The sequence below is a fragment of the Eschrichtius robustus genome, chromosome 16 (assembly GCF_028021215.1).
Source record: "Eschrichtius robustus isolate mEscRob2 chromosome 16, mEscRob2.pri, whole genome shotgun sequence".
Classification (NCBI taxonomy): Eukaryota; Metazoa; Chordata; class Mammalia; order Artiodactyla; family Eschrichtiidae; genus Eschrichtius; species Eschrichtius robustus.
Window position 1 is genome coordinate 28,355,073 of NC_090839.1, and position 71,017 is coordinate 28,426,089.

Here is a 71,017-nt window from a genome sequence, read left to right on the forward strand (position 1 = left end):
CAGAAATGGAAGACATTTTTTTCTGAGTCTCAAAGCCCAAGCTTTTGGTTTGGAAAAATGATGGAATTTAGTCAAAGCCATGAGGAATTTGAGGGTATGCAATTTATACCCTCAAGAGAAGAATAGATGAGTCAGAATTGGTTTTCCTCTTTAGGAAATGAGATAAAGATTATCTGGGAGGTGGAGAGAAAGGCAGTGTAGCAGAGATACTTAGTCGTCATGCAATTATCGGATTTCCCCTTCTTCTGTAGCTGCAGATGGCCACATAGCTGAAGACGACATTTCCCAGTGTGCTTCGTGATTAGATGTGGCTGCATGACCAGGTTCTGACAAGGGATATGTGAACCCAGTGGTGTGTGCAACTTCTGGGTCATGTATTTAAAGATAAAAGGGACATTCTCTCACCACTCCTCTTCTACTCCTGGCAGCTGGAGTTTGACATGGTGGTAGAATCTGGAGAGGCCATCTTGGGCCACAAGATGGAAGCCACATGTGAAGGACATCAGGGCAACAAAGTGGAAGGAGCCAGGGTCTCTGACACCATGGGACTCCATATCAGCTGCACTTCTTACCCTCTACTGGTTAGTGAGAGAGAAATCAACTTCTATCTTTTTTAGGACATAGTTTGGCCTGTGTTACACTAGCTGAACTAGCATCCCAAGTAATACAGAGGGTCGGATATAGGAAGCTAGGGAGTGAGTAGATACTGGTGTGTGATGCTGAAGAAAGAATACAGAAACCCCAGGTAATCTTAAGGGATCAGAGAGCAGGACTTACGGTCCCACTCCTGGGTTAAACCTAAGGAAGCCATGAACCTAGATGTCTGAGTAGGTGTGCAGGCCCCCTGGACCAGGAGCCTTTCTGCACGCACAGGGAGGTGGGGGAGTAGGTGACCTGAGAGGAGAAAGTGAAAGAAGACACCCAGAATTGACCAAGATTAAGTTTCTACCACTCAGTGGAATGGAGGCTATTTATTTTGGATGTGGCCTGAGAGTTACACCTGCTGTACTTCTCCTCCCTCCTCCTTTCCCTTCTTCTTCCTCTTCTCCTCCTCCTCCTCCTTATTCCTCTTTTTCTTCTGCTCCTCCTCCTTTTTTAAAAAAATAAATTTATTTATTTAATTTATTTATTTTTGGCTGTGTTGGGTCTTCATTGCTGCTCGCGGGCTTTCTCTAGTTGCGGCGAGCGGGGGCTACTCTTCGTTGCGGTGTGTGGGCTTCTCATTGCGGTGGCTTCTCTTGTTGCAAAGCACGGGCTCTAGGTGCGTGGGTTTCAGTAGTTGTGGCGCAAGGGCTCAGTAGTTGTGGCTCGTGGGCTCTAGAGCACAGGCTCAGTAGTTGTGGCTCACGGGCTTAGTTGCTCTGCGGCATGTGGGATCTTCCCGGACCAGGGCTCGAACCCGTGTCCCCTGCATTGGCAGGCAGATTCTTAACCACTGTTCCACCAGGGAAGTCCCCTCTGCCTCCTTCTTCTTCTTTTTCTTTCCCTTCTCCTTCTCTCCCTCCTCTTTCTTCTTCTTCTTCTTCTTCCCCTTCTCCTTCTCCTTCTTCCTCTTCCTCTTCCTCTTCTTCTTCTTCTTCTTCTCCTCCTTCTCCTCCTTCTCCTCCTCCCAATACATTTTTGGCTGAGCACCAAGGCTCAGATTCAGGTCCTAGCTCAGCCATCAGCCTGCTGTGTGGCCTTGAGCATGTTGCATCATTTCTCTGACCTGGGGTGTTCTCACTGGGAACATAAAGGGGTTGAACTCCAGGATGTCCAAGGTGGCTCTTTCTTCATTAATGTTCTGTGGATCTTCTCTGTATCTGATACTGAAGTGGGTTCAGGAAAAGTGTGAGAAAGTGTCTCTCTTCCAATTCATGGAAGAATTGGACACAAACACATGGGCATACAGGTATATACACACTTAAACAAATAAATGTGGATAACCAAACATCCCAGTAGCCAAGAGGAAATATAGTATCAAGGTTTAAGATGCAGGCTTTGGAAATGAACAGACCAGAGTTTCACCCACATCTTCATCACTAACTAGCTGGTGACCTTGGGCGTGTCACTGTACTTCTCTGAGTCTTGACTTCCTCACATTTAAAGTCAGGGTAATAATAGCTACCTTTAGGGCTCTCATGGACAGAAAATGAGGTAATATATGTAGAGCACCAAGCTCAATGCCGAGCATATGGTAGGCACTCAATAAATGGTTGTATTGATGAAAACTGTGAATCATGGTAGGAACCAGTGAAATGTAGAAAAGGGCAGGGCGAGGAGGTCTCAAGTGTAGAATAGAAGGCTCCCCGGGGGCAGGGTTGAGGAGCTCTTGGAGGAGGCAAAACATGAATGGTGCAGGGATGTGTAAAACTGTTAGCTGAGGGGATGAGGTACTACTAGAGGGAGAAGGAGAAAAGAGACACAGAAGCAAGGTGAAGCCAGGCTTGAGAAAAATCTCTTCCTCCCACTGGACCTTATTTTCCTCCTTGTAAAGTGAGCATAACAATATCTGCCTTGCAGTGTTGTTGCAATGATTACTAGAGATGACGCAAGTCAAGCGCCCATGAAGAGGCCTGGCTCATGGAAGCTTATCAAACATCAGTTTCATTCCTCTCCCAGGAAAGAGGGAGTCACAAAATATCAGGGTTAGGAAGACCCTCAGAAATTATCCATGGTAACACACATGCCTATACATGAACTGTTCACACATCATCAGTCTATCCAGCTATCATTTATCCATTTTTCATACATCCATTCAAACACCACTGATTCATTTATCACCCATCCACCATCCATCTAGCCAAACGTCTATTCATCCTTCACCCACCATCTATTCCTTATCCATCACCATGCATTCACCACCAACACACTATCCATTTACCTATCATCCATTCTATATCCACCCTTCATCAATCTGTTTATCACCCATACATCCATTCAGCCAGCCACCCAGCCAGCCATCATAATTCCATCTAACCATTTATCTATCATCCATCCATCATTCAACTGTCGACCATTCACCAGCCATTAATAGCCATCCACCATCTTTCATGCATTCATTAGTTCCTCATTCACCCATTCTTTATGCATCTACTTATCCCTCATCCATCCATCCGTTATTCCATTTGTCATTTATCTTTCCACTGTTTCTCATACATCAAGTATCCACCCAACATATATTCCTCATTCACTTCTTTGTATCTATCATTCACAAGCCAATCATCAACTCACCAATCTATTCTTCACCTATTTCTCTTCCATCTACCATCCATCCTTCATTCACTCTTTTACTAAATAGCTATCATTTATTAGACACATGTATCATTATCTATGCAACTGACATCTATAAAAACACATACAATTAATCTAAACATTTCATCATCCATTTGTATCCATCTATCCAGTTGTCCATCCACTTATGTTTCATTTTCCATGTTACCTGCTAGGTAATCTGCACTAGGGATACAGACTAAATAAACTACAATCTGTCCTCAAGTAGTTCAGAGTCTAGTAGAGAAAGACAGACAAGCCAGGAAGTAGTTAAACATAATGTGATGATGTGATGGCTACTCTTACAGCGGAATGATTGTACCAAGCACCGTTGGAGAGAACACAGAGGAAAGAGCCATAAACTCTGTCTGAGGGAATGAAGGAATGATTCACAAAAGGGGTGGCTATTGAACTGGGTCTTGAAGGATAAGTAGAAGTTCAACTGGTGTTTTTGTGGGGGGGAAAACTGAGTCCTAAAGCAGGGAAATGAGTGCACAACCATACTGAGAGCAACAGGGTAGAGACTTGTAACTAGGCCTGCAGCCTCCTAGATGAGTGTTTCCACTTCCCAAATCTGGGAAGACATGTAAGTGAAGAAAGCCCACCTCAAAGCAGGGGAGAGGCTGCTGTTTCAGAATGGGGTGGTGAAGGGGATTTCCTTAGACATCGGCTCTCCATTCAGGGGCAGGCGACAGCAGAAGCACCAGGAACTGGCACGGATTTGACAAAGGGAAGAAAAGAATGGCCTTGGGAGGGAGTGAGGTGAGGTGAAGTTGGATCAGAAAGGAGACCCCTAGCATCTCCTTGCTGCCTTTACTCAGGTAATTATTAATAATATTGTTACACGGCAATATTGTTACACTGTCGCAGCCATGTTTTATTCAGCACAGACTATGTGTTAAGCTTTCCATGCATAATCTCATTTTGTTCCCCACCTGCAGAAACCCTAAGAAGTAGTTATTACTTTTATTTACATTTTACAGATGAGGAGACCGAGTCTCTGAGAAGGTAAACTAGGAGTTAAATCTAGTTCATGTGGCTACAAATTCCATGTCTTTCCCACTCTGCTTCCTCTCTCTCATGGTCCTTTGGGCATGGTATATTGTTACGCTAGTCACTGAGCATGGGGGATGAGTAGGGAAGGAGGAGGGGCAGTAGGAAGAGGAGAATCATACATGACTTAGACAAAATTACTTATGTACTAAAATGTATGCTCCGTCACAGTGGAGATTCTCTCTGTATCCCCCAGACTTTTAAACAGTGCCTGGCACATAGTGGACAATAAGTATTGGTTCTTGTTTGAATTCTATTGCAAAGAAAATGGATGACCAACTAGAATATAGAGCACATAGGCTCATTTGTTCTAAATAATCCTAAGTAACACAAATCCTAAGTAATGATAGCATAAAGAAGATAGAATTTTATTTCTCTCAGGTCTGGATGTAAATAATCCAGGACTAGCTCGATGGAGTTGGGGTCCCAGGCTCCTCCTATCTTGTAGCTCTCCCATCCCTAGGGTGTTGCCTGGTCCCTATGGTCTCAGATGGCTCCCCCATGTCTACACCACAGCCAGCGGGCAGGGCGTGGAGGGGTGAGGAAAGGCACTGTTTGCGTACCATTGGTCAGAATTTAGTCACATGGCTAGAGCTAGCTGCAAGGGGGAAGCTGGGAAATAGAGTCTGTTTCGTGTGGCTAAGTGTCCGGCTAAAAGTCAGAGGTTTTACTTCTATACGAGAAGGGGAGAATGGGTATGAGGGGCAACCGGTGGTCTCTGTCACAAATAAGGAGCCTATGTGTGGGCACCAGTGTTCTTCATGGTGTGAAGACTCCATAGGGACATATATGGTCTCTCCCACTAGACTGCGAGCTCCCTGATGGCAGGGGGCTACATTTAATCACCCTGATATCCCTGGCAGCTTCTAGCTCAGACTTAGGAAAAAGGACCTCTCAGACCTTGGCTAGAGTTTTGATGATATGATAGAATCAGAACAAGTGGGTTAGAGGGCTTTTGCCTGGTGATGATCAAAATGGAAAGGACTAAAGGTCAGGCTGGGCGTCTGGGAGGCGGCCAGCCATAGTGGAGGGACTCAGGAAGGTGACTTACAAGAGGGCTGCATTGGGTGAAGGGGCAGAGAAGAGCCTGGGAAGGAGGAGGCAGTGTGGGGGGTGGAAGAGACAGCACAGTAATTGCAGCTCTTCCTCAATAAAATGCTCAGCGGCCCACAGAGCATCTTGGCCTCTGCTACCTCATCAGTGAGGAGAGGTGGTGCCTGAAGTTGAACAGGGAACGTGCGGTGTGTCTTGAATGCCACCAGCTCATCCCGTTCCTATCAGAGAACCAGCACTGGTTTCCTCCCTCCCTCCCTCCCCTCCTTCTTTCTTTCTTCCTCCCTCTCTACCCTCCTTCTTTCTTCCTTCTTTCCTCCCTCCCTCCTTCCTTCCTTCCTTCTTTCCTTTCTTTCTCCTTCTGTTTATTTAGTTTATCCCAGAAATTTGAAAGCATTCCATCTTGTACTGGGAGCTTTACAGAGGTGTCCAGCTCTATTCTAAACTGGGCAGCACATAACACAGTCTCTCTCTCTCTCTCCATAAAATTGTATAATTGTATAATGTATAGATACATATGACATATACATGTGTATATATATGTATACATGCGCCCAAGCATACGTATGTATGTGTATATAATCACCTACTGTGTGTCAGTGCTAGCCACCCTGCTAGTCTCTGGGGAACACAGTGGGAAGCAAGTCAGACAAAGTCCTTGCCCTCATGGAGCTTATGGTCAGGAGAAACAGATAATATACAAATGAATGCACAAATAACTATAAATATTAAATTATTAAATCAGTGCTATGAGAAGTACAGAATGCTATGAGAACATATTCACTATTCACTCCAGCATTCATTATATGAATATTTAACAAGAGAGATTATATGTGTTAAAAGATAATTTTTGCAATAGAATAAAATCATGTTTCTTGTTCAAATATAAAATGAACATGTATCAAAGTTTTTATTTAAATTATTAATTCATAAGGGAAACAATAGGTGTTAAAAACTAATTCAAAGGAGAATCCAAAGCATATATATGCTGAAATTAATTTGCTGAAGATGCAAAACTATTTTCTTCCAAGAGGGATGGGAAAGGGATTGGGGGGTGGGGGGACAGTTGTACCTCCAGCAGATAAAACTTACTTGCTTCTCTATGACCAAGAATTATTTGTATCACTATCAGTCTTGTTACAACTTACAGAGATGTACAATAGCTCAAAGATAAGGAAAGGCATCTACCACCATAGAATCAGTTAACCTGAAATGAGGTGAAGGCAAGGCATAGCATTCAGTAGGACAGCCTGTTGTGGTTTTTGTTTTGTTTTGTTTTGCTTTTTGCCATTTCAAAGTCTTTTACAATTTTCCTTGATATGAGTCAGACCTGTACTAGGTACTGGTAATACAGAGGTAAACCATACAGACATAGTATCTCCCTCAGGGAGAATGTTATAATGTTCCCTTATGTTCTAATAGTGGGGCAGAGGGCTGGGGAACAGATAATTTTTGGAAGCCAAACTGAGTCTTCACCATTTTTGTCTAATAGATCAGATTATAAAAGCACTTTATACCCTGAGAAAAACCAGGGCTCCTCTGTCTAGTTCTAAATCCCCAAATAATCAAAGCCTTGAGGATTTCCTGTGAATTACTGACTCCCTAACAAAAACAGCTTTATTTCTTACTTCTGCAAAACTATGTCCAAAAATATGCGATTACCTTTGCAGGAATAATAATCAGGTGAGAAAATTGTTTTTTCTACCTTGGACAAACTAATCCTTGGTAATTTTTTTCCCTTGAAATATCTGTTATATCTTTTATTTGGTGATTTATCATTCTAAAACCTGGACCTTCTTGTATAACTTCTTTTCAGGGAAATTTTTGTTTGCTTTCTAGCTGCTTTTGTCTCTTAAGTTTTCTTTGAGACAACAAACAGTTATACACACACACACACAAAACAACCAGGATAATTATAAACTGTTGTAAGCGCCATGAAATAAATAAATGTAGTGATCAATCAAGATGAACTGGGGGGGCTTCCCTGGTGGCGCAGCAGTTAAGAATCTGCCTGCCAATGCAGGAGACACAAGTTCGAGCCCTGGTCCGGGAAGATCCCACATGCCGCGGAGCAACTAAGCCTGTGAGCCACAACTACTGAGCCTGAGCTCTAGAGCCCGTGAGCCTCAACTACTGAAGCCGGTGTGCCTACAGCCCGTGCTCCGCAACAAGAGAAGCCACCGCAATGAGGAGCCCACGCACCGCAACGAAGAGTAGCCCCCGCTCGCCGCAACTAGAGAAATCCTACGCGCAGCAACGAAGACCCAACTCAGCCAAAAATAAATAAATTAATAAATTACAAAAAAAAAAAAGATGAACTGGGGACAACAAGGTCCTACTGTATAGCACAGGGAACTATATTCAATATCCTGTGATAAACCGTAATGGAAAAGAATATGAAAAAGAATGTATATATATAATGTATAATTGAATTCTTTGCTGTACAGCAGAAACTAACACAACATTGGACATCAACTATACTTCAATCAAAAAAAAAGAAAAAGAAAAAAAAAAAAACTTGGGAAGAGGGAAAGATTGCTTTAGATCAGGGGTCAGCAAACTTTTTCTGTTAAGGGACCAAATAGTAAATATTTTAGGCTTTGAGGGACATCCAGTCTCTGTCACAGTTCTTAAGTGTGAATTATAATGGGAAAGCAACCATAGACAATATGTAAATGAATGTGCATGGCTGTGTTCCAATAAAACTTTATTTATAAAAACAAGTGGTGGGCCAGATTTGGAATATGGGCCATTGTTTGCTAATCTCGGCTTTAAATAATGCAGTTTTGTAAGGACTTCCTGAGAAGATGATGTTTAAGATGCAGCCTGAAGAATGAGAAGAGGCTAGCATCCCAAGCAGAGCGGACAGGATGTGCAAAGGCCCTGGGGTAGAAAAGAGTTTGGTGTATCTGAGGAACAGTAAAGGAGCCAGTGGAAGCACAGTGATAAAAGAGTGAATGAGTGAATGTATGAATGAACTCAGTGACTAACCCTAAGTCTGCTTACATAACAGGTGCTAATAAATGTTTGTTTTTATTATTTAAAATTTGAGTCAGTAATATATTCATATAGTTCAAAAAGTATAAAAAAGGGATCCTGTGAAGAGTCTTATTCCCGCTCTGTTTCCCATCTGCCTGGTTCCCACTTTTATTAGTTTCTGATCTTCCCAGAGTTTCTTCATGCGAATTTATGCAAATGAAAACTACATCATTAACCCCAGGCCATGCTTGGTGAGAGGAGCTGGGACTGAGCAGGCAGAGACTCCTCTGTCCATGAAACATGAACCAGAGCTCCAAACTTGAGTTCTATCCAGGCTGGGCTCTGACCCCTCCCAACCTGGCCTGTGTGCAGGGGAGGCACGGCCCCTCCATGGGAGGGACAGCTTCCTAAGACTGGGACAGGTCCCACCTGAGCTGCTTCCAGGTGGAGCCACTCTCAGCTTAAGAACAACTGGGCCCCAGAGTGGAATTTTCCTCCCTTTCCCGTTTTCCTTCAACTTGTTATTGAGGAGAAAGTCTCTGTTGAATGCTGGTGTGTTTTTAACACCTCTCTTAACACTTACTTCCCTTTTTAACAGAGAGCAGGCCTCCACCTCTGAGCCTTCGGCAGGCAGCCGGATCTGGCAAAAATTTAATGACATTGTTTTGTTTTCATTGTACTTATTTTTATGGTTACCTTCTATTTATGGCACAAGATACTGGTTTTCCATTTATGGAGGGATCTAAAGTTCCCTTTCGAAATGAATATATCTATGTTTTTAAAAGACAGTTCATTTAAAGAAAAAAAAATATTATATAACTGTCAGCACAGGTGGTACCCTGACATGGAAAAAATTGTAAAGAGGGACTTGATGGGCTGAAAAGGAGGAAATGCCTCTCAGGTCAAATGCCTCTCCCACACCCTATTGAACAGAAAGGACCACTGAGGCTTAGTGAGGGGAAGGGACTCTTTCAAGGTCACATAGATGACATGGACTGAGAACTGGACCTCTCGATCCCCTTGTGGTGGGGACATTCTGTGCCAGAGGGATAGGGCAGAAGTCAGGGATCACGTGCACTTCCACGGGCCTGGCCACTGCACTGGCTAGGGTCAGGGTCTTCCCAAAGCTGGCCAAAACACAGACTGAGTGCAAAGAGGGCCCGGGTCATGAAGGAGAGGAGGGAAGCACGCTGGTGTCCATCATGCTGAGTCCATGTGCTAGACCCTGGGCTGGGACCTTGCCCCAAGGGAGCTCACAGATTCGGAGGAAGACACATCCTACAAAAATAACTCAAGTTCCTGGTGGCAGTGTAGCCAGTGCTCCAACAGAGGCATAGCTGTTACATCTATAACTAGTGACATCTGGGGCTTTTGCCTGCTGAGTGGCCATTTCTTTTGGAAAACCACCCCTCCCCCACTCTCGGTTCTTGTAGCTCAGGCCAGGCAAACCCCACACCCACTTCAGAGATGAGCACAGAACTAGGCCTGGCTTTGTCCCTCTAGCCATAGGGGTTGGCACAAGGTTGGGCATGTGACCCAAGGTAGGCCAGTGGGGGTCTTCTCTTGGACTTTTGCTGGAACTACTAGGGGAAGGGCCTGCTCCAAAGGGGTTTCTAAAAGGATAAGTCATGATCTAGAGTTGCTGACAGCCATCTTTGCCACCAAAAGAGGAGAGACTCTCTGAGAATGAAGCTGACATCCAGGAAAACAGGGATGAGAGATGGAGAAAGTTCTAATTATATCATAACATCACTTGGATTCAGCCATGAAATCGGTGCCCTGAACTCAGTTCTGGAAACCAATAACTCACTTTTTTTTTTTTCCCATTAGCTACTTTGAGCTGGATTTCTGTCACTTACAACTGAAAGAGACCTGGCCAATTCCAGGCAGAAACACAGTGTCATGGGAAAGTTGGAAGGGGACAGTGGTTGGAGTGATGAAGTCTTGTCCGGGAATCCTTTCTTGTGGAGGTGGGTTTGAGCAGCGTTTTGAAAAATGAAGAGGATTTTGATGCGTAAAGAAGAAGCGATCTTTCCAGTGAGGGGAGCATCTCAGGCAGTGGGACAGTGCCCGGAATGGCACAGTGCGGCTGGAGAGAGGAGGGGGCTAGAGAAGTGGTGGGCAAGGGGCTGGCAAGGAGGGATATGCCCGAATTGTACAGAAATTCAGTCTATTCCTCTGCCTGTGTCCTCCTTCTGTGGAAGGGTGCCCTTTATCAGTGAATTTACCCACAACCATTTAGTGAGCACCTACTACGTGCCAGATGAGGTAGCAGTGGGAAACACAGGCAAAGTCTATGCCCTCCTGTAGCTTCCGTTCTAGTCAAAAACTCTCTGCAGAGTCTTTCCTGACCATCCCTACCCCAAGGTGCCTTAGCTGCTTCCTCTTCTGTGTTCCCTCAGCCCCCTGCCTCTTCTACCATCAGAGCCCGGAGCATGCTGTCACACATGGCTGCTTGGTTTGGTTTGATTTTTTACAAGTCTCTCCCTCTCCTCACCTCCCTGAACCCCCCCAGTTCTCTGCTCATAATATGTTCTCAATAAATATTTGTTGAATAGATGAATAAGTTTGGAATGCGTCTTGCAGAAACAAGAGCTAACCTGGGTTAAGGACTTGCTATGCGCCAAGCTAAATACTTCAGAGCCTGGAGCTAATTTATTTTTCACAATCCTAGGGGGAAGCCACTATAATTAACCCCATTTTAGAGATGAGAAAACCAAGGCTTGGTGAGATTAAGCAATTTTCCCACAGCCCTGTAACTTAGAAGCAGCAAAGCTGGCAGTGCAGAGTGCCCAGTTCAAAGCCATGGGCACATCACACAGCCAGCGGGAGGTGTCTTGGCATTACTGTGACCATGTTGGGGTTTCCAGGAGTCTCTGAACTTCATATGAAGCTCAGTTGTCCATGAGCTGTTTTTAGAGAGCAGGTTTATTGCTTTCATCCGCGTCTCAGAGGGGTTCTTGATAACCCCTACATTCTAGAAGCCCTTCTGCATACAAGAGAAAGGTGGAGAATTTTTGAATATTGGACTGATGAGGTCCAAGTCATGCTTTGGAAAGATCACTTTGGCAATTCATTGCAGCATTATTCGCAAGAGAAAACATAGGAAACATCCTTAATGTCCACCCAAGAGTGGACGCGTTAATTATATTATGGTAATCCTTCCGTAGAAGGGAATACCACGCAGCTGTAAAGATGAATGAGGAACCTCTTTATGCACCAATATGGAATGATTCCAATACACATTTTTAAGTAAGTGAAGCAAAGTGCAGACCAGGGTGTATAACAAGCTTCTATTTTTAAAAAGGGAGTTAGCAGGTAAGATTATAGATCTAGATATGCTTCTCTGTGCATAGAATATCTTTGGCAATATTCACAAGAATATAGCCAATGGAAACCCTACCTCACATCGTTTTTATGAAGATTAAACGAATTAATATTAGATAATTGCTTAGAAGAGTGGCACTAGTAAGCATTAGAGGAGATTTTGTTGAATAAAATAAAACAGGGATTGCCTCAGCGGACAGACAGGAGGTGATGGAGGCTGGGGGAGAGGCTTACTTTCACCCGATGCTCTTAGGTAACTTCTGAATTTGGTACCATGGGCAAATATTATTGGTATATTTTTTAAAAGTTAAAATTAAATGTATCTAGATAGATGAAAGATAATCTGAGGGAATCAGAGACTGGAAGGAGGACCCACCCAGAATCCCCGGGAATGAGCTGGAATTGGTCAAAGGCTGCATTGTGTGGTGTGAAAATCAGGACGTGAGGAAAAAGGGGAGTGGGGGGGACACCAAAACACCCACGCCCCAGGGCCCACTATAAAAAGCACATTTAAAAACACCAGACTGGAAACGGTTTTTTTTATTATTATTATTATTTTTTTAAATAGCAAAAGCTCGTCCCCCCAGGAGGCGTGTTGCAGCTGTGGCCGTGGCAGTTCCCAGGTGATGTCAGTCCTGGCCCCGTGCCAGCCCCGGCCCCTTGGAGACGGTCTTGGTGGGTTCAGCTTGACTGTTTTTCCTTCCTGAGACTTGAGGACACCTTCCTGTCTCAAAGAAAGCAGCCTTTCCAGGGCTTTCTGAGAGCCAGGGGCGGGGGAGGTGGTGGGCCTGGGCCGAGAGGAGAGGGGGAGGCGGGGGAAGATGGGTGAGGGGTGGGGAGGAGGGGGAGACAGCGTCGAGGAGAAGAGTGAGGGTCGGGCGAGCTGCACACAGGCCCAGATCCGGGTGACTTCTTAACCACCCCACAGGGGACAGGAGGGGGTGTGCTCCTTGGGAATCCGAGGCCCGCCTCCCTGACCCCTTCCTCACCCTGCCCTGGCTGCTGCCTGGGGGGACGCGCTGGGGTGGGGTGGGGTTGGGGGCAAGAGACGTTCCCACGGAGTTCCCAGCTGGTCAGCGCCTTCTCTCTTCCCTAAGCTCTAAGCCCGTCCCTCTCTCCTTTATGGCCAAAGGCCCGTTGCCAGTATCTTCTGAGCTTCCAGGCACGGGTTTCTACAGATGGGATGAATCGCAGAGCTGGGTTCGAGGTCTAACTGCACTCCTAGCTGTGTGACCTCAGGCCAGCCACTGCTCCTTTTTGAGCCCCATCTGTGAAATGGGTAAAACCCACCTTGCAGGGTGGATACGAGACCGCACGATGTGATGCAGGTTCACGGACCCAAACCCAGACCCTGAATCCCCCTGTGTGGGCTGGGGTGAAGACCCAGGCTGGTGGGATGACCTTTTCTGTCTTGTTCTGGAAGACGAGCCTCTTGGTCCTGCAGCAGGTACCTGCTGAGCACCCACTATTTGCTGGCACTGCGGGAGGCCCTGGGATGCTGCCGCGTGGTGGCAGCCAGAGGTGTCGTGAGCAGGGGTTCTGGCCCAGCTCAGTGGCCTGGGGAGAGTTGCCTCCTGCCTCGGAACCTCGACACTGAGCACGTGGGCAACAGAGGAGGGAGGTTAAGGGGGTGGCTCTCGACTCTGCATGCCTGGGTCCAAATCCTGACCTGTCATTCAGTGGCTGTGTGCCCTTGGGGAGCCATGAGGACGCTAACAGCCCCTGCCTCACGGGGTTGGGAGGAGTAGGTGAGTTATGGGGCTCACACCATGCCTGGCACAGATGCGGTGCTCTGTGAGCCTTCACCATTATTTTCTTCTCTGTCCGCAGAGGCTCGCCGTGCTTTGACTTCTTCTCAGAGCCGCTCTGGGCGCTCAGAGGAGACGTGTCAGGGATTATCAGGTTACGTTCAGGGGAGATCCAGGGACCCACAGGTGCCCCATCACTCATCTCATGCAGGGGTGGCCTGGACAGCTTTGCAGAACCTTTCACACTCGGCGAAACCTCTTCTTGCCTCAGAGGCATCGTCCTTACGTTTCCTCTACTCTCTCCCACTCACACATCCCCACGCACCTTGGAAGCACCCGTCATACTTTTACTATTTGCTCAGAGCCTGTTGTTCTGATAGACCTCAGCCCCCGTGAGAGCAGGCACCACATCTGTCTTATTCTCTGGCCATCCCTAGAGCCTTGCGTGGTCCACAGAGCAGTTCAATACACGTTTGTTGACTGATTGCCTGACAGGCTGAGCCAGCCACCTTAAGTAGGTCTATGATGTTAAACTCTATCCTGTGCCTCCTGCTGAGGTTTACCTCCTTGCTGTGGCTCAGGCCTTGGGATCCGGAGCCAGACCCTCTGGGTTTGAATCACGTCTGTGCCAGTGCTGAGCTGGGTGACGTTGGGCCTTGTTTTCTAGTCTATGAAATGGCGATGACAACAGTACCAACTTACATGGGTTGTTGCAAGATTAAGTGAGGCCATACTTGTGAGTCACCCAGAGCGGTGCCTCTGACTCTCATGCTTATTGCTGCTCGGCGTGGGGACGAGGGGGTGTGGTGTCACCAAGCAGTGAAAACAGTGACTGGTTCTGGCCCATCTCTGACTTGCTATGTGATATTGGGGATGCACCTTGCCTGCTCTGGGCCTCAGTGTCCCCCTTGGTGACCTGAGGGGTTCTAAGGAGATGAACTCCAGGCCCTTCCATTTAAACCCTCCAAAACCCTGTGTTTGAGTCTCTCCAGTTCTGGGAGTGTCGGCAAAGCTGCGAGCCGGTGGGAGATGCAGGTTCCTGGACCCAAACCCAGACTCTGATTCCCCCAGTGCAGGCTGGGCCCTGAGCAGAGGTGAAGACCCAGGCTGGGGGAATGACTTATCTGTCTTGTTCTGGAAGCCCAGGTTCAGTCAGGCCCTTACAGGATTGGGTACATACCTGGTGAGGGGGTGTTGGCCAGTGGTTGAAAACCCAGTGGGGCTCTGCAGCCAGAACACCTGGTTCAAATCCACTTGCTTACCAGGGGCCAGGTGAACATGGGCATGTTCTCTGTGCCTCAGTTTCCTTATCTATAAAATGGAGCAATAACTTGTTGAGTAGGCTACACTAATTAACTTATGTAAAGTGTGCAGACCAAGGCCTGAAACCTTGTAGGCCCTCAAAAAAGTCAGGCACTTTTCCAAGCCTAGAGGATCTGGGCATTCAGAAAACATCAACTCCTAAATTTTACCAGTCTTCCCTCCCATAAGGCCAGTCTGTCCCAGTTTACAAAGCCCTTCTGGTTTACTGTGTGCAGGCTGTGCTAAAATGAGGAAAACCAAGGCCCAGAGAGAGGCAGACACCCCCCCTTGGTCACACAGGAGCAGTGACCAAGCTAGACCAGGCCAGGTCTCCTGCCTTCCAGCCAGTTCACCCTCAGCACCTCCCCAGTTTCCAGGCCCTGCTGGCCTACCCTCTGACCCTGGCCCCCTGGGAGCCTGATCCCAGGCCCATGGGGTCTACAAGTCTGGTCTGGATTAGACACGCTGAGAGGCAAACGCTGGGCCCCCCAGCAGGCCGCCTGGCGGGACCCGTGCTCACAGCTGCTGAGGTTCACAGGGACATAAATCATGGTGGCAGGAGGCTCTGGGGCTGGGCCCACCTTAGCCTTCTGAAGGGCACAGGGGCCTGAGAGTCATGGGAAGGGATGCCTGGGTCCACTGGGGATGTTTTCCATCCTCTGTTGGGGCAGCTGAAGCAGGGCAGGTCAGAGGGGGCCAGGAGACCGTTTGGCAGGCCTCACATCCTAGGGCCAAGATCTTGACTTTGTTCTAACTACTCACTCTGCAATCATCTACAAACATGCAGATAAGTGACAAAAAGTAGTACAGAGAACTCATATATACCCTTTACTTGGATTCACCAAGTTTTAACAGTTTGGGACATTTGCTTTATCCTTCTCTCGCTCGCACAGATTATTTTTTCCTGAACCATTTGAGAGTACGTCATCTACATCATGTTCCTCTACCCCTTAATACTTCAGGGTGTGTTTCTGAAGCACAAGGATATACTCTTACATAACCATACTGTTAGTAAATTCAGTGAATGTAACATTGATATAATACTTTCATCTATTGTTCTTAATCCAGTTTTGTCAACTGTCCAGTAACGTCCTCTATAGCATCACCCCACTGCAGGACAGGATCCAGCCCAGGGGCATGTTGCATTTTGCTGTCCAGGTCTAGACTTCTGATATCAAGTCCAGATGAGGTAAAATACACAATAGCAGGAGATGCAGGCAGGGTTGAACAAAGATGTTCAGCCGTACACGTGTGTCCCGTGGACTGATGTTTTTGTAAAGCCTCTAACGTTCTCATGATAATGCATCATACTTGTGACTGTATATGGTTGCTTAAGAGTTAACTTACCAAATATGTTCAGAGTTTTTAGAATTCTATTCTGTGGGGTTTTTGTTGTTTTAATCTAATAGGAGCCTCATAAAATGGAAGTGGCCTGGGCCAATGAGGGGAGCTTAATGTGGTGGAGGAGCCCTGGGCTGGAGGGAGGTACCTTGCGTTCTCAGCCCAGCTCAGCTCCAAATGTTGTGCAACTCTGGCTCATCGCTGTCCCTCTCTGGGCTTCAGTTGCTCCATCGCCATGGGCGACTTCTGAGTCCTTCCCACTTGCAGCTGTGGAATTAGAGAAGCGAGTCCTGAGTGGTAGGCAGGAAGACCTGGGTTCCCGGTGGCCCAGCACAGTCAGGGCCTCACTGGGGGACCTCGGGCAGGTTGCTTCGTCCGTACGGCTCAGCTTCTCGTTGTGAAATGATGGACTCTGACATCCTTCTTGTGATGATGCTCCTTGTGTCTAATAAGGGTTGGGTGGAGGGTGCACCCTGATATTTAGGCCTCCTGTTCAGGGTCCAAGGTGGCCTGGTTGAAGTTGCTCATTCCACCCACCTCAGCCCTGGGTTTCTTCTCCCTGAGCTCCTTTAAATCCCCTGGTCCCGAGTCGGCCCTCGCTCAGGCAGCCTGGAGGAGCCTGGCTGGGTTGGCCCATCCTGAAGGTGGAAAGCTTGTGTGTTGGGGACAGTGATGTTAGGCAAATGGCCCCCAGAGGTACTGGTCCACAGCTGTGCCTCTCCCAGGTCATGTGTGTTGGGCTGGCCTTGTAGCTCACATGGGCCCCGAGACATTAACTGTCCATTACCCAGGAACGAGGCCCCAGGAAGACAGCAAGCAGCAAAATGTGCAGAACGGAGCACTACGCAGCTGCGAAAAAGCATGAAGCAGCTCTTTAAACACTGAAGGTGTACTGTTAAGGAAAAGAAAAGAATCCAAGTGCAGAACAGTGTGTAAAATACTACCTCTCATGTGGAAAAACAAGATGTATGTGACTTGCCTGTATCTGCAAACACTGTCTCTGAAGGAATCTCTGAGACTCTGGTTACCAGAATTGCCTCTGAGAACTGGAACTGAGTGGCTGGAAGGAAACTCATTGCCAGTTTATTCTTTTGTGTCTTCTGAACTGTGAACACCGTGTGATGTCTATTTCAAGGGGAATACAACTGAAGGAACCTAGTATGGGTAGGTGTGCAAGAAGGGCTCCTGGGTTGCTGCTAATTGCATTTCTTGATCTGCATGCTGGGTGCGCAGGTGTGCTCAGTCTGTGAAAGTAACTTAATGGCATGTGCACTGTCCTGCAGGTATATTATACTTTGATAAAAAGTGTTAACTTAGTATGCTGTAAATGATTGTTTAAGTGTACGTGTTTTACAAAAATCCTTCAGGATTACTACGTTAACTGTAGTTGTCTTTGGGATGGGTGATATTTCTAGGGTCTTGCAGTATTTGAATTTTTTTACAATGAAAACATAAGCAGAGAAATCTATAAATACTTTTTCAGAACTAGTAATCAGTATAGAGCATTTCTGGAAGGACACACAGGAAACAGCAGAAGTGCCTTTGGGGAGGAGCCTGAGGGAGGTACATACTTTTCACTGCATACTATTGGATACAACTTACATTATTTACCCAGTGCATAGTCTATTAAGAACGACTAAGGCAAAACAAATAATTATTTTTCTGTCCCAACTGTTCTTGCTGGTTAGGGATTAGGCCAGGGAGGGCCAGAGGGGTCAAGCAACTTCTCCGGGGTCATCCAGCAAATCTGGTGGCAGAAGTGGGCCTCCAGCCCAGAGCACCCAAGGGTCTGCTCTGTCCCCACTCCCAGGTTTCCTGCCATTGACAAGGTCACAGTCCTTTTCCTGTGGCTTTGCCAGGGGCTGCCTGGACCTGGAGCTGGGTAGGTGCTGGGGGTACAGTGTGCTTTCCTAATTAGCTCCCGAAGGGGTATTGTTTGTTGATCTGCAAAATGGGCAGCTCCACCTCAGGCTCTGTCCGAGGGTCGAATACAGGGGGTGACAGAGCAGAGTGGATACAAGCATGGAATGTAGAGCCAGGCTTCAGTTGGTAAACACTAAATAAGTGTCTATTAAAAAAATAGATTAAAAAATAGGCATATGAACGTACCTGGAGGAAAGGGTGGCTGCCTGGCTCTGCCTCCTCTCCTGGCCCCTCTCCCTGTCTCCCCTGCCTCCAGCCTCCCCAGCTTCTCCAATCCTAGCCCCACAGGGACAGATCTGTGAGACGGGGAAACACCGGCCCCCACCTCCCAGGGCTTCTGGGAGAATAATCAGGGTCACAGGGGCTGGCACCCAATCTGGGGCATCTCCAGGGCAAGGGAAGCTCACTTTGGGCTTTACAGGTGGACAGACCTCACATTGTCACCCTGCCATGTGCCAGCCACGTGCCTTTGGATGTCATTGTTTCTTTAAATTTATTTATTTATTTATTTTTGGCTGCGTTGGGTCTTCATTGCTGCGCGTGGGCTTCCTCTAGCTGCGGCGAGCAGGGGCTACTCTTCATTGTGGTGTGCGGGCTTCTCATTGCAGTGGCTTCTCTTGTTGTGGAGCACCGGTTCTGGGCGCGCAGGCTTCAGTAGTTGTGGCTCTCGGGCTCTAGAGCACAGGCTCAGTAGTTGTGGTGCATTGGCTTAGTTGCTCCGCGGCATGTGGGATCTTCCCGGACCAGGGCTCGGACCCGTGTCCCCTGCATGGGGAGGCAGATTCTTAACCACTGTGCCACCAGGGAAGCCCTGTCATTTTTTCTTTAAATCGTCTCAGCTCCAACATGGGCAAAAGCATCCCGTTAGCACACACTCATTTGCACATGTGAAAAACCACGTGCCTACCTAGCCCTGTTTGTAAAGACGTGGATAAGGGATGGGTTAAAGTATGGTATGTTCACAAAATGGAATAAACAGCTACTAAAGGAATGAAGATACCCTTTACCTTTATGTACTGACTTGGGATAACACCCAAGCTAGATTAAGGAAAAAAAATATGCACGGAGCAGAAAGTGGGTACAATATGCTACTGTTTGTGTAAAGAGTGGAAGAAAACATATATGTATATTTCTGTATTTGCTTGGTTATTCACAAGGAATAGGGACGTCACAAAAAAACTAGTGGCTGAGCCTGCCTGCGGCGGGAGAACTGTGGCCGGAGGACAAGAGGGAGGGAGACTTTTCACCACATACCCTCTTGTACCTTTTGAATTTTGAACCATGTGGATGAATATATTCCTTATTCAAAAATAAATAAAATTAAGATTTTTTTTTTTTTTTACCAACCACACCAGACACCCAACAGTTGTTCAAGAAGACAGTGAGGAAAGATTGGTTATCTCGATTTCTAGAGAGGGGGGTCCCCTGCCTTCCCCCAGCTCCACCCCCTCCAGGGCACAGGGTGGCACCTGTGACACCTGTGTCTCTTCCAAGGTCCAGGAGAGGGGCCACCTCTGACCTCTGATGTCCCCAGGCCCCTCCCTTCTTCAGCTGGGAACAATTTTTACTTAAAAATACCTTTTATTTTAAACCCATCAATTCTCTCTCTCTCATACACACACCCACACTCATGCACAGACACGCACACATCCTCTGTCAACAACAGTCTTTGTTTTTCCAAAAGTTCTGCCTTGTCTCTGACCAGCCAGGGCTCGGGCCGGCTGGATGGGTCCTCACGGCTCTCCAGGGTGGGGTGGAGATGTCCTAGGGGGCCTGCTCAGAGGGTCATGGGCCCAGGCCATTGTCCTCTGGTCCCTACACAAAGAAGGGACCTGGGTTCAGCTCCTGGGGTCTTCCCCTGTTCGCCCAGTGGTTGGCCTCTGGCCTCCTTCTCAGGGTCCTGCTTGGAGCAAATGACACAGGGGTCCAGGCTCATCTCCGAGGCACTCGAACTGGGGCCACCCCCCTCACCTTCAAGCAGCTGCCCCCCAGGTCACGACGGCTACCCTGCAGGAAGAGAGAAAGAGGTATTAGGGAGTTCAGTTGGGTCATCATGAACACTGGAACTAACCTCTGTGTCCAGCAACAGGGGACTTGATAAAAAAATCGGTTAGCTGCACAATCAAGTTCTTGCAGAAGGCAGAAGAAACTCTATATGGACTAACAGGGGATGACTAACTCTTTATGGACTAATATCGTTTAAGGACGAAAGCAAGGACTGAGTGCATGTTCCTGTGTGCTGAGATGTCCAGAGAGAAGGGCACACGGGAAATCACTAACGGGTTTCCTCAGAGGAGAGGAATGTGATGAGGAGACAGGATGGGAGGAAGCCTTTTTTTTTTTTTTTTTTTTAAACTCTATATACTTTTTTACTTTTTTCATTTCTTCCTCGTGCGATTTGTTGCTTAAAAAAAAAATCCAATATAGTTTAAATCAGAGTATTTTACACTCAAGGGCAGAACACACCCCACAGTGGTTCTCCCACTGCCTGGCTGTATACCCAGTGGCCTACTCGTCAACCTCAAAAGTAGATTCTGGAATTCTGGCCTCCCTGCCTTCATTCAGGGTGTTCCCTCTGCCAGGAATATGCTCTCTGGTCCTATTCTAGGAAGATTTCTCTATTCCTGCAATTGCCTAGCACTTCTTGCCTTTCTGGGGCCAGGATAAAACCCAGAAGGGGAAGATGGGGTCTCTCTTGTGTTCTCCCATCAGGCTGGGAGCTCAAGGGGGTGGTCGGGGAAAGTCTTTCACTATGTAGTCCCAGTTCCAGCCCAGGGACTGGCGTGGAGCAGTTGCCAACCAACGCTGCTTGGATCAGGGGTGTCCACTGGAAGACGAGCTAATGGTGGCAGCCCCGGAAGCCACCTGTCCCTCACACTGCAGGGGCAGTCTCTACCCACTGTTCTGAGGTCTGACATGTGGGTTTCATCCTCACTGTAAGCCAGCGAGATCACAGACCTTAGAGTACCCCCTCTTTTGCAGCCTCCAGCGTTGCATGACTGTCTCAGAGGCACCCAGCCAGTTGGTAAAAAGGGCTGGGCTAGAAAAATCCATGTTGTCCAACAGTCTGTCCCGTTTCCAAGACACAATGGTGTCTGAAATCCCACTGTAAATGCTCACCCCCGAGCCTGACTAGGAGATAATGGGACCGGCATTTTTCTCAGCCATCTAGAGAAACAGCTGACCATCTCGGAGCTCTGCCCGCTGCCCCGCTCCACTCCTGGGCCCAGGTTGGGGCAGATCCATCCAGATGCGAGCCCAGCCTCCCTTGAGGCTCTCCGGGCCCAGGGACAGCGTGTTCATTCACAGGCAGGGCTATTTTGAGGGCTGAGGCCACAGTCCCAGCAGAGCCTGGGGCTTGGGCTTCTCAGACAAACTCTGGCAACAGTGGCTGAGAAGGGCGGATGGGGGTGGGGGGTGCAGTGTTGAGGTTGGAGGACAGAAAACCGGCCTCCCACCTTTTCACTTTAAGTCCTCAGGGTAAGGGAGAGCCACCTGCACACCAAGTCTGGCAGTCATTGCGAGACCTGTGTCCCCTGAGGATGCTGGGACTGTTCAGCTCCCTGAACCTCGGTTTCTTCATCTATGAAATGGGGACAAAATGATTCTACTTGCCACCCCAGGGTGCAATCAAATGCAACCGCAGCTGTGAAAGAGGCTTGTAAACTGCCAACTGCATTTAGAAGAAGCCTTGACTAGGCCCCAGCTTCTTTGTCCCTTTGTGCTTCAGCGCCAAGGGCTCTGGGAAGCACTGTAGTTAGGAGGTGGCTAGAGTGAAACAGACCTGGGCTTCAACCCCTGCTCTGTCTTGGATTACCTGTCAGACCTCAGGCAAGTGACTTCAGCTCATTGAGCCTCGGTTTCCCCATGTGTAAAGTTAGTTACTGTGAGGATTACACACGTTAACGCAGGTAAAGCCCTTAGCACAGTGTCAGGGATATAGTAAGTGTTCCATGAATGTTCACAAGTATTAGCATCAGCATCATCTGGTGATGGCACCTCCTTGCCCCACTGCCCTCTGTGCCACCTCTGCTCCTGAGCTGGTACGCCAAGTGGGGAAGGCCTTACAAGATGATCCTATCTGACCGCCACCCCCAGGTAACAAAAGGGAAAACAGGGCAGAGACAAGAACCTCCTGTCCACCTCCCCTTGCTATTTCTACCACAGAGGGCCACACCTAACCCCTCCTTAAACAGGAAGATGCTACAGGGAGCTATTTCCACGGTGACCCCAACCCCAGACCAGCCAGCTGGGAACGAGGTGGTGGCTCAGGGTGAAGGGATAGGGTCTGGGGCCTTGGAGCTCTCTGGTCACCAAAGCTGAGAAGGAAGGCTCCCACAGGCTCCCCAAGACAGCCAGTTTTCTTCTAGTCGAGTCCTCAAGTCTTTGGGGGCCACAGCCAGCCAGGATCACCCCTTTTGCTTATTCCCAGAGGAGCCTGTGTGCTTGAGAGCATGGCTCCCACAGCCAAATTTGGCTGGGTTCTAGGTCCTGTACACAGATCCCAGGGAAGCAGCCAGACCCAGGCGAGGCCCTGTGATCTGCGGGACAGGCCTGAGACCAGCAGAGAAGCCCCCAGCCTACCTGCTGTGGGGGGCAGGCACCTGATGGACACACCCTCTCCCCGAGGCCTGTTGTTACAGGGCCCTCCCATACTAACCTTTTCCACATCCCAGTTGGGCAGGCCTGAGTTCGAATCCTGACTCCATCATGGGCGGTGTCTCTGAACCAGTGACATCATCTCTAAGCAGTTGGGGATAACCAGAGCACCTCCTTCCCCAGCTGCGGGGGGGTTTTAATGGTAACATGTGGAGAGCGCTTAGCACGAGAGATCAGTGCTCATCAAGACTGCTGACACTGCTGTCACTGGCCAGTCTTCGCCTCCCCTCTATGCATTGCCACCTTCAACGTCTACCCTTTTCCTTTTCTAGGCTCTAGCTCTGTGTCCTGCTCCTAGAACATCTTCCCCTACTGCCTCAACCTGCCTGCTTCCATCCCCAAGCCTCTGTCAGGAACTTAGCCACTGGGTCAGGGGCTTCCTCTGGCCCTGACAGTCCCTTTGTGCACCCCCCTCCCCATCAGACCACAACATCCCTGTTTTCACCTCCAGGCCCTGCCCTGGCCCCGCACTGGGAGTTCCTGACGGCGGTGGATGGGCATCTACAACCTGCTTCTCTGGGAATGTTTTCAGAGTCGACAAAAAACAGCTGTCGGGTAGTTAAGGTTTGCTGAACTGAGTGAACAGGTGAAAAGCAGTCAGGGAGTATTGCCGAGGGCCCACAGACCAGGGCCCACAGCTGGGAGGATCAGGGACCCTGGAGAGAGTTCAAATCTGAACCGAAAAAGACTGACTTAGGGAAACTGAGGCAACAATGGCAGGTGAGAGGCCAGAAGGGGGTAGTCTGAGGCCAGGACACAGAGGCTTCCCCAGAACAGAGTGAAGAGGGGAGCTGGGGAAGTTGTGAGAACCAAAGACTAGGGGACCCAGAGGCGTGACTCCAATCCCCCATGCCTTTTTTTTTTTTTTTTTTTTAATTTTTATTTTATACTGGAGCATAGTTGATTAACAATGTTGTGTTAGTTTCAGGTGTACAGCAAAGTGATTCAGTTATACCTATACATGTATCTATTCTTTTTCAAATTTTTTTCCCATTTAGGTTATTACAGAATACTGAGCAGAGTTCCCTGTGCCCCCAGGCTCTTTCATTTTCCAAAAGGCCACGGGCCAGTCAGGGACTCTCTCAGCCTCAGTTTCCCCAGCTGTAAATAGTAGCTGCTAGAATCCAAAGCTGTCACAAGACAAGCCTCCTTATTCTAAGAAAAGCCCAGGCCAGAAAGGGGAAAGGCTGGGGGTGAAGCAGGCTCCTTGGGGCCTGTGCAGAAGAACCAGCTTTCAACCAGGAGCACCCCCCAGCAACCTCTGCTGCTACTCACCCCCGTCCGTCCCCTACCAGCCTGGTTCTCATCCTTACTTAGGACAGACCACAGGAGCTTACCTCCAGCTCTGCCCGGCTGGCTCAACAGTGCCCTTCCCCAGCACTCCATCTCTTTGGGGGCTGGGTATCCTCAAGAGACCCCCTCCTTCACACCTACTGCTCATCAGCTGGGTACCTCAGGCTCTTGACTGGGGGTGTGCATCCCCTTTTCTTCTCAGTCTCCTGCCCTTGGGTCAGTCTCAGGATACGGGACAATTATTTTACGGTAAGGGCAGCTCAGGGCAACACATACCCAGCAAACCCAGAGCCTGCATTCTGGCTTTCGAGCTGAGTAATGTGGGCACCCCTCTGAGCCCCAGGTCCTCACCAGTCATAAAACGGGCAGAACTACCTGCCTGATGGGGTTCTTGTGAAGGTAAAAAGAAAGACCAGGAATGATAAAACGGGCAGAACTACCTGCCTGATGGGGTTCTTGTGAAGGTAAAAAGAAAGACCAGGAATGCGCGCCCGTACATAGGAAGAGCTCAATAAATGATAGCTTTTGTTATGATTTCCCCACACGCTCTTCCCAGCACACTCCTAGTGGGAGGGGGTGTCCTTCGATGAGCAATCTCCATCCTCTAAATCACGCCCGAGCTCTGGGCTTCCCTGCGCCCCTTGTTTGGGGAACATTGTGAGCGGTTCTGTTCCACACCAAACTCTGGGCCTGGAGGGCCGCACCCTCGACGACTCCACGTCTCTTCCCCCTCTCTTCATTGGGGTCTCGGCCCCTCTTTTGCTCCGTAAGAGGCCCGTTCCCTGACCCTGCGGCCGCAGTACTGGAGCGCCGCGCGCACTCACCCCCTTGCGCTGGTTGCTGAGGCAGAAGGTGCAGATGGAACGCGGCTGGCGGCCGCCGTCGGGGGCGGCTGGGACCGCGCTCTTGGCGGTGCCCGCCGCTCGGAAGCACGGCTGCCCGTCGTCGGCCGCGTCGCCCAGCAGCAGCACGTTGGCCAGGTGCGCGATGTAGCTGGACGCCAAGCGCAGCGTCTCGATCTTGGATAGCTTGCGGTCCACCGGCTCGGTGGGGATGAGCGTGCGCAGCGCCGTGAAGGCCGTGTTCACGCTCTGCGTGCGGTCCCGCTCCCGCGCGTTGGCCGCCTGCCGCTGTCGCACCACCACCACCGGGCCCGCGCTGCTGGCCGCCCGCCGCCCGCCTCCGGGGCCCGGGCCGCGCCGTGCCGCCTCCAGGCCCTCGCAGCAGCCGAACGACTGGTCGGAGGCGTCGCTCTCGCTGCGGTTCTCCTCGTCCTCGCTCAGTAGCCGCACGTCCGGGTACAGCACGTGCGCGCCGACGGGGCGCAGCAGCGCGAACGCCATGGGCGGCCGGCCGCTTCCCTTGGTGCGCCGCGTCCCAGCGTCTGCCGCGCCCCGCCGTGCGCTCCCGCGCGCTCCCACGGCTCAGCCGGCCACCGCCTTATAGCCGAGGGAGGGGCCAGTCCCGAGGCCGCCCCGGCCGGGGCGGGGGGGCTCCGCCCTGGCCAATGGGGAGGCGCCCGCCGCGCCCCGGCCAATGGCTACGGGCCCTTCGCCCCAGTTCCCCAGGTTGAAAGCGGCCCGCGAGCTGGTGGCCCGCCCTGAAGGCTCTGGATCCCCGCGGGCGAGCGGGGCAAAAGCCGGGGGTCGGAATGGGTTGGGTGGGTGGAGTGGGCTGTTCCCAGATCCGGACTCATCTTCAGCCTAGACCGCAGGGAGGCTTCGGGCAGGTCCCTTTTCCTCTCCTGGCTTCAGTTTCCTCGTTCGAAAAGAAGATTGTAGAGAAACCAGCTCGGGTTTTTCCTTCCTCAAATTCTAATACTGTGGTTCTGCAACTTTCGTGTAAGAATTAGGGAAGGGGGGGCTTTTGACTTGATAAATTCCCGGATTCCCCCCAATCTGATTCAGCCGACCCAGGATTCTGCATTATGTACAGGATGGTGGTGTCAGTGGAGAACAGTTGGAGAAACACTATAAACTTTCCAAATAAGGGCTTGATGGTGTCACATCCCTGACGACAAACTTAAAAAAAAAAAAAAAAAAAAAAAAGAGCAAAACAAAAACAAAACACACAAACGCCAGTAACTCCATTCATTCATTCATTTATTCAACAAATATTTATTGGGTCCCTGCTATGCCAGGCATGGTTTTAGGTGAGAATAGAGATGTGAACAAAACAAACTCTTTGCTTTCACAGAGTTGACATTTTGGTTGAGGTCCTACCACCAAAATGGTTGTGCGAGACACAGTGCTGAGTGCTTTACTGATCTTTACTTTCCTCTGCTGAAGTTGTGGGGAAGAACCCCTGATTTACAGATAAGACAGCTCTGGCCTTCAGGGTGAGTGAGGGCAGTGGCCCCAGCCTGTTTGGGACCCACTATCAGCCCTGTCCTGTCTCCACCCCAGTAAAATGCAAGTTTCTCTCCCTTACTCCCCACAATCCCATCCTGGACTGCAGCAGCCTCCCTGGCTCCAAATCCACACACTTCCCTTCCCTCTGCTTGAAGTGCCAACACCACCCCCTCAAAAAACTCACCCTTACGAAGAGAGGGGGTGGGGGGAAATATCTTCCCTCATTGCCTTCCTTCCTTCTGAAAACCTTAGATTGTTCAGCCTGACATCTGACATGTCCTCTTCCTCAGAGGCCCTGGGAAGAATTACTGAGCTGATGATGGTTGTTGGGGTCCCCAGGTTGCTCATGCCCCTTTCCCAGCTCCATCCTGGGGACCGGCCAAGCCTATATTTGCTTGGCCTTGACAATAACTTTCTCTTTAGCCCAAATGGCAGCCCATGCGGCAGAGAGAGCACAGGGAGTGAAGTCGCAAGGTTTCTAGGTGCGTTTCGGCTCCATCTTCCTTCTGGGCATCAGTTTTCTTGACGATGCCTCCCAGCTCTGCCATGCTGTGCATTCCTGGCTCCCAGACCCAGGCCAGAATGGGGGAGAGATGGGGAGCTGGCTGCTGGGAGAGCAGTCCCTGAAGTCTTCAGGCCCTAGGGTCTTCAGGAAGGTCTGTTCCCACACCTGGCTCTCCCCCCCTTCATTTGACCGTGACCCCAGCCAGGCTGGGCTTTGGGAAGGAGGAGAAGGAGGCTGCGAGGCCCCCTCCCTGCAGGGCCAGCCCCACACACAGCCCCAGGCCAAGCTGCTGCTTCCTGAGCCGATGAATTATTACCGGGAGATTTCCTTCCCTGTCTGCGCCTCCTCACAGGGGCTCCTGCTCCCTTCACTTTCGCTTCCCCCCCCTCCCCCTCTCTTCTGCTCTGGACCCTCAGGCGGCTTGAAATTCCTCAGTCCAGCCCCCTCCCATTCCAGCAAGACCTGGAGGAGCCAAATAGGGCGTGAACTGGGCCCGGAAGGTGGGGAGGGGGCTTCCTTGGAAGGCGCATTCATTCATTCGCTCCTCAGGCAGGTTTTGACATAGACGACCCTGGGAGTAAAATAAAACCATGAATGAGACTCAGGGCCTTCTGCAGCCCAGAGGGGAAGGCGAGCTGTAAACAAAGAATTCCAGGACAATGTGGTCGGTGCAAGCCAGGGCCTGGCATCAGAGAGACCCGGTTCCGGCCCAAGGTTAGCAGCCTCTTGGAGTCTCAGCTTCCTGCTCTGAAAACGGAGGGGTAATAATAGTACTTATTCCTAGAGCTGATAATGGGTTTATGCCAGGAATGCCAGGGCCTGGCACACGGAGCGCGAAAACACCCGAGAGCAGTCTGTGCTAGTGGTTGCCGGGGCTGGGGCCCGCCGCTGAGGAGCACCCTGCCTGGGAAGGGACTGAGCAGCTTGGACTCTTCTAGGCCTTGTCCCTGGGAGTGGGGAGGGGGCTCCTGCGAGTCTCAGCCCACCCACACGAGGCTTTCAGCTCCTCCCCTCCTCTGTTCCTCACCCTGCTGCAGCCCCACGGGCCTCCTCGCTATCCCTGGAGCCCACTTCTGCCTGGCACCCACTGTCCCCAGATATTCCCATAGCTAATTCCCTTACTTCCGTCCCATCTTCCCTCAAATCTCATCTCCTCAGGGAGGCCTCCCCTACCCCTCAGCGCTCCTCTGGCTCTCCCTCTCCCCTTCCCCTGCTTTACTTCTTTCCAGAGTATTCATCATTACTTTCACTCATTCATTTATTCATTCATCCACAAATGTTAATTGAGTACCTGCTATGCACCAGGCACGGTTCTGGGTACTGGGAATACAGTGGCAAACACACTACACATTTATTTGTCTGCCAGCTGTCTATCTGCACCAGAAAATAAGCTTCTTGGGGCAGCGACTTTGTATCAATACTTTGCTCATCTCACTTCCTCCTCATCACAACCTTCTGAGGTAGGTATTGTTATTCCCGTGTCACAGATGAAGAAACTGAGGTTCCAAGAAGGGAAGGTGACTTGCCAAGGTCACACCGGGGCCAGTGGAGGAACTCAGCTCAGTCTTCCTCAGCCACACGGCCTCTCAGGCAGCCCAGAGGCGTGTGAGGGCTGAGTAGGAGTCTACCAGGTAAGAGGAGGAGGGTCTTACAGGGTGAGAGAACAGCAGCTGACCCCTGCCTTCCTGACCAGGGCACCCCGGCCTTCATTCCCGCTGAAACACTTGCAGTTCCTCCGAGGCACCAGCTTTGCCCTGTCTGTCCGCCTCTTCTGGAGACCCATCCCTTCAGGTCTGACCAGACGACCCTACTCCTCCACCAAAGTTCAGTGTAGCTTCTCAGTGAAGCCTGCTTTGTGGCTCCTCCCAAACCTCGGTGCAAAGTCTTGCGCTGACACACTGTGTTTTGACTTCTCTCCCTGATTCCCCACTCCATTTCCCTCCCCCCACCAGGGCACCCACTCTTTTTTTTTTAATTAATTAATTAATTAATTAATTTTGGGCTGTGTTGGGTCTTTGTTTCTGTGCGAGGGCTTTCTCTAGTTGCGGCAAGCGGGGGCCACTCTTCATCACGGTGCGCGGGCCTCTCACTATCGTGACCTCTCTTGTTGCGGAGCACAGACTCCAGACGCGCAGGCTCAGTAGTTGTGGCTCACGGGCCTAGTTGCTCCGCGGCATGTGGGATCTTCCCAGACCAGGTCTCGAACCCGTGTCCCCTGCATTAGCAGGCAGATTCTCAACCACTGCGCCACCAGGGAAGCCCTCTATTTTTTTAAAGACAATTTTTTAAGAGCAATTTTAGGTTTAAACAAAATTGAGAAGTAGAGAAATTTCCCATAGACCCCTTGTTCCCACAAATGAATAGCCTCCCTGTTACCAACACCTCCCAGCAGAGTGGTACATTTGTTACAATTGATGAATCTGCTGTACATTGACACATCATCATCACGCAGAGGTTCACTCTTGGTGTTGTACATTCTATGGGTTTGGACAAATGTATGCTGACATATATCCATTATTATAGTAGCGTACAGAATATTTTCACTGCCCTAAAATTCTGTGTTCTGCCTGTTCATCTACACCCCAATCCCTGCAACCACTGATCTTTTTATCGTCTCCATAGTTTTGCCTTTTCCAGAATGTCATAGAGTTAGAATCATACAGTATGTAGCCTTTTCAGATTGACTTCTTTCACTTAGCAATATGTATTTAGTGTTCCTTTATATCTTTTCATGGCTTGATACCTTTTTTTTTTTTCTTTAGCACTGAATAATATTACCTTGTCTAGAGGTACCATAATTTATCCATTTACCTACTGAGGGACATCTTGGTTGCCTCCAGGTTTTTGCAATTAAGAATCAGGCTGCTATAAACATCTGTGTGCAGGTTTTGGATGGATATAAATTTTCAGTTCCTTTGGGTAAATACCAAGGAGTGCAATTGCTGGATCATATGACAAGAGTATGTTTAATTTTATGAGGAACCACCAAACTGTCTTCCAAAGTGGTTGTACCGTTTTGCGTTCCCACCAGCAATAGATGAGAGTTCCTGTTTCTCCATATTCTCGTCAGCATTTGGTATAGTCAGTGTTCCAGGTTGTGGTCATTCTCATAGGTGTGTAGTGATATGTCATTGTTGTTTTAATTTGCATTTCCCTGATGATGTATGATGTGGAACATCTCTTCATATGCTTATTTGCCATCTGTATACCTTCTTTAGTGAGGTGTTTGCTAAGGTCTTTGGCCCAATTTTTAATAGGGTTATTTTCTTATGGTTGAGTTTTAAGAGTTCTTTGTATATTTTGGATAACTAGTCCTTTATAAGGTGTGTGTTTTGCAAATATTTTCTCCCAGTCTATGGCTTGTCTTGTCATTCTCTTGATATTGTCTTCTGCAGAGCAGAAGTTTATAATCTTAATGAAGTCTAGCTTGTCAATTATTTCTTTCATGGATCGTGTCTTGGTATCCTATCTAAAAAGTCATTACCATACCCAATGTCATCTAGGTTTTCTACTATGTTATATTCCAAGAGTTTTATAGTTCTGTGTTTTACATTTAGGCCTAGGATCTATTTTGACTTATTTTTTGTGAGGGGTGTAAGGTCTCTGTCTAGATTCATCTTCCTGCATGTGGATGTCCAATTGTTCCAGCACCACTGGCTGAGAGACTATCTTTGCTCCATTGTTTTGCCTTTGCTCCTTTGTCAAAGATCAGTTGACTGTATTTATGTGGGTCTATTTCTGGGCTGTCTATTCTCTTCCATTGATCTATTTGTCTATTCTTTCACCAATACCACACTTTTTTAAAAAAATATTTATTTATTTATTTAGGCTGCTCCAGGTCTTAGTTGCGGCATACAGGATCTTTAGTTGTGGCATGCTGACTCTTAGTTGCGGCATGCGGACTCTTTAGCTGTGGCATGCGGACTCCTAGTTGCAGCATGCGGACTCTTAGTTGCGGCACATGGACTCTTTAGTTGCGACACGCAGACTCAGTTGCGGCATGTGGACTCTTTAGTTGTGGCATGCAGACTCTTAGTTGCGGCACCCGGACTCTATAGTTATGACACGTGGACTCTTAGTTGCGGCACGTGGACTCTTTAGCTGTGGCACGTGGACTCTAGCTGTGGCAGTGGACTTCTTAGTTGCGACATGCGGACTCTTAGTTGCAGCATGCGGACTCTTTATGTGTGGCATGCGGACTTCTTAGTTGCGGCTTGCGGACTCTTTAGCTGCGACATGCGGACTCTTGGTTGTGGCATGTGGACTCTTAGTTGCGGCATGCGGACGCTTTAGTTGCGGCATGTGGACTCTTTATTTGTGGCATGAGGACTTCTTAGTTGCAGCATGTGGACTCTTAGTTGCAGCATGTGGACTCTTTAGTTGAGGCATGCGGACTCAGTTGCGGCATGCAGACTCTTAGTTGTGGCATGAGGACTCTTCAAGTGTGGCATGCGGACTTCTTAGTTGCAGCATGCAGACTCAGTTGTGGCATGAGGACTCTTAGTTGCGGCATGCGGACACTTAGTTGCATCACGCATGTGGGATCTAGTTCCCTGACCAGGGATTGAACATGGGCCCGCTGCATTGGGAGCGCGGAGTCTTACCCACTGGACCACCAGGGAAGTCCCTACCACACTGTCTTGACTACTGTAGCTTTATTGTAAGTCTTGAAGTCAGGTAGTGTCAGTCCTCTGACGTTCTCCTTTAGTATTGCATTGGATATTCTGGATTTACTCTAATATTTTTGATGCATGTCTTTGAATATGTGGGTGTCCTTATAAAATATAATGGTGCTGATTTTTGTGAGTGGGTTATTAACTTACACAAATGGTAGTTTCCATAGATCTGTTTCTAGGTTATTTTGTTACTTGACACTGTGCTCTGTGTGCTGAGTCTAACTGGAGTTCATTGCTTCTACCTGCTGCTTAGTATGCATGGTGTACATGTATCCACCATGCCTCCTTTGTTTACTCCCTGAGCAATGGACACTGTAGTTACCTCCAACTCCCACCTCCCCAACACTATGATAACCTTTGGTGCATGACTCCTGTGTGTGTTTCTCTGGCATATACACCCAGAAGGAGGATTCTGGAAGTGGAGAGAATACACATAGCCTAAGTGCTGTCTGACTACATTTTAAGATGGCTGCTGCAGTCCACATGTCCAGCAGGGCATTTGGGACCACTTTCCCCCACATCATCCCTGGCACTTGGAATTATCTGACTTCCTGTTTTAATCTGAATTTCTCTGAAGACAGAGAAGTGGCTTGTTTTCCGTCTCATTGTGCTTGCCTTCCCCACTAGACTATGAATTCTCCAGGGCAGGGAAGTTATCCCAGAATCTTAGGCCAGATCCTGGACATTGTGGACAATAGTGAATGCTTATTGTATGAATGAATTAGTTAAAAGGCTGATACACAGCCTCCTAAACCTACTTTGTACCAAACCTTGACCTAGATGGTAGTGGTACAAATGTTTGTGTGTAAACAAGGGGACACACAAAAGAGGACAAAGTCCTACACCTCAATCTACTTGGAAAAAAAGACTAATGATAGTTAGCATTTAAGGCAGGCCTACTTTGTGCCAAGAGTTCATAGATATATTAATCACAATCTTAAGTTCAGTTAGGCAAAATAAAAGTGTATTTCTCTTTCACATTCAAGGCGTTTGCAGGTAGGGCTGATCTGGCATTCTATAGTGTATATAGCCTCCAATGATCCTTGTTTCCTGGTGTCACTCCCTTGTGTAGATACCTCCCCCCGTTGAATCAGATCTGACTTGTATGGCAGAAATGACAGCATGTGACCTCTGAATCTAGGTGATAAAGGTATAGGCAGACCTCAGAGATACTGCGGGTTCCATTCCAGACCACAGTAATAAAATGAATATTGCAAAAAATTGAACCACACAAATTTTTTTGTTTCCCAGTGCATATAAAAGTCATGTTTACACTATACTGTAGTCTATTAAGTGTGGAATGGCATTAGGTCTAGAACATACCTTAGTTTAAAAATAATGCTTTTAGAAAAATGACACCAATAGACTTGCTTGACGAAGGGTTGCCATAAATCTTCAGTTTGTAGAAAACGCATTATCTGTGAAGTGCAATAAAGGGAAGTGCAATAAAACAAGGTCTGCCTGTATTTAGTTTCTGCCTTGTTCCCTTGAATCACTCATCCGGAGATGGCAGCCACCATGCTATGAGACATTCAAGTTGTCCTGTGGAGAGATCCATACAGAGAGGAACTGAGGCCCCCAGCCTACAGCCAGCACCAACTTGGAACCTTGTGAGTGAGCTTCCTTTGATGTGGATCCTGGATTCCTGACCTGCAAGAACTGTGAAAAATAACAAAGAAAGAACTATAAAGATAATAAATAATCATTGATGTTGTAAGCCCCTAGGTTTAGGGTATTTTGTTATGTAACATTAACTCACTAAAGCAGATGGTGTCAGGGACCCAGGCTCTGCCTATCTTTTTGCTCTCTCATATGTGACTTCCACTCCCTAGGTTGTCTCATGGACCAGTATGGCTGCTGGAGTCATTCTGTCTGCATTCCAACTGGCGAAAAGGAGAAAGAGGCAGAGGAAGGAAGGGCGCACTTCATCAGTTGAGGACACTTGTCTGAGAGTTATAGCCTCACTTCTGCTCACATCCCATTGGCCAGACCTGGTCATTTGACCATACTTTACTGAAAAGGAGGCTAAGAAATGTAGTCTTCATTGCTGGGTTTCTTTTAGTATAGAAGAATGGAAGAATAGATACCGGAAGCAACTAGTGATGCCTGCCAGAGGTGTTATCTCTGGATATAATACAGTGTCGCATGGTTAAATTTGCAGATTCAGGAGCCTGTCTGTGTTCAGCTCTGCCACTTACCACCCCTGTGATCTTGAAAAATTTACTGAATTTCTCTGTGCCTCAGCTTCCTCGTCTGCGAAACATGGGTTATAAGAGAGCCTGCCTTTAGAGGGTTATTGTGAAGATTAAATGACTCAAAATATGTAGCGTTTGTACCAGTCCTGGCACTTGGCACGTGCTGTATAAGTATTAGCTGTTATCATCATTTAATCCTTAAAAGAGGTTTTCTCAATTTGGCCTGATAGCAATTTTTCCCACTTTCATCATCCCATTGAAATTCTTAGAGAGCAAGATCAAGACCAGGGCAGTACCTGGCACATTATATGCATCCAGAAATATCTGTTGAATAAACATTTAAACTGTCCTTCCATAGAGATGCCAGGTTTTGTTTCGTTCTGTTGTTCTGTTCAGGTTAATAAAAAGTGCCATTGACCCCATCCATGTGGTTCCTCTGGTGTGGAGCTGGTGTCCTTGATTCTATCAAAAGAGCTCAGTCTATCTAAGGTCCCTCCAGGCTTTTTTTTTTTTTTTTTTTGGCCACACTGAGCAGCATGCGTGGGATCTTAGTTCCCCGACCAGGGATGTATTTATTTATTTATTTATTTATTTGGTTGCGCCAGGTCTTAGTTGCGGCAGCAAGCTCCTTAGTTGTGGCATGTGAACTCTCAGCTGTGGCATGCATGTGGGCTCTAGTTCCCTGATCAGGGATTGAACCTGGGCCCCCTGCACTGGGAGCACAGAGTCTTAACCACTGGACTGCCAGGGAAGTTCCCAGGCCATTATTTTTAGGAGTGAATTCTTGGGAACTCTTGTTCTAGAAGATGCCCAGAGTTCCATGATAAGAAAAAGTCTGAGAAACTGCATTTTGCATCTGCCATCTACAGGGTTGCAGACATTAGCATATTAAATGCTCTGAGAAACCCTGCACAAGTAACCTCCTTAGGCCTCATTTCACTTTTCATTTTCTAGACTTATTTGACCACAGACTCTCCCCCACAAACCCCCCACCCCGCCCTGCACAGACACCCAGTAGAGAATACAGTTTAGTGGACATTTCTCCAACTGTTGTCAATGACAACCACCTTGGTGTGAAGGGGTATCCCATTCTTTCTTGAGAGCACATTGGATAGGGGTGACAGGGGAGTGAGCAGGTGGGCGCTGTACCAGGCAGAGCTGGGTGAAGAGAGGGATTCCAGGCATTTTCCCGGAGCCCCACTCTCTACAGGACACCAAAACATCATTAGAAATGTAACATGTTGGGGGGAAAATGTGTTTCTTGGCACTTCTATCAGGGAAAGAGCAATGAAAATGGAAAGAATAATATTATTGAGGGATTACTATATGCCAGGCACTCTTCTAAACACTTGTAGGCATTTTCTCATTTAATCCTCAGAGCAACCCCATGAGCTAAGTACTATTAATATTACCGTTTAACAGATGAGTAGAGTCAGGAACAGAGAGATTAAGTAACTTGCCTAAGGTCACACAGCTAGGGAGTGACAGGAATTCTTTGATAAATTGCTTATGATGGGGATGAGGAGGGAAGAGCCACACTCTAGGGTAGTTTAAACTCAGATGCTCACAAAACTCCACCCCGGGGAGAATCAGCCTGTTAACGGCAGTGTTCTGATTTTGTGGAGTAGGGGATGCAAATTTGGGGCCAAGGTGGAATTGCTCAGTAATAGAGAAGAGGTGGCTGCGGCCATGGGTGTTCTCCTTCATCTCCATCCCTCTAAAGGGATATCAGGCTGATGTTTAGAGACCATCAAGTTGAAGAAAGCACTAAATAATTTAGCCTGTCCAGGTACCCACCTGGTTCAAGTTGGCCCTAATACCAGGGCCGGGTGACACAGAGTCACCAAGATGATGGAGAAATTCAAGACTTGCTGAATGAAGCCACTGTTTAATGAATCCTTTGAAAATTCAAAGAGTCCTATTAAAAATCCTCAAGGCTGAGTGTCAGGGGCAGGGACCCTCTTCTCAGCTCAGCTGCTGACTGTGCCTGTGGGCACTTCTCCTCCCTTCTGCAGGCTACATGGTGCAGGGGGTGCAAGTTGGGGAGTGGGCCCCTGAGAACTCTGATGTAGACAGATCATGCTAACCCCAGCCCAGCCCAGCCATTAAGATTTCAGAGAAGAGTGAAATCAGAGACCCAGTGCTGTCCAGAGAGGCTTCCTGAGGGTGGTGGCCTAGATCAAGTTTAGGGCACCTCAGCTACCTTAAATAAGGGAGCCCCATGATGAAGTTGTGTTTCAGTCTAACCTCAGTTGTCAATGGCGATGCTGGCACAACAGGTGCATTTGTGGGTTGTCCTCCTGGACTGGCATGCAGACTCCTAACTGCTTACACAATATCTACCCCACTCCCTATCAATAGAACCTTGATTTGTCTGGGGCAGCAATGGGCATCCCTACTTATAGTCCTCTTCTCAGGCTTCACTGCAGCTAGGGGTGGCCATGTGGCTCATTCTGGCCAATGAGATGAAGATAGAAGTTCCTAGGGAGGGCCTACTTCCTCAAATGAAATGACAGAGTCTTCTGAGAAGGTTTTGTCCTCTACCCTTCACCTTCTTCCTGCCTGGAACAAAGATGCAATTCCTGGAGGTATAGCAGCCAACTTGGTGCCATGAGGACAAAGGTCACATGCTAAGGATGGCAGAGTGGAAAGCCAGAGTAGCTGGGTCATTGATAATTTCCTTGAGCAGCTAGCCACACTAGCCTCTAATCTCTTGGGAAAAAAAACAAAAACAAAAACAAACTCCTATTTGGTGAAGCCACTATATTGGGTTTCTGTTACATGCAGCCAAATGCAAGCTGTTAACAATACATCCAGGTCTCATAACGAATAATGTTCATACCATTACCATCTATGCTGCACTGTGTGCCAGGCACTGAACAACAGCTTCTCATCCATTGTCTCATTTCATCCTCACCATCCTAGAAGTGGGGGCCTGTAATTACCATCATGTTACAGAAAGGGAAATGAGGGCTCTGAGGAGTTAAGAAACTTGCCCACGATTGCCCAGCTAGGAGAGGGGGAGAGTCACGATTTGGACCTGGGTCTCTAATTTTCTTAAGTCTCTGTTAATAGCTGTGGCGGTTTGAAAACATACCCCCCACCCCAACTCTTCCCATCAAGAGCTAGCGTCTGTGTCCGCTCCCCTTGAGTCTAGACAGGCTGGAGGCTCCTTTGACCAGTTGAATTTGACAGAAGTGACCCTCTGTGACTTCTGAAGTAGGGTCTTAAAGGTGACGCATTCTTCTGCCTTGTTCACTGAAGCCCTCTTTACTCAGAGTTACCGTGTAACAAGTCCAAATGCCCTGAGACTGCCATGCTGTGAGGAAGCCCAGGCCACATGAAGGTGTTTCTGATCGGTTGTACTATTCTTCCCATCCTCTCAGCCCAGGGGACAGATGTGTGAGTGAAAATGCCTTCGTATGATTCCATCCCCAGCTGTTGAATCACCCCCACCTTTGAGTCTTCCCAGTTGAAGCCTCAGACATCATGGAGCAGCGACAGGCATTCCCTGCTGTGCCCGTTATTATGAATCCTGAACTATAGAATCTGTGAGCGTAAGAAAATGGGTGTTTTAAGACTAACTTGTAGGGTAATTTGTCCCATAGCAATGCTAATTGTCACTGCAGCTCACTGCAATGCCTCCTAAATATTATCTTCACACCTGAAAGTACCAAAACCCTGAAAATTTAATTGATTTTTTATTATTTGCTGTAATTATATTCTGTAAAGTTACCACCAACACTGAATTAGCAAATACGGAACACAGCACTCCTGGGGAAAAATATAGAGTTAATTTCCTGCAAGAGTCTAGTCACATTTTCATCAACTGATCAGTACATAACCTTGTTTTATGTGTGTTTCTGTTTAAGGACACCTTATTTAATATATACTGTTGATTCTTTCACATTAAAATTATGGACAACAGCGTTATAACTCACACCTGAACAAAGCTCATCTCACACGCATGTTTTCTCTGTAAGACACCTCATAGCCTTCTTGAGCTTAGTAACACCAGACAGCCCTTCAGCAGTATGCTTGAGACCATTTTAAACAGAGAAATCACCAATGAAAAGCACAAAAATGTGCAAAGCGTGGCACTAAATAGATCACAAGCAGGACACTTGTTTACAGCATGAGAGTGGAAACAAGAAGGCATTGTCAGTGATCCACTTCAGCTGGGAATGTGGGTGTCCGTGACTCAAATTTTTCTTCACTCTGCGCATGTCCGTGAATGACCATGAAACCACTGAAGAGTACTCATTTTGTGGTTACAAATAAGTTTTAGGGAGCAGGCAAATTCACAAATACGGAATCTCCAAATAATAAGGATTGACTGTATTATTTAACAAGTTCAGGGCTTGCAGTCCTGATTAATAATTGTAGAAAGTGAGGCAGTGAGCAGGTCGAGGCAAGTCCCAAGAGCCTTGCTTTTCTCATTGGTCAAATGTGGCTGATGGTGCCTAACCTGTCGGGTTTGTGGAGGTAAGGGGTAGTAATAATAACAACAATTATTTACTGAGGGCCCATCTTACAGATGAGGAAACTCAGGCCCAGCAAGGTGAAGGAACTTTGCCCAAGATCTTGCAAACTAGAACAGGCAAATCTGGATCTCAAACCCATTTCTGTCTGCGTCCCAAGCCCATGTTCTCTCCCACCTTGCTCCAGACTTCTCAAGAGCCGGTGTTTACAAGATGCCTGGCATATAGCGGACGCTTTGCTGATGATCCTAAACTGGGGTCTGGGGCCCTTGAGTCAGTTTTGCAAAGGGAGGAGGAAAGCTGAGCCCCAGGGCGGGGGGCCAGAGTAGGAGCTGTTGAAGAAGGAAGGGAGCCAGTGTGGTAGGAAGGCAGGGCAGGCAGCTAGGAGGATCTTGAATCAGACCCCGTGGTCCCCTCCCACAGAGGGTTAAAGCAGCCCAGCCTCCTTCCGGCGGAGCGGAAATCAGATTTTGAGAGCTGAGCAGGGCTCCAGAGGGATGTTTTTCTTCTCCATTTGTCTGCTGTGGCTGGCCCATAAAATCCACCGGAACTCCATGCTGGACGGAGGAATTCCTGCTGAACGGGGACGTGGAGAATGCAGGCAGGGGGGAGCCCTTATCAGGGCGGTGATCACCCCCATCTTCAAGGCTCCACCTCTGGATCAGGTGATCTCCTCTGGAGGCCTCACAGGATTCCTTGGACGAGGGCACATACAAGGAAGAAGTGACACCCCCTCCCCCAAGTGAACTTGGGGGCTGAGGGGTAAAAGCAGACAGGGGGGGATCAGGCTGTGGAAGGTCAACGGGGTGTGATCCAGGTCCTCCCCTTCGATGCTGGGTGGCACTGGGCTAGTCTCTGCCTGTTTCCTCTTCTGAGCACCCAGGGAGCCTGAGCAGCTGACCTCCACCTGTGGCTTCCCAGTCAGAGCTGACAGTTTGAGGTTCTTTCTATCTAGCAGGCGCCTTGCATGCATTTTCCCCCTTGAAGGCAGTGCAATTATTATCACTCCTATTTTATAATAAACGGAGGCTCAGAGAGGCGAGGTGGCCTGCCCAGTGTCACCCACTAGGAGTGGCAGTGCAAGACATAAACCCAGATCCCATCTCTCCAGCATTCACTCTCCTGCCTCTCAATGTGAGCATCCCTAATTCTCCCTGTCCTGGGATGCCCACTCTTATTTCTCTTGGTTGACCCCCTCACTCTTTAGGACTCAGCTCATGCATTGCCTCCTCTAGGAAGCCTGCCTTGATTTGCCAAGCTGGGTTGGGCCTCCTCTCTGGCTGCCTACACCCCTGAGAGGTACCTGTTCTGGTCACTGGGCTGTGAGCCCTGGGTGAGCAAAATCACTTTCGTATAAACTTGTTTATTTGTTTTTATTTTTGGCTGTGTTGGGTCTTCGTTGCTGTGCGCGGATTTTCTCTAGTTGCAGCAAGCGGGGGCTACTCTTCGTTGCAGTGTGTGGGCTTCTCATTGCGGTGGCTTCTCTTGTTGGGGAGCACAGGCTCTAGGCGCACGGGCTTCAGTAGTTGTGGCTCGTGGGCTCTAGAGCCCAGGCTCAGTAGTTGTGGCGCACAGGCTTAGTTGCTCCGCAGCATGTGGGATCTTCCTGGACCAGGGCTCAAACCCATGTCCCCTGCCTTGGCAGGTGGGTTCTTAACCACTGAGCCGCCAGGGAAGCCCACAAAATCACTTTTGATGTGGTTCTTCCCTGTTCTTCCTGCACCAGCCAACACAAGAAACTTTCAATCTGCCATGAAGATGCTAAGTGCTTGTGGTGGTTTTAGAACATGGCCCCATTGAGAGGTCGGGTCCATGTCCTTTCTACTTGAGTCTGGGTGGGTTTGTGACTGCTTTAACCAACAGAGCGTGGCAGAAGTGGCTCTATGTGACTTCCGAGGCTAGGTCATGAAAGGCTATGCAGCTTCAGCTTGTTTACTGGAACACCCATTCTTGGAGCCCTGAGCTGTTGAGTAAGAAGTCCAAATGCTCTGAGACTGCCATGCTATGAGGAAGCCCAGCCCACGTGAGGAGGTCATGTGCAGGTGCTCCTGCAGGCAGTCTTAGTCTTCAAGTCGTCCCAGTCCAGTGACCTCCAGATGATTCCAGCCCTCAATTGTTAATTCATATTGATCTCTGAGTCTTCCCAGCTGACGCTCAAGATACCACACAGCAGAGACAAGCTATCCACACCATACCTGCTGTGAATTCATGAGCATCACAAAATAGTAGTTGCTTTAAGCCACTGACTTTTGGGGTAGTTTGTTCTGCAGCAGTGGTAACTGGAATAGCGCTACCATGCAGGGCAAATCATCTTCATTTCTTGCCAGGATTATTGCAACGGTCCCCTCAAGAGCTGCTGTGTTCCGCCCTTTCCCCTCTGCCATGTGCTCTTGACACAGCAGCCAGGGAAGTCCTATAATGCACAAGTCAGACCGTGTCCCTCCTCTCCTCAAAACCTTCCCTTGGCTCCCAGCTCACTAGGAGCAAAAGCTGAATCCGTACAATGACCCACAGGCCCCCTGTGATCTGTCCCCTCTCCTACCCTCTTACCACTGTGTCCCAACTCCTACCCTCTCCCCTCACTGACTTCTCTCCAGCCACACTGGCCTCTTGCTGCTCCTCATACACAAGACCCTCCACCTCAGTGTGTCCACGTGCTGTGGACCGTGCTCCGCTGCCTGGAACACTTCCTCCAGGTGCTGCCTTGGTTCAGGTCTCTGCACAGATGTCACCTTCTCGGTGAGGCCTGCCCTGTTTAACACCATGACCTTCCGTCCCCACTCCCAAACCACTTGCCTTGCTCTCTTTTTTATTTTGTCATGGTCCTTATACCTGCCAAACATACTCTACATTTTACTTAGTGTGTTTTTTATTTATTGTCTTTTCTCCACCCCAGAATATCAACACTCTAGGGCAGGGATCACTGTTTACTTGTGAATGTATCCCCAGTGCCTAAAATAGTAGCTGCCACTCAAGAGTGCTTTGCTGAGTGACTGAATGAGCTGCAGGAGCCCAGATATGGGGCTGTCCAGATGGGGAAGCAGATGGGGCTCAGGAAGGAGCAGTAGTGGAGAGGCCAGGTTGAGTCAGTGTGGTCAGGCAGGAGGACATTCCATGGAAGTGACAGCTTGCTGCCCCTCTGGGGAGTCCTGAGGATGGGAGAGCACAGGACAAGGCTTTGAAGATGCAGATATGGGGCGTCTCCCGGGCCTCCCTCCTTCCTGGTCTGTGTGCCTCCGGCCCTGCCAGTAAACAGGATCTCTGGGCAACTGCCTGAGAACACTGTCCAGCACCCCAGAGGCCTTGACTTGCTCCTTCCTGCGCTGTAAATCGGGTGCCTTCCAGCTGTGACATCCTGGATGCTGCTGGGGAAGTGAGGCAGGATAGACTGCCTGCAAAGAGCTGTGCATGGCCTCGAGCAGGGCACTGCACCTCAATTTTCTTGTCAGCAAAATGGAAATGATAGGAGTATGGACTTCAAGGCGTGACCGTGAAGTCCAATGAGATGACGGCATGAAAGGCCCTGGTAGGGAATTCCTGGTTATCTAGTGGTTAGGACTCCTCGCTCTTACTGCTGAGGGCCCGGGTTCAATCCCTGGTCAGGGAACTAAGATCCCACAAGCTGCGAGGTGTGGCCAAAAAAAAAAAAAAAAAAGTCCCTGGTAAACAGAGGTGCTCCATGGACCCATGGTGTGTAAGAGGCACAGGGACCAAATCCCAGCTCCACCACTGAGCTCTGTCTCTTCACCTGTGAAACAGGGTTAAGTGAGTCATTAACTTCTAGGGTTTTTGAGAGATTCAAAATGTGGAGGAAATTCTAACTGTTCAGTAGACATACAATAGTTGTTAGCTGTTATTAATGGTAATTATTCCAATAATGATAGAGATTAGAATGTTATTGAAAAGCCATTTGAGAGCCCAGAAACCTTGGTTCACACCCCAGAGAGGACCATGGACTTGACACAGCACAACTTCAGCCACATGACTTTGTCCAGCCTAGGAGTGGGGTGTGGGGAGTTCAAATCCAAGCCTCACCACTCCCCAGCTATGGACATGTAGACATATTATTTAATTGTTCTAGGCCTCAGTTTCCTCATCTGAGAATGGAGAATAATTGTACATGCCTCTTACAATTGCCACAAGGATTGAGTGAGTTAAAATGTGTCCAGTACCTGGCCCTGTGCCTGGCACTTAGCAAGTAGCAAGAGGACCGTATGGGACAGTGTTATTCTGTTCATTCCACCAACAGGTAAACTGAGGCTCAGCCAGGAGAGCGCACTTGGTCCAAGTTATCAGTTGTGATGTTTATTGGGGCTGAATTGAGATTTGCTTCATTACAGCATTAGAAGCCCAAACCAGTGAACTCGCTGTTTGTGAGCTATCCCCTTTTATCTCTTAGGGATTTTTTAGTTAAATGGGAGTCCATGCCAATAACATTAGAAAAATGGATAAAGGAAAAACTCAACACTGAGAAAATCTCATCCATGAACTTCTTTCTAGAGAGCTGGGGAAACACTTAGTCCTGGTATTAAAAGGTCTTGGGTTCCAGTTTGAGATGTACTAAGCAAGGTAATAGGGAGTCCTTGAAGGTTCTTGAGCATGGGAAGAATGAACTTAAAGGATATGTATCTGGGAGTGCATTTGGATTAATTTAAGTTACTGAGGTCCATACATTGCTGGTGGGGTGCAAACTGGCACAAATATCTGTGGAGCGTGGTTGAATTCCACAAATATCCCAGATATATTTGTAGAGCTCTTCCTCAATGACAGGTGCTGAGCAGGGCTGATGATTTGCCTCTGCCCCACGCTTGTGATCTGGAGAGGAGACAGACAATAAACGAACACACAACTTGATATACCTCATGTTGTGGAGGAAGAAATGTTATGAAGAAACCAAAGCAGGATAAAGAGAAGAGCCTGAGTGGGAGGGGTGGTGTTTGATTTGAGGCACAGATGGAGTAAGGAGGAGACATGGAGACGTGTAGGGAGAGAACATTTCGGGTAGAGGAAAAGTTAAGTGCAAAGGCCCTGGGATGGGAGCGTGCCTGGGAGGTTCAAACTCCTGCCAGGAGTCCTAGTGTTTTCAAAACTCTGTGGGACAGAGAAGGAGAGGGGAGAAGGAACCAGGTGAGAGAGGTCATGGGATCAGACACATAGGGCTTCAGAGTCATTGCAAGAATGTTTTACTCTGAGTAATGTGGGAGACCGTCAGAGGCTTCTGAGCAAAGGAGGAACAGGATCTCACACAGGTTTTAAAGGGATGCCTCTGGCTGCATGTGGAGAATGGACTGTGGGGGCCGGGGCGGAAGCTGGGAGCCCAGGGAGGAGGGTGACTGGTACCAGAATGCTGATGGTAGAGGTGGTGAGATGTGCTAAGCTTCTGGATCTGTTATGAAGAGATGGAGCTCAGGGTTGATTGAAGGGTTGGCAATATCTGTCAAAATTGCAAGTGCACATATCCTTTGACTAGCATGTCTTCTTCTGGGACTTTTCCTACATTCACACTTGCATATGGGGGAAGTGAACGTTAGCTGTGTGTAACAGGAGAACCGACCAGGCTGGATTCAGCCAAGTGTGGGTGGGGATGTGGAGATAGTGCTGGGGGAGTGGGTCCTGGAGCTGCCATCTGGAGAACAATCTGTCATGGTAAAAAAAAAAAAAAAAAAAAAAAAAATATATATATATATATATATATATATATATACACCAGAGTGTGTAAAAGATGGCCACCAATTCTTTGACATTGCTCCCATTGAGAGGTGAGGTCTATGCACCTGCTCTCTGAATCTGGGCTGGCCCATGACTGTCTTCACCAGAAGAGATGTTGTGTCAGTTTCTAGGACCAGATCTTAAAAGACTAGCAGCTTCCCTTTCCTCTTTCTTGGAATGATCACTTGGGGAGAAGCCAGCTGCTGTGAAAGAAGTCCAACCACTGTGAGACTGCCATGATGAGGGGAAGTCCAGGTAGCTATGGAGAGGTGTCCTTTAGTCTGAGATGCCAAGGGTGGGGAAGCAGAGAAAGAGAGAGAGATTGAGAGAGGGAGAAAGAGAGAGAGAGCAGCCTGGCATGTCAAGGCTGCAGACATGAGACAAGATGCCATCTTGGAAGGGAACCTCCAGCCCCAGTTGTCTCAGCTGACACCATATGGTTCAGAGATGAGCTGCCTAGCCAAGCCCTTTGTGAATTCCTGACCCACAAAATCACGAACAAGACAAAGTGTTGTTTTAAGCCTCTAAGTTGAGGGTAATTTTTTTGTGGTACAAAAGATAACCAGAGGGCTTCCCTGGTGGCGCAGTGGTTGAGAGTCTGCCTGCCAGTGCAGGGGACACGGGTTCGAGCCCTGGTCTGGGAGGATCCCACATGCCGCGGAGCAACTGGCCCCGTGAGCCACAACTACTGAGCCTGCGCGCCTGGAGCCTGTGCTCCACAACAAGAGAGGCCGTGATAGTGAGAGGCCCGCGCACCACGATGAAGAGTGGCCCCCGCTTGCCACAACTAGAGGAAGCCCTCGCACAGAACCGAAGACCCAACACAGCCATAAATAAATAAATAAAATTAAAAAAAAAAAAAGATAACCAGAATACATATACCCTATGAACCACTCCTATTTGTCCAGACAAAATTCTCATACCAGCCCATCCAAGGACATGGCAGTGCTGTTGTGGTGGTAGAGACTTAGAGACCACCCCGGTGCTCATCACTGGAAAAGTAGAGAGGAAAATGTGGATGCAAACCAAGGAGTCCTAGTCAGCAATTAGAAGTCACAGGTCAAGCCACAAGCTGGATCGATATTAAACAGGGAATGAACACTAGAGCACAAATAAATTAAAAATGCATACACAGAAAGCAACAATACACATACAAGCACACTGTGTTCGTTATGTTCTACAAGAAGACTTACACCCCAAAGAACACACATGGAACCCATCAGAATGGGTCTACAGAGGTGCAGAAAATGGGAAGGGGAAATGGGATAAAAGGGAATAGAGGGAGAGAAATAAAACAAAGGAGGGGCACGCGGGGTCAAGATTGACAATCGGCCATGAACTAAGGAGTGTTTTTTTGTTTAACTCAACTCTCTACATTTGAAACTTAAAATATAGTAATAAAAGTAAACAAAATAAATGTCTATAAATAGGGGTTGGTGGAATAAATTGCAGCACATTCACAGGATGATGAAGCCACGGAAAAGATGGAGAAGCTTGCTATGTACTAATATTTAAAAATCACCAAAGTGGGACTTCCCTGGTGGTGCAGTGCTTAAGAATCCGCCTGCCTAATACAGCGGACACGGGTTTGATCCCTGGTCCAGGAAGATCCCACATGCCACGGAGCAACTAAGCCCGTGCACCACAACTACTGAGCCTGCACTCTAGAGCCCGTGCTCCACAACAAGAGAAGCCACCGGAAAGAGAAGCCAGTGCACGGCCACGAAGAATAGCCTCCGCTCACCGCAACTAGAGAAAACCCGCACGCGGCAACGAAGACCCAATGCAGCCAAAAATAAATAAATAAAATAAATAAATATTTTTAAAAACTTAAAAAAAAAAGGAATCGCCAAAGTGTATTGAATAGGGGAAAAAGTGATATAGAAGTGTGTGTATGCCTCCATTTGTGGGGAGAAGTAAAAGTGTATGTATTTTCATGTATGTTTATAAATGAATGGTATCTCTGTGGAAGTATATTGCAGAAACTAATACAAGTGCATGCTTCTGGGGAAGAGGGCCAGGTATCAGGAGACAGGAGTGGATGGGAGACTTCAGAAGAGCCGGCACCCAGGAAGTGTATTCAGAGAAGGAATCACCACCCACACTGGAACCATCTTCTCCACGCAGGCCTGTGCCAGGTGCGGGGGCTTGGAGGGAAAGCAGAGCCCACCCTGACCTGCTCAGGGCTCTGACTCTGCCCCACCCATGACAGGACCTTGGCCAACAAGACCATGTGTGGTTGGGCACTGCCCACCTCTCTGCCCTCACTGGCTGCCTCCCTCGCCTTCTCCACCACTCACCCATCACTGCTCCCCTTCTCCACTCCCTATCTCCAGCTGTGTTTTTAAACACTCAAAGAAATACAGAGAATAATATAACAAAGCCCTACGTTCTTATCACCCAGTTTAAGGAAGAAAATGTGAAACACAATTGAGAGCATTTTGTTTTTTCCGGCTGCACCCTGTGCCTTGCAGGATCTATAGTTCCCCAGCCAGGGGTGGAACCCGTGCCCCTAGCAGTGGAAGCGTAGAGTCTTAACCACTGGACCGCCAGGGAAGTCCCAAGAGAGAGTAGTGGTTTTAAAATATGTCCACGAATTCTTTGAAACTCTTTCCTTCAGAAGGGAGCACCTGATTCCCCATACCTTTGAGTGTGGGCGGGGCTTAGTGACTCCCTTCTGATGAAGAGAATGGGGTGGAAGTAATAGTTGAGGCTAGGTCCTAAAAAGGATACAGCTTCAGCCCAGATGTCTGTCTGTCAATGCTCACTTTTGGAGTCCAGTCTCCATGCTCTGATGGCATCCAGGTCACATAGAGAGGAACCAAGTCCCTCTCTTCTCCTCTCCCTCCCACCCCTGGCCAACAACCAGCACCAACTTGCCAGCCATGCAAATGAGCCCCTTTGGCAGCAGACTCCCCAGCCCCAGTCAGGCCTTCAGATGACTGCAGCCCCAGTTGACATCCGAAGGAAAACCCCTGAGGACCAGACCCACCAACTAAATCACTCCCCAATTCCTGACCCATGAAAGCTGTGAGATATAATAAATGACTACTGCTGTTTTAAAACACCATGTTATGAGGTTATTTGTTACGCAGAATAGATAGCTAATACAGAAGGCCCCTGGTATCCCTTCCCAATAAACAGTCTCCCTCTCCACTCCAAGGAAACCCCTCTATTGATATCTATTATTTCCAGGAATGTTTTAACTTTTACTATTGTATTGGTATAAATCCTTATAAAATGTATAAGACGACTGTATTTCATTCTCTAAAGTGTATGGAAAGTGTCCATTACATAATACATACATTTGTATTTATAATATGTATCCTATCTCACTTGCCTTTTTTTCTTCCACGGCATGCTTTGGAGGTGCATCTGTGTTGAGGCAGGCGGCTGCAAGTCCTTGTGGCTGCCGTACAGTATTCTATTATATTAATAAACCACAGTGTATTATCCAGAGCTCCACGTCGGTAGACATTTGGGTTGTTTCTGGGTTTTGCTGTTACAAACAACAGTGTCCGTAACATCTAGTCACCCTCTACTCCTCTTCATGTGGCAACTTTTTGTTCTTTGAAGTCTCAACTGTAATGTCACCTCGCTGATCACCCTTCCTAGCTCTCGGGCTCTCTGTCCGCCCAGAGCTCTCCAAAGCTGGTCTCTGTTGGTGCTCCCTCGATTTTTCCTTCCAGTACCTAGTGTGCTTGGTCAGTGTTCAGTTCTATGGTCCTTTCCCTGAGCTGGAGAGCAGCTCCATGAGATGAACTTTCCTCCCCGTACCCCACCCCACCACCACACACCTAGCATAGGGCCTGAAACACAGTAGGTCCTCAACAAGAAGTGGTGTATTAGGAATGGCTGAGAATAGCTTCCTCGCTTTGGGCCTGAGTTTCCCCATCTGCATGGTAAAAACATTAGATCAATTTTGGGGTGACTTTCATTCAGCTCTTGAGAGGGGCCTCAGTGGCCACAGCAAGGTAGAGAGGAGAGATCTTCAGCTTTCAGCAGAGCCCCTGTTCTTTCCCTATGTCCTAGCTTGGTCTCCACGGGAGATTTTGTTTGGAGGGGAATAGCTACCATTTACTGAGCCCTTACTACGTGATAGGCGTGTTCTAAGCTGGCACATGCATTTTCTCATTTCAGCCGCTCATTAACACTCGGAAGTAGACACTATTATGCTCCTCTTGTTACAGAAAGGGTAAGTAACTTGTCATGGGACTAGCAAATGAGGGAGTGAGATTTGAGCCAGAAGAGACTGGCTCTAGATAGAGCCCGACTGTCTAACCACTGACCCATGCTGCCTTGGTGGTACCCCAGCTTTAGAGATGGGGTGGGCGGTGGAGGAGGAGGAAGGAGAAGGACATGGAGAAAGGAAGGTAAAGGGAAGGCTGACAGCCACTCTTCTGAAGGCCCTTGCCAGCGAGAGCATCCTGGTGTCCTCAGTTACTTCCCCAGCCCCCTGTCCCTCAGCCCTGATGGCTTTAAGACGTCCTGCCTCCCCCCATTTGGCTCCCTAGCCCAGCTCCAGGCCCCAGTGGGGTCCTGCTGTGTTTCAGCAGCTCACAGCTCTCCCCCTGCATCTCCTTCCAGGTGCCTGGACGCTAAACCCCAGAAGCTGAGGTCTGGAGTCACAGCCCAGCTCCAGCGAGGGACAGGAGGGTCTTTCCAAACCAGCACCTTGTACTTTCCCAGGAACATCAGAGGATGGAAATACAGTGAATTCAAAAGAGCGTCTGTCTCTCTGGACTCCTGGGCCCTGGGATGCGTTGTAGAGCTGGGGTATGTGCTCATAGCTGCCTCAGCCTCAGGGGTTCTGGTCCAGAATGGGTGGGCCCCTGGATCTGGATGGTACCTGCTCCCTGGAGGGCAGCATCCCCAGGGACTAGGAGGGAGGTTCCTGAATGTGAGTCCTGAAGAGTCCCTGGCATCTTGGGATTCTGGTGTTCTTTTGCATGACTTCTGAGCCTTGCGGCCTAGCTGTCTTCCTTCTCTTCCTCCCTTTTTTCATTTATTTCCAAACTGTACGTGGTTCCAGGCACTGAACCTTCCTTTTATTCATTCAGCAAATCTTTATCGAGGGCCTACTGTGTGCCAGGAACTGTTCAGGCACTGGGGAAACAGCCATGAGCAAAAGTGACAAATATCCTGACACCTATGAAATGTGCACTCTCTTTGTAACAGACAAATAAGAAAAGTAAGTAAGTCAAGAGAAAAATTAAGAAGAGAAGAAGGTACAAACTTTTGGGGAGGGTGGCCAGGAGAAGCCTCTCTGAGAAGTTGACAATTGAGAACAGACTTGAAGGAAGAGGACTCCAGGCAAGAGGAGTGGCCAGTGCAAAGGCCCTGAGGTGGCAGAGTGCCTGGGAGGCACAGCAAAGAGGCAGGTGTTGCTGCAGTGGAGTGAATGAGGGGAAGGGGAGGAGGGGAACAAGGAGAAGGAAGTGGAGGAACAGATCCCTGAGGGCCTGGTGGGCATTTATTCTAACATTTTTCCCCAATGGCACTTACTTACTGGGGGTTTTGAGCAGAGACACAATCAGATTTAGACTTTGAGACAATCCTTCTGGCTACTGAGTGGAGGAGAGAAGGGAGTGGAGGCAGAGACCAGCGGAACAGATGCTGACCAATCCCTGTGGGAGATGAGGGAGGCTTGGTGAGTGATGGTGGGAGGAAGTGGCTGCATCCTGGATCTATTCTGTAGGTAGATCCAACATGATTTGCTGATATCCACTGCTAGATGTGACAGCAGGAGACAAGTCCAGAATGACTTTGAGCTTTTAGGTCTGATGGAAGGGAAGGAAGGCTGGGTTGGGGGAGGCTGGCTGGAGCAGGTTTGGGACAGATTTGGTCTGAGACGCTGATAGACATCCTTGGGAAACATGGAGGCAGCACTTCAGGGGTGAGACCTGGTCTGGGGATACACGTTGGGCATCGAAAGACTGGATGAGAGCGCTTAGAGGGAGGGAGTAGATAGAAAAGAAGAGGCTACAATGTAAGCACTTTCTACAAGGATGAAAGTATATGCAAGTACATCAGCTGTTTATTTGATTGAGATTTAGTTATTAAATTGATACTTACACAATTCTAAGTGTTTCTCAAGTAATAACTTATTTAATCTTCATAACTGTCCTGTGAGGTAGGTACTATTAATATTACCACCATTTTACAGAGATTAAGAAATGGAGGCACAGAGAGGTTAAGTGACTTGCCTAAGGTCACAGAGCTGCTAGGAGGTGGACCCAGGCTTTGAATCCAACAGTCGAAGTCCAGAGTCCTTGCGCTTTGCCGCCACCGCATGCTGCTTGCACCACGATGTAGCAGTCCCACACAAGTGGGTGCCCACCGTGGTTTCAGGTAGGGGGAAGAAGAGTGGAGATTGAGGAGAAAAATGGGAAAAAAAATACAATGAAGCCTGTGATGACAATGAGCTATGATTTGAGAAAAGGGATTAAGTCCGTTCTCCGCACCGACACAAAAAGGAAGGAGAGAAGAAGTGGAAGAGGGGGAGGGAGAGGAGGAGGAGGTGGGGGAGAGGGGAAGGAAAGGGGGAGGGGAAGGAGAAGGGGAAAAGAAAAGAAAAAGGAGAGAAAGGAGAAGAAGGGGGAATGAGGAGGAGGAGGTGGTGGCAGAGGAGGAAGAGGAAGAAGAAGAAGAAGGATAGAGAAGAAGGGAAAAGTATTTTATTTTTATTGTTTAATTAAAAATTTTTTACTTTTTATTCTATTAAAATTTTTTTAAATTTTAATACAATTTTTAAAGGTTACACTCCATTTACAGTTATTACAAAATATTGGCTATATTCCCCATGTTGTACAATACATCCTGGTAGTTTATCTTACACCCAATAGCTCGTACCTCCCACTCTCCCACCCCTATTTTTAGCACCTCCCCGCCCCAGGAAAAAGTCTTTAGCTGGTCTCCTGGGGCATAATCATAATGACTCTGGGCACCTAAGGCCCTTCCCAGCTGGGCTTGGCTGCTTCTTCAGTCTTACTTCCTGACCCTTCCAACAGTGCTCCAGTCACCCCAGGTCATACCCTGTCCCCAAGACCCACTTGTCCCTACCTTTGAGCCTTTGCTTGTGCTGATTCCTCGGTCAAGAGTGCCCTTTCCTCATTGCAGCATTATTTATAGTAGCCAAGATGTGGAAACAGCCTTAGTGTCCATTGATGGATGAATAAATAAAGAAAATGTGGTATGCATATGATGGAATATTATTCAGCCATTAAAAAAAGAATGACATCTTGCCATTTGCAATAACATGGATGGACTTCGAGGGCATTATGCTAAGTGAAATAAGTCAGACAGAGAGAGACACATACCATGTGATCTCACTCATAGGTGTAATCTAAAAAAACAAAAACCTAAAAAAGCTCATAGATACAGGGAACAGATTGGTGGTTGCCAGAGACAAGAGGTTAAGGGGAGGGGTGTGGGAGAAATGGGTGAAGGAGCTCAAAGGGTACAAACTTCCAGTTATGAAATAAATAAGTCATGGGGATGTAATGTACAGCATGGTGACTATAGTTAATAATACTGTATTGCATATTTGAAAGTTGCTAAGAGAGTAGACCTTAAAAGTTCTCATCACAAGAAAAAAGATTTTATAACTATGTTAAGGCGACAGACGTTAACTAGACTTATTGTGGTGATCATTTTGCAATGTATACACATATCAAATCATTATGCTGTACACCTGAAACTAATATAAGGTTATATGTCAAATATACCTCAATTTAAAAAAAAATAAGGATGATACTGACCACCTTTTTAAAAAATATATGTATTTATTTATTTGGCTGAGCCAGGTCTTCACTGCAGCACGTGGGATCTTCTTTTAGTTGCGGCATGCGGGATCTAGTTCCCTGACCAGGGATAGAACCCAGGCCCCCTGCGTTGGGAGCGCGGAGTCTTAACCACTGGACTACCAGGGAAGTCCCACCTCAATTTCTTTAAATGAAAAAGGAAAAGGGAATTACAAAGCAGAAAAAAAAAAAAAAAGAATGCCCTTTCCTTCTTTCTTCATTTCAGGAACTCCTACACATCCATCAAATCCCACTAAAGGCTCTCTCCTAGGTGAAACTTTTTCCTGCCTTCCACTCCTTTGGGCTCCCACAGCCCGTTGTACTTCTCTTTTCTGGTTTGGTTGGCTTACCTGCGGGTCTCCCCTGATGGCCAGTGAGCCTCTGGAGGGCAGAAACTGGGTCTGGCTCATCTCTGTTAGTCCCCCAACCGAACCCAGAGCCTGGCACGTGGTGGGCACTCCATAAGGGCAGAGATCATCCCATTTCACCTTTATAGCTTCAGTGGCTGGTTGAGAGGAGGTGCTTGATACATGTTGTTGGACAGATAAATTAATGAATGAATGCTTGATGGAAGGGTGAATAATGACATCAGGCTACTTTTCCAATAGCAGCAAAATCTCAGTGCTGAGAAAACAATTCACAGCCCTCAATTCATAGCCTAGAATTCTCATTCCTAGGCCCTTCGTTCCTAGAGCTATAGAATGTTGTTGAAGAAGAGCCCCTGGCATCACTCCTTCCAGCTGGGTGACCTTGGGCAAATTGTGTCATTCTGTGCCTCGGTGTCCTCATCTGCCCAAAGGGGAAATAGTTACACCTTTCTCATGGGGTTGTTATGTGGATGAAATCTGACCGTGTGTACCAGGCACTTAGCACAGCACCTGGACACCACGTATGCCCACTAAATGTTAGTTCTGCCAAGTCTCTACTTGACTTTTTATTTTGAAACAATTTCAGGCTTACAGAAAGGTTGCAAAAATAGTACAAAGTATTCCTGTATGCCCTTCATCCAGATTCCTCAAATGTTAACATTTTACTACGCTTGCTTTATCATTCTGTCTCTGCATACATTTTTGTCTGAACTGCTGGGAGTAAATTGCAGACGTGATGCCTCTTTACCTCTAAATGATTTTATGTGTATTTTCTAAAAATAACGACATTCTCTTACAAAACCACAGTACAGATACAAAATTCAGGACATTAACATTGATACAATACTATTGTCTACATTTAGACCTATTGAAATTTGCCAATTATTCCACTAATGTCCTTTAAAGCAAACAAACAAAAAACTTTTTTTTCTGATCCAACGTCCAATCAAGGATACATATTCCGTTTAGTTTTTATGACTCTTTAGTCTCTTTATGTGGAACATCTCCTCAGTTTTTCTTTGACTTTTATGACCTTGACATCTTCTGAATGTGTATAGGCTACTTGTCTTGTAAATTGTCCCTCTATTTGGATTTTTTAAAAATCTTTCCTTATGATTGGATTCATATTAAGTGCTTCAGGCGATAAGACCACAGAAGTGATGCTGTGTTCTTCACAGAGCTCCGATCCGGGGCACATGATGTCAATTTGCCCCATTACTATCGATCTCCACTTTGATCACTCGGTTAAGGTGGGGTCCGCCAATTTTGCCCACTGTAGAGTTACTATTTTTCCCTTCATCATTAATAAATATCTGTGGGGAGACACACTGAGACTCTGAAGATATTCTGCTTCTCTTCATACTTCCTACCCACATACATCCTAGCAGGATGATATATTTTGCATTAAATGTAGTTCCTATTTGACCAAAGAAGACATGAACATGGACCAATAATTCAACAGTACAAAAGAGTGTAAGATGAGTCTCTCTCCTACCCCATCCCAGCCACCAGTTCCTCTCCCTTAGCCGTCCCTATTTCTGCTGTTTTTTGTGTCCTTCCAGAAGTGTTCTGTGCACACTATGCACTAGGCAGGCTAATACACACATGTACCTCTTTGAGAGCTAGATGCACACAGAATGTAGCTGAATACACACATCACTCTGCATCTTGCTTTATTTCACTTAACATTTTGGAGACCATTTTATATTTGCACATAAAGAAAGATCTCTTGCTGATTTTAGAACATTATTTCCACCTGAGGTGCAATCCCTTCATGTTCACAAATAAGGAAACCGAGACCCAGAGTGGGGAAGGAACAGGTCCCCAAAATTAGAAGGCGAAGCAAACCTGGAAAGCAGCCTGGGACCCCTCCACAAAAGAGTGGCCGGGTCTCCCCACTGGGGAGCCAGGCCTTCCAGAGGCTGCCCCAACGAGATGCCAGACCCAGGCTCACATCCCTGTTCTCCTTCTTAGCTCTCGTTAGGGACTACCCTGCAGCTTCCTGCTGGGCCGGGCCTTGGGAGCCCCATTGATCCTCTGACAGCCCAAGACAGATCGTCGGGGAGTGTGTATTCAGGTGCAGGCTGAGCACATGGAGGCCAGATGAGAACGGGGTGGGGGGGTCAGGGGCCCACTTGGGTGGGGGAGAGGCCTGAGGAGGCGAGGAGGGAGGATCCCACAGACACCTGCCTCCTCTCTCCCTCCCCCTTTATCCTGCCCTCCTCGGGGCTGCTGCTCCCCCAGCCTCCTCTCACCAGGCAGGGCCGTCCAGGGGGACGGGGCAGGGCTCACCCACATCCTCTCCTCTCCCTCTGGCCCGGGTGTAGTGGAGAGAAGTTAGGATATGGGGTGAGCCCGGCTTGGTCTGATCGCAGCTCAGGCTCTCCTGTGAAAAGACAGCCTCAGTTTCCTCCAGGCAAGGAAGAGGGAACACGTTTTGCACGGTCCAGCAGGCAGCGCAGCAGGCTGGTTACTGTCTCCACAGCCGCCCCATCGGCCTCTTGAAACTCCCACTGCTCGTCCCTCTCTGGTTATGGAGACTCGCCTTCCCTCCCCAGAAGGATCATGGAACTGGGCCGGGCCTGCTGACCCAAGAGGCCTCCTGGCACAAGTCCCCTGGGGCCGCTGAGTCTTTGTGTTCGCAGCCATGGGCCGGTCTCTGCCCCTGAGGTTCAGGTGATGGGTGCTCAGTCCCTGATGAGGCAGGCCCTCAGCCCTGCCTCTTCTCCTTTCTCCTTCGCAGAAATCTGCCCCCCTGTGGCTACCAGAGGGCAGTGTGGACCCCAGAGTGGAGGGTCTATCTAGATGCCCCGTGACCCCCGAAAGCCCTTTAGTTGGCACGTGCATCCCAAGTGAGTACCTGAGCAGTGTGTGATGTGCAAGGGGGTGGGGGGATCAGCGGGGACAGGCTGGAGGCGGAAGTGGACTGAGAGAGAGGGATGCAGGGAGAGGAGCGGGGCTCAGTGAGAGAAGGGGGGCTTCAGAGGAGATGTGAGCGCAGAGAGGAATGAGGATTCAGTGAAATACACAGGGACTTGGTGAGGGTGAGAGGGTCTCGGAGAGAGGCTGGGGGCACAGAGAGGAAGCTGGCGGAACAGAAGGAGATGGGGCTCAGACGGGGAGTTGTAGACTGAGAGGGGAATGGGGCCTGGGGGCATGAAGGCTCAGGTAGGGGAACAAGGGACAAAGGGGAGAATCATTCTGGGGAGGGGTGGGTGCCCACCATCCACTGCAGCTCAGGGAGGAGGAGGCCGGGCCTGTGGAGGGCGGCACCAGAACAAAGCCCCGGGGAGCAGCCCGTCCTGAAGCGCGCCTTCCCAGCTGACAGACCCTGAGCTAATTATCTTTAATGAGCAGCTGGGCCCCCTTTCCTGGGATTTGCATTTGCAGTGGTAATCAGCACAGCAGCACTTCTGTGGATGGCAGCCGGGACTAGCCTTCCAGGGGCGGGGACGATTCCAGGAGCGGAGGTAAAGTCGCAGGAGGGGCTTCCCTGGCCTCGTGCAGGGCTGGGGAAGGTGTCATTTTGCCTCCCCTGCAGATTAGGGGATTTTGGAGGGCAATGGCCACTGGAGGCAGGGGCTGGCATCAATTATCCATCTCAGCCATGGCCAGGGGTGCGGGTCTTGGGGAGGGTACCAGGGTTGTAGCCCTCACAAATCCTAGGATATTAGGCTTGGAGCCCCTTAGATAGTGCAGCTAGCCACTGTTGCAGAAATGAGGGAATGGGCCAGAGAGGGGCAGTGTGTTGCTCAAGGTACAGTACAACAGAAATGCTTGTGAGCCTGTCTGCGGCAGCCACTGTCCGAAGCGCGTTCCTGAATCCTCACTAGCAGCCCCATGAGTCGGTAAAAATAGTAGTCCTATTATTAACCCCATTTTACAGATGAGGACTGAGCAGTCACATAGCCTGGAGGCCTCACAGCTGGGATTTGAACCCAGTTATCCTGGCTGGTCCCTGCAAGGGTAGTAGGGCTCTCAGACCTGGGCTTCCCCTGGCCACGGGGGCTGACAGTGCCTCTCTCCCCCTCATTCCCCTCTCTGCAGGGATGCCAGTATGTTTTGTGCCCCTGGCAGGGTTGGGAGGTGAGACTTAAGTATAAATAAATAAACAGGGAGCAGATGGTGGGGGGGATGGGGGACAGGCAGGGGCAGGGCCAGGGCCTCCTACTTCTCCCTGGGAAAACATTACTGGGCCAGAGCAAATGGATTCCAGACTTAGGGCCTAAGAGCCCCCTCCTCAGCCCTGCTCTCTTGTCTGCTGGTCTGGGACCTGGCCCAGCCCTTGGGAGAAATGGTAGGCTGGGGCCCCGAATCCTAGGTTCTGCCCATCTCTCATTTCCTCTCTTCTTCCTGTGTGACCTTGAGAAAGTCATTTTACCTCTCTGTGCCTCCATTTCCCGATCTGTCAAATGAGTGGAAGGAGAATGAGTGGAAGGAGGTGGTCAAGTTGCTGCTCAAGGGTCACCTCCTCAGGGGAGCCTTCCTTGATTTCCTTGGGAAGACTTTGTTAGAGCAACAGCTTAGAGTATCAAGGAGAATATGGGTATTTGTGTCTTTCATCCCACAACAATCTATTCAACAGATATTTGCTCACAGTCTACTATGTGCTGGCCACTATGCTACCATCAAGGCTGAGAGTTTTTCTCCATAGCTCCAGCAGCTGGCCCAGAATAGGTACTAATAAACACCTGTTTTGTAACTGAAGGAATGAGTGGGTGGATGAAAGTGGAGATGAGAAGCTGTGATGTTTCCCAAATATGGAAACTGCATCAGTGGGGTGATGGTGGGAGTGGACCAAAGATGATGTGGGTGAACAGCAGCAAGGTATTAAATAACAAATTCGCCATGAGAAAGTCATTCACTGTCTCCCAGATTTTCCAATAGGCCAAGGAGAAATTCTCCAAGGATGCTGGTAACACCTTTCTAACACCTGTGGATCACTTGTGTGCTCTCACTCTCTCTTTCTCTCTCTCTCTCACCTGGAGATAGCTGGACCCAGAACTTCTACAGGCAATGGTATTCAGCTAGAATTTGAGAATATTGTTTTGTTTCCATTTTACTCATTTTGGTCACGTTTTATTTGTGGTAAGGGATTCTGATTTTTCATTTATGTTTGGATAGTGCTGGTGGGAATGCAAACTGGCCCTGGAGAAACTTTGGAGAAGTGCTGGCATTTTCTGATAAAGTGATTGTCTGGGACCAGGCTGGTGCTGGGGGCCTGGTGTCACAAGGGAACTTGTGACAGTGATGGAAACGTTCTCTGTTTTGATTGAGGTGGTGGTTACATGGGTGTGTACATTTGTCAAAATGTGTTGCACTGTACACTTTAAATGGATGCATTTTATTGTGTGTAAATTATACCTCAATAAAGTTGATTTAAAAACACATATATTGAACATATTTAAATTTCAGTCGGCCTCCCAAGGCTGACTGAAGATATTATGTACATAATATATATATTTAAGATATTAAGCACAGAAGCCCTGTGGGTGTGGCCAAGTCATGAAGGTTGTCCATCACACAGCACAGTTTGGGAAACATGGAGTCAGTGAATAAATGGATAGATAGAAGACAGAATAGTGAATGAATGGGTAAATGAGCAAGTGAATGAATATCTACCCCATTTATGGTAATGAGCCCATTCTCCACAGCCCCAGCATATCACGTGGTCTTGATCAGGGGTTGTCCTTTCTCAGCTTGCCTAGCCCCTGTGATGGAGAGCTCACTACCTGATGACAAAGCCCTTTCCAGTGTGTGAACATTAGGACTATGTGAAAGACCTTTCCTCATATTAAGTTGGTCTTCCTGGTGACCCCCTGCCCTCTGTGGCTCCACAGACACATCTGCTCTCCTATCTGGGGACAACCCAAATGCCCCCTACCCCAGTCTGCTCTTCTCTCGGCTCTGCACCCCAGATGCTTAGCTGCTCTGGTTCCGCTTGCACAGATCTTACATCATAGAAGGGCAGTAGGCCAAAGAACATGTACACAGGCAAATAAACAAAATAATTACAAACTATGAAGGAAAAAAGCAAGGTGAGAATATTGGGGAAACTATGGGGGAGATGAGGGAGCAAGGGAAGGCCCTCTAAGGATCTGATATTTGAGCTGAGTCCTAAAGGATGTGAAGAAGCCAGAAGAACCAGAGGAAGGGCATTCCAGGCAGAGGCAAGAGCAAGTGCAAACGCCCTGAGGTCAGAAAGCAATTGGAAACTGTGAGGCAGCCAGCCTGGCTGGAGTGGGATGGGGGGGTGTGGGGGGGTGGGAAGGGCAGGTCATTCAGGGCATTGATGGTGAGGAGCCTGGAATTGTTTTCTAAATTCGATCCTCAAATACTTTTAAGCAAAGGGTGTTATAATATGACTTACATTTTCGTAGACAATAAATACATACGGAATTAAAAGTAACTGAAGACCCTTCCAGTTCCAGTAGTTCGGTACTTCCATAGCGATAATGATATGCCTTCAAAGGACAATGAGCGGCCTCCAGAATGGGTCTGACTAGGTTTGAATCTTGGTTCTGCCTCATCCTTGCTGTGTGACTGTGGGCAAGGGGCCTCATCCCTCTGAGACTCAGCTTCCTCATCTGCAAAGTGGGGATAATAGGTGTACCCACCTCATGTGGTTGTTGTGAGGATTAAATGCCTTTACATTTGGGAAGCATTTAAATAACATCGTAAGTGCTTTCATGTGTTAAATAAAACAAAAAAAGGTGAGGACACAGAGAGCAAGATGATTAATCCTTTTTCAATCTCTTCCCGTCCTGGAGAGAGTCCTGGATTGGTGGAGGTGGGGTGGGTCTCTCAAACAGTTGCTACTGAGAGCTAGAGGAAGAGAGAGGGAGAGAGAGAGGGAGGGAGATTGCACAGCCTCAATCAGATATGGACAAAGTTAGTAACAGTGTTATATTTACACTGTTTACATTGACAGTCACATTTATTTATGTCACATGCTACTGATTTTCCATTTAGTCCACCTATCTCAAGTTTCCTTAAAAAAATATTTGTTTGTTTAAGTAAAACAGAAGCAAATAGATTTAACAGTTCAAAAGCAGTGGTCCGTGAAGGTGATACTAAGCACTCCTGTCCCAAGTGGCCCAAATTGTGAAGGAGGCTCTTGACAGAATTTTAAGAAACATTTTTCTAACTTCATCTCCTCTTTGTGCCTTTGAGGAACTGGAGGCCCTACTGTGTGTCCTGTGCTTGGCCGAGTCCCCCAGGACACCAGCAGCAGAGTGGGGTTCACCCCGGGGACTGTGTCTACATTCTGGCCTGCAGTGAAGTTTCTGAAAAGGGCTGGTGGACTCTCAAATCTGGGGGTCACCAGAGACCTCCCTCTCACTCTCATCCCTCAGATCCAGTTCCATCCGTTGGAAAATTCTGGGTGGGGCTCCATCTTCAAATTACATCCAGATTCTGATCACTTCTCTCCGCCCTGATCCAATCCACCAGCCATCACCTGGGGCCCTCGTGACAGAGCAGCCTCCGCTTCACCCCCTTCCCATCCCTGCTCCACTCAGCAGCCAGAGCCACCGGGTCCCTCCTCTGCTCCAAGCCTCACATGGCTCCCAGCCAAAGTCCCAGGCTGACGGTACCCAGCTCTCCCACCTCATCAGCTGCCCAGCCCAGCCTTGTCCCATCCAGGCTGCCCCCACCACACTGGCTGCCTTGCTGTTTCTTGGATCCTCCAAGCAGACTCCCACCTCAGGGCTTTTGCACGTGCTATTCCTCCTGCTTGAAACACGCTTCCCTCTGGCATCCACAGGGCTTCTTTCCTTTCTGTTCAGGTCGATGACCCCTCCTCAGAGAGGTCCGATACCTTAATGAAGTTGATATTTCCCATCTCATTCTTTCTTCTTCCCCTGCTTTTCCCTCACAGCCCTTATCACTATCGGATATTGCAGTTTACATTTTGTATATATTTCGTGTGTTTTTCTTGCTCTTCTCCCCTGAGTGGACTTCAAGAGAATGAGAGTTTCCATCTGTTTAGTACTCTGATGTTCCCAGCACCTGGAGCAGTGTCTGGTGCCCAGTAGGTGCACGGGAGAATGAACGTCCAGGGAGTGTGTGAAGGGTGGGGGGCAGCCACTCCCAGCCCCCTCCGTGGCCCCTTGGTCCCCTCTCTGGGCATGGCATCCCTCTCTCCCTGCCCTCACCCCCTCAACCCTCAAGGGCAGCACAGGACAGCGAAGCTTCTCTCTCAGGGGAAAGGTTTTCGGATGCAGGCAGACCCTCCCTCAACTCCTCCTCCCCCTACAAGCCCAACAGGAGCCAGCAGTTGCGGTGCCCTCCACAGAGAGTCCTCAAAAGACGGGGGGAATTGGGGCGGACACATGCTGGGTGCTCCTGGGCAAGCCAGGGACCTGCTCCCAGCCCTGTGTCCTCAACTGGAAGGAGGTAAGAGCAATGAGCAATGAACAGCTCTTGGGGAGCCTATTTTACAGACAAGGAAACTGAGGCTCAAGAGGTGAATTTGTCTCCAGGACAACTGGAGCCAGGGTTCCCTTCTCTGTAAAAGGGGTATGATAACTCCTCCCTCCTAAGTTTGCTGTGAGGATTAAACGAGTTCAATAAAGCCTTTAAGCATTTAGTAGGGTCTGGCACACAGTAGGTGCCCAAGAAATGTTGGCTACTATTGCTGTCGTTCTGCGAGGTGAACGTGCTCACCAAGGTCCCATGGCCAGCAGGTGGCAAAGCCAAGATTCAAACGGAGGTCTGTCGAAAGTGACTCCCCCTCACAACCACAAAATAATAACAATAATAGTAATGGCAACAACAACAATAATAGTAACACCATCACCAGCATTTTCCACCCCATGCTGTAGCTCTAAGATTGTCAGGTGGCAGCACCTGCCCCGAGCCCACACCCAGGACCACTGGCGCCGGTGCCTCCTGCCCTCCCGCTCCCTCCCGGGGGACAGGTCGGCGGCCCGCACAATCTCCCGCTGGGGGCGCCCCCAGATCCCGCCGTCCGGGGAGCCCCCGCGGGGGAGGCGAGCCCGGCTCCGGGGCTCTGGAAGGAGCCGCGCGGCCTGGAAGACATTACACGGCTGTCGGCCGGGGGGCGTCGCGCGGAGTTCCGGAGGGGGTCCCGGCGGCAGCGCGCCGGGGGAGGGGACGGCCCCACCACAAAGCGCGCTTTGTTCTGCGCTCCCCCTGGGAGCTGGAACCAATGGATTGGCGGCAGCTGAGGTCATCTGTCAGGCAGCGCCGGGGGGGTCAGGCCCGGGGAAGGGGCCGCCGGGGAGGGCGGGGCGGATGGGCCGGCGGGGGGTCCGTGTGTGCGGCCGATTAACCCGGCTGCGCTCGCCAGGCCTCTGCGGCAGGTCGCTGCTACGCTTCGGGCCTCAGTTTACCCATCTGTCCAACAGGGAAGATAATTTCCTCCCTGTCCACCTGTCGGGACGACTGCATCCGGTATGGAAGTGATGATGACGGTATGATGATGATGGTGGTGGTGGTGGCCTTTCTGTAATGAGCACTCCGTATGTTCCTGCTCGACAGGAGATCTGCAGTCGGGATGCGAACCCCAGAGGCTGCCTTGGGAACATGGGAGCAAATGTGGCTTGTCTGGGAGGCAGGGAGGGACGCCTTGCAGCCCCTATCCGGACCAGGGCAGTCAAGGCCTCTCCCTGGTTCCCAGCTTTGACCCTGGATGCCAGACTTGGCCTACCTTTTGCCAGGGCTGACAGGTGGAGCCGCCCAGACCTAGCCCAGGGAGCCTCCGGAGCTCATCCTTGGGGGCCCCCTGGTCGAGGGTAGAGCAAGGCTGCACGCCCCCACCCTCTCCAAGACAGGTGTTTTTTCTGACTGGAGACAGATCAGGGTCTGACCACTTTACCCTCATAAAACTAGATCCCATTTATTAATTCATTCACACCCCCATCTGTGTGTGCCTCAGCATTCCTGTGCATGCAATGAGACAATTAGGATTCTAACCATTTGATACAGGGACCCCTGGGGGATGAGGCCATCGAATCCCCAGAAATTGCCCGAAAGATTTGTGTGTGTGTGTCTTTCTGGAGAAAGGGCTCACGGATTTCTTTCAGATTCTCAACTGTGTGCATGACCCAAAACAGGTTAAGAAGCACCGGCTGGAGTGCAGGGATGGAAAGCTGCCCCCCAAGCTCTGGGAAAGGCACTTGGAGCAGCCAATCTGGAGAGCAATTTGCCAGCACCTATGCACCGGCTAGGCGGTCCCACTCCTACGTACACAGTTGAGTGAGCACAGAGTTGATGGCAGAAGGTGTTCACAGCAGCAAATAACAGTGACCCCCTAAATGGCCATTAACAGGAGAATGACTGATACATGGTTATATACAGACCCTGGCATGCCATGCAGCAATTCAAAGAATGAGCTAGACCTATGTGGAATTTATTCATTTAACACAGTTATTGAGTAACTGCTATGTGTCAGGTGGTTCTTGGCACTGGGCCTACAGTCATAGGACAGATCAAGTCCTGCCTCAAGAACTTACGTTCTAGTGGACAAGACAGTCATAAACAGAAACAGAAGATAATTTCAGGGAGTGCGATAAATACCATGAAAAAAATAAAACAATGCGGTGATAAAATGATGGGGTCGGGGGCTGTTTTAGACAGTATGGTCAGGAAGGCCCCTCTGAGGAAGCGACCAGAATGAGGGAGACTCTGGGAGAAGAGCAAAGGCACTAATGGGGTGGATGGCTAAGGCGCATCGCCAGGGAAGAAACGTGATCTGCAAAAGAAAGTAAAAAAAGAAAACATTCCTTACTTATACGCACACACACATAACTAGTAAGTTAGAAAAAGGTCTGGAAGGGTATATGCCAAATTCATGAAGATAATTGCCAAGAGTAGGGAGGCACTAGGACTCATGGTGCATTTTTTTTTTTTTTTTTTTTTTTTTGCTGCAGCACTTTTATTTCCTCACAATGACACATTGCTGGGGCCTAATGTTCTCACATGACAGTAGAAAAACAAAATCTGTTGTCATCTCTTAGAGAATTGAGAATTGCGTACAAAAACCTTACATAAATTAAAAGAATGAATAAATTTACAGGTGTGAATGTACAGGGCTTACAGGGCTTCTGCTTGCTTCTCATATTTTATTTTGTTAATAATTATTTAGCATTTTGCTATCTTAATGTTTAACAGGTGAATATATGCACATATAACTTGTGAAAATGAAACATTAAAAAAGCCTACCATGGTGAAAGGGTTGGTCCCAGGGCAGTAAGGGAAATAAGGGGTCCCTACACACTGCCTTTCACTGGACCCAAGTTCCCTGGGGCAGTAGTTTGTTTTGGGAGGGGACACACTTTTGGATCAGGGGGACCCCAGAAGAGGCATGTAGCTCAGCCTGGAGGATCTGGAAGCTTCTTGGGGAAGGTGCCGCCTTTGCTGAGCTTGAGACAATTTGGCACAGCACACCCAGCGTAGAGACCCGAGTCTCCTAAGACAGGCCTGGAGAGGCCATGATGTGTACAAGGCCACAGAGCAAGATTGGACAGGTAAGTAAACCTGAAGCTCCAAACTCCCAGCCAGGTCTCCTTCTCCTACCTGAACCCTTGGCTTCTCTGGGCCGCTGATGGGCATCCCTCACAGCCAGACACCCTCCATCCATCCCCTTCCCACAGCAGTCGCTCTGCCGGCTGGAGGCCCAGCCTAGCTCGGGCAGGCCAGAAAGCAGCGCCACCTGCTGGCCTAAGTGGGAAGTGCAGCGCTCAGCCTCCACGGGGAGCAACCAGCAGGTTTCACCCTTCAAAACCCAGCTCCTCTTCCTTAAGAACGACAATCCCTCCCGCTCCAAGTCTGTTCTGCAGCCTCCTCCCAGTGCCTAGCAGTATGCCTAGCGCTGCCTGCTTGGGCCTTATCTGTATGAAGGGAAAGTCCTTTCAAGGAGGGGTAACCACTGTGCTACTCTACTTCAGTGGGTGCAGGTGTCTTACATGAAACGGTGGCACCTGACAGCGGCTTACAAAGCATGCCCTCAGCTAGCTTCCTCACCCTCACTGCAAACCTCAGGGGCAAAGTCCATTAGACAGCTTGGAAAAAGCGCCAGGGAAGGGCCTGTCCAATTTCATATGGAATTGGTGCACAAGCTGGTTCCCGAACATGGATCTCCTGGGACTCAGCTCTTTCTTCTCCATTGGAGGTGAAGGGGCTGTCACCGTATCTGAAACTAATTGATGCCACCTCGATCAGTGGTTCTCACCTTGTGGTCCCTGAGCAGCAGCAGCAGCATCACCTGGGAATCTGGCAGGAAAGCAAATTCTCAGGCTCCACCCCAGACCTTCTGAATCAGCAACTCTGGGGGTGTGGTCCGGCCACCCGTGCTTAGCAAACCCGTTTGAGAACCTGAACCATTGGTCTAAAGCAATTACGCCTCTCTTTTTATTAAACACACTTTTATTTGGGAATGATTTTCAATTTACAGAAAAGTTGCAAATATAGTACAGAGAGTTCCCATATACTCTGCACCCAGACTACCCCAATGTCAACATTCGTAAAATTATCTAAAATCCAGACCTCATTCAGATTTCCAGTTTTTCCATTAAGGTCCTTTTGTTGTTGTTTTTCCAAGATCCAATCCAGGATATCACACTGCGTTTATGACTACATACCTTTTAAATTCCATTGGTCACCTCAGTCATCTTTCCCTGGCACAGAGAATGGGTGGGAAAGCTGTTGTCTTCATCACTGAGCAGGAGAAACTGAAGCTTGAAAACAGCAAGTGACCTAGTTCCCTTAGCAGGGCAGTGAGAGCAAGGCCCGCCTCACTCTGCACCCTTCCTCTATCTCTTCCCTTCCCCCCAGGACTCTAGGATTTCATTAGTCCCTTTGGAACGTCCCACCTGGCCTACCCATTCCCCCTAACCCACCAGTACAGATGATGAGAGATGCCCCTCCTAGAGTGGGCCCAGCCCTGGGAGAGACCACCCACTGCCCCATCACTTCCTTCCCTCTGCAGGGCCAGGACACTGTCTAGTGTCTCAGTGACCTCAGCCTGGACAGAGCAAGGCTCTGTACAAGACAGAGAACAGTGAGAAAGAAACACTGTTATTTGCTTATCCAAAGTCATCTGTGATAGGTGGAAAAAAATGCCACGAATCCTGCGTAGTTTCTCTAAGAGGTTTAGTCTGTTTCCCCAGCCCTTGAATCTAAGCCAAACTTTTGATTTGCTCTGACCAGAAGGACTTAGCAGAAGTGACGTTCTACCAATTCTGACCTAAAACTCAAAAAAGCCTTGGAGCTTCTCCTCTCTCTCCCCCTTCCTCTTCCCCTCCCTCCACACACACACCTCCCTCCCTCTCCCTCTCTCTCTGAGCCCTGATGATATCATGAAAATAAGCCTGAACTAACCTGCTGGAGAGGACACATGGAGGAGAACCAAGTCACCCAGCCAATAGCCTACCTACTGCCAGACAAGTGAGTCAGGCTATCCGAGACCATCCAGCCCCATCTAGGGTGACAGCTGATTGCATACAACCCCATGAGTGACCCTAAGCAAGATCAGCAGAACTGCCCAGCTGAGCCCAGCCCAAATTGCCAAACCAAAGAATTTTAGGCAAATAAACAACTTGCTTTTAGCTGCCAAGTTCTGGAATGGTTTGTTGCACAGCAATGGCTAACTGATACACAATTCCTCACTTCTCTCTTGCTAATGGGATTCCAATATTACTTAGGAGGCAGTGTGCCAGTTCTAGGAGATGTGATATGATTGATTTACTAAATTGATTTGTGTTCCTGCCGTCTTAGCTTTCTTTGCAGGTAGGGGTGGCAACTGTACCTGGTTTGGGCCAAGGAGACCTAAGTAGAAATACACAGGGGAAGAGAGCAGGAAACAGACCTCTGAAGAAGGCCTGAATTTATGATAGAAGTTGACAGGTCCAGCTGGCTGGGCCCTTCCTCCTCCCCAACTCCGTTCTTCCTTGAACACAGTCATGATTGCTGGAGGTACAGCAGCCATCTTGTGACCATGAAGTGACATGCAATGTGGGAAAGGCCGAAAGGATCACAGAGACGTGTGCCATAACCTTGCTGAGTTGTTAAACGAATACCATTAGCCGACTGTCTCCAGAATTCATGCTATGTGGAAAAACAAACTTCCCTTTGTTTAAGCCACTGGAACCTAGGCTTTCCTTTACTTGCAGATGAATGTATTCACATGATATGATATATAGAGACAGAAATGCAAAAGGATCCTTGTCCTTGGGAATCTGGAGCCAGCAGCATGTGGCTCTCCAAACCCATCTCCTTTCTCATTTCACCCTCTCAATAATCCCTCAAGAGCAAACACACGACCCATTTTCCCCGAGGTGGGAAGTGGGGCTCCCACACTGTTCAGTCATGAGTCCAAGGTCTTACAGCTAAGAAAGAGGGTGCTTCAAGTTAGACCTGCCCCCCCAGGCACAAAGAGAATGCACTCCTGCTACACCTTTGCATGGCTCAGCCCACTGGAGGCCAGGTGTGTCTTCTGGGTTCGTGGCAGTGGTGGTAGGTGCCAAGGAGGCTGTTACTGCAAGTCCGGCGTGGAAGCGCCCAGGTACACCCTTAGGTCCGAGAGGGTGGACTGGACAAGCTTGGCAGGGATGGTCTCTCGCTGCAGCTGCTGGTAGGCTGCATAGCGGTGGCAGCCCCCAAAGGAGTAGAAGTAGTCACCACCCTGAGCCCCTTTGATCCAGAGGACATCGATGGGGGGCACGCTGTCTGGATCCTCCTGGAGAGAAGAGGGCGCAAGGTGAATGAGCGTGGCACAGTGCTGGACGGTTTGCAAAGCAGACTTTATTAACCTGGGCTGAGCTCCTCTAGGTGCTCACACTGGCTCGTGCTGGCTTGTGAGAGGCAACTGTTACACAGAGGCAACTGTGAGTTGGTTGACATCACCTTGGTAGCATGAAAATCAACCACGGTGAGAGTATTTACACCAGGGAAATGGGCAGATGCTACAAATCAGAGCTCCCCCATCCAGGCTGTTAACCATTTATCAGACCACATGTATATTATCTGTCACTGTTCTAGACTCTGGGAATAAGGTACAGACACAGACCCTGCCTTCATGGGACTTTGGTCTAGTGGGGCAGATGGAATGGAGAAGTGAATGTTAGAGTGATAAATGCTATGAAGACAATAACACAGGTTGACATGACAGGGATGGGGGTCCACAAGGCCTCTCAGAGGTGACAGTGGAGCAGAGACCTGAACACAGAGAAGTCCCCTAGGGAAGATAGAGAGGTGGAGTCATTTAAAGAAAGAGCCTGACTGCCAGGTTCAAATCTCAGGTCTGCCACTTAATCGCTCTTGTGACCTTTGGCAATTCATATTTGTGCCTCAGTTGCCCGATCTATCAAACGGGGATAAAGATGACACACCCACCTCATAGAACTGTTGGGTTTAATGAGTTAATAGACATAAACTGCTTCAAACAACACTTGGCACATGGAACGTGCTCAGTAATACACACTGTGTATTACCCGTGGGAAGGGCATTCCAGGCAGAGCGAACAGCAAATGCAAAAGGTCTGAGGCCAGAACAAGCTCACTGTATTGCAGGCATTGGCAAGGAGGCCAGTGTGATCAGAGTGGACTCGGGGGATTGAGAAGTAGAAGAGGTCAGAAAGGTAGCAGGGGGTAGGCCCTGGAGCGTTTTATTTATCTTATTTTTTTCTTCTAGTTTTATTGAGATATAATCGACATACAGCACTGTATAAGCTTCAGGTGTACAACATAATGATGTGACTTACAAACATCATGAAGTGATGACTACAGTAAGTTTAGTGAACACCTGTCATCTCACATAGATACAAAATTAAAGAAATGGAAAAAAAAATGTTTCTCATTGTGATGAAAACGCTTAGGATTTTACTCTCTCAACAACTTTCATATATAATGTACAGCGGTGTTCATTATGTTTATCATGTTGTACATTACATCCCTAATACTTACTTATCTTATAACAGAAGTTAGTACCTTTTGACCACCTTCATACACTTCTCCCTCTCCTTACCCACCTTCCGCCCCAGTCAATCACAAAGCTGGTCTCTTTTCCTAAGAGTTTGTTTGTTTATTTGTCTTTGAAATATAATTGACCTACAATATTATGTTAGTTCCTGGTACACAACACAGTGATTGGATATTTCTAAACATTTCAAAACAATCACCATGATTAAGTCTAGCTAATCCTGTCACTATACAAAGGTACTACATAGTTATTGACTATATTCCCCACACTGTACATTTCATACCCATGACTCATTTACTTTATAACTGAAAGTTTATACCTCTTAGGCCCTGGAGTGTTTTAAACAGGGGAGGGTGACATGATCTGAAGAACATTCTAGAAAGTTGTCCTGGGCAAGCAGGCTTGATGAGTGGACAAAGGCAAAAGCAGGGAAGATAGAGGCGAGGCCTCAGCAGGTATTCACCAGAAGTGGCTGTCCCGGGTGAGGGCATGGAGGGGTCAGGGAGAGGTAGACAGGTTTGGGACATGTTTAGGGGGAAGATCCCAGGGGAGGAGGTGAATGTGAGGAGAAGAGAAAGAGGAGAATATAAGTTGACTTCCTGTTACGGGCCTGAGCATCTAGACGGAGAATGGGTAGTCCTCTACATAGGGAAAGCCTGGGGCAGGGAGGGATGAGGTAGGGGGGAGACCGAATCAAGTGTGAGCTGCTAGAAGACCTCCCACCACTGGTTCTCGGGTGGTCTCTTATTGGGCTGCTTTGATGGATTCATTATTCCATTTATCCTAGAAATGATTAGTAAGCAGTAAGACCCAGCAGTTATAAGCCGGGGCTCTTGAACCAGGCACACCTGAATTTGAATCTCAGCTCCTACACAGAGCAGTGGGGCGGGGGGTGGGGGGAGTGTGGGCAGGGGTGGTAAGCAAGTGGCCTTGACACTGGGCATTGTTCCTCATCTGCAAAATGGGAACAGACACCCTACAGGCTGCTGATGAAGTCAGGGAGCTGATGCAAGTGAGGCGCGGAGCACAGCTTGCCCGGCAGTGGAGCAGCAAAGAGAGGCAGCTGTGCCAGGCAGGCCTTGTGCTGGGCACCAGGGGTGTGACGATGGAGTGGGCAGAATAATGGCCCCAAAGATGTCCATGTCCTAATCCCTGGGCCTGTGAATATGTTACTCACATGGCATAGGAGCTTTGCAGATAGAATTAAGTCAAGGATCTTGAGATGGGGAGATTATCCTGGGTTATCCAGACAGACCAAATGTAATCACCAGAGACCTTAAACGTGGAAGACAGAGGAACAAGAGGAGGTCTGATGTTGCTGGCTTTGAAGACGGAGGAGAGAGGTCATGAACCAAAAATGTGGGTGGCCTCTAGAAGCTGGGAAAGACAAGGAAATGGATTCTCCCTAGAGCCTCCAGAAAAGAATGCAGCCCCGCTGATACCTTGATTTTAGCCTAGCAAGACCCATTTTGGACTTCTGAACTATAGAACTATAAAATAATAAAATCTCTCTTTGTTTTAAGCCACTAAGTTTCTGGTGTTCGTTACAGTAGCCATTGAAAACTAATACGTATGGTAACCAAAGAGAGGCCTGGTTTTTGCCTCACAGAGCATATCGTTCTGGCTTGGAAGACAGGTGTCTGAGGCCATTACAAGCCAGTAGGATCAGAGGTATGCTGGTGGGCATGCAGGTGGCTGGGGGCCCACAGGAGGCCCCTAACCCAGCAGGGGCTGTCAGGGAAGACACAGACACTGACAGAAAGAGCAAGAAGGAGTTAGAAACAGTAAAGAGATGAAAGAGTTTTACTGGCAGGGGAAAAGCTTGTGCAAAGGCCCAGGGTGGGAGAGTGCATCCCTGGCCAGATCCATCACAAACAGCCAGGCACCGTGCTAGTGTTATGGAAACAGTCAAGACAGGACAAAATCCCTGCTCCTGTGGAGTTCACATGAGAGGCGGAGGAGAGACAATAAAACACAAACAAATGTGTAATATAACTCAGGTGGACATAAGTGCTTCAAGGAGAAATACCTCAGGTTAGGGGGAGAGCTATAGAGGCCTGGGCTGATGGGAGGCGGGCACCTGACCCAAAAGAGGGAGCAAGCCCTGTGGCTACCTGGCAAGCAGTTCCAGGCAGTGGGAACAGCAGTGTAAACTCTAGGACTGAAAGACAATCGGGCTAGCAGTAGAGGTGTTTGGTAGGTCACACATGGCCACCTTCCAAGGGTCTGGGGGAGGGGGACAAGATGCCATGCAGGCCTAACCTGACACACATGTCCCCTCCTTCCCCCAAATTTTCTGCCAGGATCACCCCAGCCTTCTTGAGCACCCTCTCTGTGATGCAGCTGACTCCGTCCTCCCCCATTTCCAGTTCAAACAAGGCCCTCCCAGCAGACAGGACACCCCCAATCCCACTGCCACTGCCTGAAGTGACCACATAGGTTATCTCAGGATAAGGTGGTGGCCATGCATCTGGGCACTGGGGACAGGCTGTGCCACTTTCTAAAGTGCCTGACCTTGGACAAGTTGCCTGAATCCTCTTGTGTCTCATTTCCTGGTCTGTAAGAGGAACAGTAGTGGTATCTACCTCATAGGGTTGGCATGAAGAAGCTCAGGCACTTAAAACAGCTCCTGGCCACTTCAAGTACTATATAGGAGTCAGGATCGTTATTTTAATCATCTCCTCCAATCTCCTTGCTCAATGACTAAATCGAGGCCCAGAGAGGCCCAGCCACTTGCTCAAGGTCACACAGCAAATGCCGTGCTCCGGCTGAGGCTGAACCAGTCCCGTCTCGCGTCCAGCGCGACCTCCCTCCTTCGAAGCCCTCCCAGCGGCCGGCTTCCCCGGGGCCTCACCCGAATCGTGTCCACGAGGCTCTGCACCTTGGCTGGGTCCAGCACAGACGGCAGCGGCCGGATGAGCACGCTGAGAGGCACGTTGTGCACCGCGGTGATACAGCCCGAGTGGATGCTGCCGCCCTGCGCGCCGCCGCTCTGCCCAGCTCCCTCGGGCGCCCCCCGGCCAGCTTCGGCTCTGCCCAGAGCTCCTCCCGCGCGAAG

General features: G+C 48.8%; 2 protein-coding genes across 2 annotated transcripts in view; both read right to left on the reverse strand.

The window, feature by feature from the left end:
- Nucleotides 1-19,910: 19,910 nt before the first annotated feature.
- On the reverse strand, nt 19,911-25,340 carry TCF15 (transcription factor 15). Its single transcript, XM_068524619.1, has 2 exons — nt 24,755-25,340; nt 19,911-19,985 (listed from the first exon to the last, which is right to left on the reverse strand). The coding sequence occupies exons 1-2, from the start codon at nt 25,271-25,273 to the stop codon at nt 19,911-19,913; spliced, it is 594 nt and encodes a 197-aa protein (XP_068380720.1). The 5' UTR covers nt 25,274-25,340.
- A 39,049-nt stretch (nt 25,341-64,389) lies between these two features.
- SRXN1 (sulfiredoxin 1) overlaps nt 64,390-71,017 on the reverse strand; it is a 6,688-nt gene continuing 60 nt past the window's right edge. The window contains exons 1-2 of the mRNA XM_068524325.1: nt 70,814-71,017; nt 64,390-66,718 (exon numbers count right to left, since the gene is read on the reverse strand). The exon at nt 70,814-71,017 is cut by the window's right edge and continues 60 nt beyond it. Of these exons, the coding sequence (XP_068380426.1) occupies nt 66,515-66,718; nt 70,814-71,017 (408 nt within the window). The 3' untranslated portion in view covers nt 64,390-66,514. The remainder of the gene's footprint in view (nt 66,719-70,813) is intronic.

What these genes read in the sequence shown, in the direction of transcription:
- TCF15 (XM_068524619.1), bottom strand. Translation starts at nt 25,273, where the DNA reads ATGGCGTTCGCGCTGCTGCGCCCCGTCGGCGCGCACGTGCTGTACCCG. An exon ending in TCAGCAACCAGCGCAAGGGG is followed by an intron (nt 19,986 to 24,754) that starts GTGAGTGCGCGC and finishes CTCTTCCTGCAG; the next exon opens with GGTAGCCGTCGTGACCTGGG.